The sequence below is a fragment of the Populus trichocarpa genome, chromosome 5, assembly GCF_000002775.5.
Source record: "Populus trichocarpa isolate Nisqually-1 chromosome 5, P.trichocarpa_v4.1, whole genome shotgun sequence".
In the NCBI taxonomy this organism is placed as follows: Eukaryota; Viridiplantae; Streptophyta; class Magnoliopsida; order Malpighiales; family Salicaceae; genus Populus; species Populus trichocarpa.
In genome coordinates this window covers 6185042-6253186 of record NC_037289.2, presented here as the reverse complement: position 1 = coordinate 6253186, position 68145 = coordinate 6185042, and the positions used below count along the sequence as shown (strand labels likewise).

The 68145-nt window shown below is 33.8% G+C and overlaps 9 protein-coding genes, 1 non-coding gene and 2 pseudogenes across 21 annotated transcripts; 5 read left to right on the top strand and 7 right to left on the bottom strand.

Annotated features, from left to right (window-relative positions):
* Window positions 1-1212: 1212 nt before the first annotated feature.
* On the bottom strand, window positions 1213-4323 carry LOC127905293 (probable RNA helicase SDE3). Its single transcript, XM_052452715.1, has 3 exons — window positions 3214-4323; window positions 2577-2798; window positions 1213-2423 (listed from the first exon to the last, which is right to left on the bottom strand). Exons 1-3 carry the CDS (start codon window positions 4321-4323, stop codon window positions 1434-1436), a joined length of 2322 nt encoding a protein of 773 aa, XP_052308675.1. The 3' UTR covers window positions 1213-1433.
* Window positions 4324-9144: 4821 nt separating this feature from the next.
* Window positions 9145-14500, bottom strand: LOC7486362 (dihydroorotate dehydrogenase (quinone), mitochondrial). The gene is made up of 11 exons (XM_002306338.4): window positions 14106-14500; window positions 13341-13423; window positions 12678-13001; window positions 12214-12469; window positions 11885-11965; window positions 11686-11793; window positions 11571-11600; window positions 10598-10735; window positions 10066-10103; window positions 9865-9964; window positions 9145-9594 (listed from the first exon to the last, which is right to left on the bottom strand). Exons 1-11 carry the CDS (start codon window positions 14244-14246, stop codon window positions 9520-9522), a joined length of 1374 nt encoding a protein of 457 aa, XP_002306374.1. The 5' UTR covers window positions 14247-14500; the 3' UTR covers window positions 9145-9519.
* A 1736-nt stretch (window positions 14501-16236) lies between these two features.
* Window positions 16237-19396, top strand: LOC7486361 (superoxide dismutase [Fe] 3, chloroplastic). Its single transcript, XM_002307118.4, has 8 exons — window positions 16237-16461; window positions 16568-16657; window positions 16828-17019; window positions 17619-17790; window positions 18502-18575; window positions 18663-18689; window positions 18779-18802; window positions 18883-19396. Exons 1-8 carry the CDS (start codon window positions 16240-16242, stop codon window positions 19006-19008), a joined length of 927 nt encoding a protein of 308 aa, XP_002307154.4. The 5' UTR covers window positions 16237-16239; the 3' UTR covers window positions 19009-19396.
* A 2020-nt stretch (window positions 19397-21416) lies between these two features.
* Window positions 21417-23047, top strand: LOC7477153 (protein-S-isoprenylcysteine O-methyltransferase A). 2 transcript variants are annotated; one of them, XM_024600925.2, is made up of 2 exons: window positions 21417-21587; window positions 21930-23047. In XM_024600925.2, the coding sequence occupies exon 2, from the start codon at window positions 22118-22120 to the stop codon at window positions 22709-22711; it is 594 nt and encodes a 197-aa protein (XP_024456693.1). In that variant the 5' UTR covers window positions 21417-21587; window positions 21930-22117; the 3' UTR covers window positions 22712-23047. The 2 variants fall into 2 exon arrangements, with proteins under 2 accessions (XP_024456693.1, XP_002307153.1); XM_002307117.4 differs by having other exon boundaries at window positions 21419-21587; window positions 22018-23047.
* On the bottom strand, window positions 23020-24364 carry LOC7477152 (peroxidase 51-like; annotated as a pseudogene).
* A 480-nt stretch (window positions 24365-24844) lies between these two features.
* TRNAK-CUU (transfer RNA lysine (anticodon CUU)) lies at window positions 24845-24917 on the bottom strand. Its single transcript has one exon. It is a non-coding gene; the product is annotated as a tRNA-Lys (tRNA).
* A 362-nt stretch (window positions 24918-25279) lies between these two features.
* On the bottom strand, window positions 25280-27247 carry LOC7486360 (peroxidase 65-like; annotated as a pseudogene).
* Window positions 27248-36551: 9304 nt separating this feature from the next.
* On the top strand, window positions 36552-47759 carry LOC7486359 (myosin-1). 5 transcript variants are annotated; one of them, XM_024601748.2, is made up of 25 exons: window positions 36552-36764; window positions 36858-36957; window positions 37832-38211; window positions 38389-38490; window positions 38575-38718; window positions 38803-38953; window positions 39067-39094; window positions 40026-40191; window positions 40330-40393; window positions 40518-40531; window positions 40611-40695; window positions 40975-41078; window positions 41200-41338; window positions 42088-42206; window positions 42573-42725; window positions 42820-42909; window positions 43231-43308; window positions 43987-44145; window positions 44441-44647; window positions 44961-45166; window positions 45285-45423; window positions 45865-45994; window positions 46119-46265; window positions 46528-46595; window positions 46906-47759. In XM_024601748.2, exons 3-25 carry the CDS (start codon window positions 37843-37845, stop codon window positions 47563-47565), a joined length of 3522 nt encoding a protein of 1173 aa, XP_024457516.1. In that variant the 5' UTR covers window positions 36552-36764; window positions 36858-36957; window positions 37832-37842; the 3' UTR covers window positions 47566-47759. The 5 variants fall into 5 exon arrangements, with proteins under 5 accessions (XP_024457516.1, XP_024457513.1, XP_024457514.1 ...); XM_024601745.2 differs by adding an exon at window positions 37457-37727 and having other exon boundaries at window positions 36552-36957; XM_024601744.2 differs by having other exon boundaries at window positions 36553-36764; window positions 37457-38211.
* Window positions 47760-49157: 1398 nt separating this feature from the next.
* Window positions 49158-57181, bottom strand: LOC7477150 (uncharacterized). 7 transcript variants are annotated; one of them, XR_002981956.2, is made up of 8 exons: window positions 57050-57181; window positions 55957-56083; window positions 54929-55833; window positions 54710-54815; window positions 53469-53674; window positions 53186-53327; window positions 51168-51273; window positions 49158-50896 (listed from the first exon to the last, which is right to left on the bottom strand). XR_002981956.2 is itself a non-coding variant. In XM_024601752.2 (7 exons), the coding sequence occupies exons 3-7, from the start codon at window positions 55678-55680 to the stop codon at window positions 51232-51234; spliced, it is 1248 nt and encodes a 415-aa protein (XP_024457520.1). In that variant the 5' UTR covers window positions 55681-55833; window positions 55957-56083; window positions 57050-57181; the 3' UTR covers window positions 49158-51231. The 7 variants fall into 7 exon arrangements, 6 of the variants coding, with proteins under 6 accessions (XP_024457520.1, XP_024457522.1, XP_002306371.1 ...); XM_024601752.2 differs by having other exon boundaries at window positions 49158-51273; XM_024601754.2 differs by lacking the exons at window positions 49158-50896; window positions 51168-51273 and adding an exon at window positions 52844-52996.
* On the top strand, window positions 49698-50904 carry LOC7477151 (senescence-specific cysteine protease SAG39). Its single transcript, XM_002307115.4, has 2 exons — window positions 49698-50208; window positions 50315-50904. The coding sequence occupies exons 1-2, from the start codon at window positions 49698-49700 to the stop codon at window positions 50902-50904; spliced, it is 1101 nt and encodes a 366-aa protein (XP_002307151.4).
* A 469-nt stretch (window positions 57182-57650) lies between the features above and the next one.
* On the bottom strand, window positions 57651-61731 carry LOC18099074 (FAD synthetase 2, chloroplastic). Its single transcript, XM_052452939.1, is given in 5 exon segments — window positions 57651-58136; window positions 58139-58171; window positions 58283-58455; window positions 60657-60826; window positions 61669-61731. Coding segments are annotated over 5 exon segments (765 nt in total). The 3' UTR covers window positions 57651-57810.
* A 25-nt stretch (window positions 61732-61756) lies between these two features.
* On the top strand, window positions 61757-64435 carry LOC7477149 (F-box/LRR-repeat protein 4). The gene is made up of 2 exons (XM_002307114.4): window positions 61757-62282; window positions 63194-64435. The coding sequence occupies exons 1-2, from the start codon at window positions 61955-61957 to the stop codon at window positions 64084-64086; spliced, it is 1221 nt and encodes a 406-aa protein (XP_002307150.1). The 5' UTR covers window positions 61757-61954; the 3' UTR covers window positions 64087-64435.
* The last annotated feature ends 3710 nt before the right edge of the window (window positions 64436-68145 follow it).

The window sequence follows — 68145 nt, the reverse complement described above, 5'->3', positions numbered from 1 at the left end:
TTATTGACTCTCGAGAAGAAGAGGTTTCATTACAAGTTCAAATTCAAAAGGTCTTTTGCTTCAATACAAAGAAAAAGTCCATGAATAAGATAATAAAAACTTATTGATTTTGATGATTTAGTGTATAAGCTTGAGGAGTTTGCAATATCTATCACAAAGCTTTTTGTATGTAATGAAGTCATCCCATAAAGTTATATAGAATAAATTAGCAATGAATTTGATTAGAATGAAAAAGATAATTCTGAATCTCTGGTGTTTTTAAGCTGGATGCAAAGCAAAAACAATCATCTTCAAAGATGAATGTTGTTGTTCTAGTTGGAAATTTTGTTCAGAAGAGTAATCCTTTTAGGAGAAGAGTTTTTGTTGTTGGAGATCCAATGATTCATCTCTTAAAAAGGAAGAAGTTGCCATGCAAAAAAGTGTTCAAGTTAAGAGAAGTCTAAAGAAAATTTAATGAATAATAATGTTAAGAGTAAAAGCTCTAAGGGAAAGATTTTAAATATGTATTGTGTCATTATTGTTAAAGAGCAGGACTAAAGGCTCCGGTTGATAACATTAGATGTAAGATATAAGAAATTAAAGATCTTCAAGCATGTTAGTAACTTTCAGTTGAAAAAGCTATGAATCTAGTTAAGGTGTAGAAACAAGAACATGATTTGGAAAAATAGAATTGATGTTGAGCAAAATGTTGAAATTATTTTTTTCAATGTCAAAAAAATCCATGTTTGGTAATGATAGAATAAGAGCGAGATGTCATGAAGAGAAAGAAAAGAGAAAAACATGATGCCAACTGATATTGAAAGGGAGTGTTAAAATTTAATATTAATTAGGAGTTTGTGGTTCATATAATTTAGAGCTCGTAAGAGTTTTAATATTATTAAAACTATGCAATATTAAGATTAATATCTAGTAGAGAGTTTTTAGTGTAGTTAAGGGATAGTTAATTGATTAGTTTTTTTTTCAAGGAGTGTTTGAAAGTGTGGTGATAATTATTTTTTAAAATGTATTTTATTTGAAATGTATTAAAATAAATTTTTTTATTTTTTAAAAATTATTTTTAACATCAAAATAATTAAAACGATCCAAAAACAATTCATAATTAAGCATAATAATAAAAAAAAACAATAGCTGTTGTGTTTTTCTTTGAGCAAAATCTACGCGAGTTTTGTTCTACATTATATGCCTACGCGACATCGTAGCTCAGCAGCAAGATGTCCGAGAAAGGTTTAATCTTATATTGTCAGTGAGGCAGATGAAGACCGATCAATATCCCACAGAACATGCAAAATGCAGAACCAAAACCCAACATTGTATCAATTTTCAACTTACAGCATAATTCTTCATGCATTTAACACATATACAAAGAACCAGAAAGCTTGCAAGAAATCCAGTGACTCAAGGGTATTATGATGTTGCAGTTATGGAAGAACAGCTTAGTCATACGATACTGATTCATGGGCATAGCTATAAGAATCAACTGATTTACTCTCGGGATGATCAACCAGCTGCATGATAAACTTAGGATGTGAATTCCAGTATGGCTTGCTATCACGAAGTCTTTCGAAGTAGGATGTCATTAGCCCATTCTCCCTTGCAATATTGGAACGAACCCAGCCTGAATGGTTTCCTGGAGCACCAGTAACTATCACTGCTGTATTCTCACTAGCCAAATTAGCCAAAGCCACCATTGCTTCTGGCTCAGTAGCTGATGAAGCATTCACCAAAAAAATATGGCTAAAATGGCCAGCAACTATCCCTTCATTATGCAGCCGAAAGCTACTAACAAAAGTAGACAAGATTACTCTAAATTTCCTGAGTTCCCGAATAGATGGACAAGTAAAACAATCCCTTTTGTACACACACGATGTTAGGATGTCAATAGGCACCCCATCTATCTCCCGGAAAGCAGCATTTGCTCGAAACATATCCGACTCTGGAATATCAATTTTTAAGCTTTGCATCAGAACATCACATGTTCTGTTAATGGGTGCACATATAAGAATCCGATGCTTTGATGAACTTTGATAAATTTGGAGTACTGCTTCCTGGACCACCAATCCAATCCTTGATAGTTGTTTTGAATACTCTTTCGAACAAAGTGGACCTTCAACAAGATAAGGTGGTGGTCCTCGAAAGCTCAAAATCTCGTGAACAGCAGATCTTTGATACGCATCAAGTTTATGATTGATAAAATGGAGAGGTGTAGAGGTTGGGATACTCTTTCTGTGGACAAAATTAGGGAAAAGGAAATTTTTAAATGAAGGATCTGAAGCGGCTTCTATCGCTTGGTGAGCCCTTTTCAAACAAACTCTGTTAAATGAGAAGCTAACATCATATTCACGGGTTGAATGGTGCTGCAAAAGAAAATCTTCGCCAAATTCAACCAGTACAATAGTGCTCCTCACCACGCGATAGATAACACCCTGGTGTGCATTTGAAAACATTAACAATTAATGTTGTTAAGATGACAATACACTAAATGAAGTTCAAGCTGCACGAAGTCCACATCTGCTCCATCCACATAGTAAAATGACATATTACGCAGCACATGATGCTTGAAAGTTGAGGAGGCTAACCTGATATGGCTCGGTTTTTTGACTTGAAGGTCGTGCAAAGGCAAAGTCTCTGGACAAAAGAAATGGCCGCTTCTCACGACATGAGTCAATCTCAAATTCTACAAAGGTTTTATTATCCTTTTCATGACTTTCACCGAAGTATTCATTCCTGCCACGCTTCTTAATGATTGCTGCATCTTTCAACTTGAGAGCAATATTCTTCAATTTAAATTTACTCCATTTCTGATTCAAACGAGGCATACATTTATCCAAATCTCAGTGCACAAACAAGAACATTATACTCTATATACAGAATGAAACAAGTAAGAACTTAAAAACTCTTCATACAGCACCTTAGGAAGCCCTTCATTTTGCCTCTTTTAACCTTAATGTGACTCATTAAATGTGACTCATTAAATTTAATCTGTCCAACCACTAATACGCTAGCTCTGGTAATTATAGCTATGAAAAAAGTTTGGTCAGCCTTCCCTCGTATTTCAGTTTGTAGATTACTTCAAACAAAATGTCACTCTCAATGATCATCATGAACATCATTTGCAATGTAGAGGCAAAAAGTTTCCATGACAAGCTTTTTAGGTGTAGATCGTGCTCATATCCTTCTAATGTGTACATCAGAAGGGATGCATTTTTTCATTACCTCAATGTAGAAGTCCTCGGCATACAGAAGGGCAGCAAAATAATCCTTGTATGTGGAAGGAGACAACATTTCATTAAGAACTTCAGGCACTATGTCTCTCTTGATCAAGTCCTCAATATCCTTGGGAACCGCGTAAATAGGTGACATAACCTTTTGAACCAACGAGTAGCTGACTTTTGTCTGCTCATTAATTAAATTTGGGGAAGCCAGAGATAGAGTTGGTTTGAAGGATGGAGGCTGCTTAGAGGATGATGAAGATGGTCCTGGCCGTGAAGATGGGGATGCTTTAGATGAAGATGGAGAGGGTTTAGAAGATGATGCTGGGGGTTTAAGAAATGATGGGAGTGGTTTAGGAGATGGAGATGGATGGAAAGCAGGATTAGGATCTTGATGGGATGATTTTGATGAAGAAGTTGAAGGTGGAGGTGGAAATGGAGATGATTTGAATGACAATGTTGTAGCTTGAGGTGATGGTTTCGATGAAGTTGTTGAAGGTACTAATGGAAATGGAGAGGGTCTAGAAAGAACTGTTGCCGGTACACGTGAAGATTGAGATTGATTAGAAGATGAAGTTGGCGGTTTAAGAAATGATGGGAGTGGTTTAGGAGATGGAGATGGATGGAAAGCAGGAATAGGATCTTGATGGGATGATTTTGATGAAGAAGTTGAAGGTGGAGGTGGTAATAGAGATGATTTGAATGACAATGTTGTCGCTTGATCAGGTGATGGTTTCGATGCAGTTGTTGAAGGTACTGGTTGAAATGGAGAGGGTCTAGAAAGAACTGTTGCCGGTGCACGTGAAGATTGAGATTGATTAGAAGATGATGCTGGGGGTTCAGGCCATGGAGGTGCTGAAGGGGGGAACAATTTTGATGAAGATTGAGTTAATGCAGAGGGAGATGCAGGTAGATCATCGGAATATATGGGTGCATATGGGCGACTATAGAAACTCTGAAATCTATCATTGATTCTTTCCACAGACCTAAAGCAACTTGATCCAACATCTGATGAATTATTTCTTGACCTTGAACCCAATACAACATAGGGATCTTCTTCACGTTCTTGTACACAACAAAGTACACACTTAAGGAATTCAAGACACCCAGACATGTTGACTGACCTTCTGCAACAAAAACACACCCAAAAGTAACAAATACCTCAAACTTATTGTTCGGTAATTCGGTTCCCAAGAAAATAACAACAAAAGTTTAGGTCTTACCTTCTCTATGACTTATGTTCCTGCAGTATTGTGGGAGTGATTCCACCAGAAAATTGGAGAACTGGGATCTTTAATTAATAGGTCACAAAATAAAAGATTGATCAAACACAAATTTCTAGATTGAATATATATAGATGACAAGCAAATGAAAAGGATCAAGAAAGCTTTGTCGGTGAGCCAAAAATAATAAAAAGAAAAGCAATGAAAGAAGAAGAAAGGAGTTGCTTACCTAAGGATCTTGAACTCAACACTGGAGCTGCTTGAGTGCCTTTTTTTTTATAGTGGTACTGGAGCTGCTTCTGATGTTTTAAGTTGAAAAAAGCAGGAAAACTTAACAATGCGGTAATGATTCATGTCCTGATCTTCAACACCTCTTTCTTTATGGGAATTTCTTTTCTCTTCTCCTTTATCGTGTTTCTTTTTTAGCCTATATTTTCAACATCCTTTTTCTGTATCTGTATAGTCACCATGTCAGCAAGATGGACGCGCCCGGCGTGATCCCATTTGAAGTGGCAAAAGGTTAGGCTGGCACTTGAGAGGGAGGGAAGAACATTTATTTAAAAGCAAAGCCCCGCTGGCCAAGACGAAGACTTTAGTGTTAAGAAATCTATTACCAAAGAAACCTAGGACTGGAGCAGGAAACTGACAGAGTAGCTTTTTGTCTGATTATTAAAATTGGGTTAATGGTGTATTGATCCATCTATTCCTAACTTTGTCTCTATTTGGTCCTCTTTCTTTTATTTGCTTCAATTTCATCCTTCTATTTAATCTGCTCTTTATTTTATTAACATTTGGTCCTTCGTCAATGACAACGCAGAATCATGCCCTTAAGGGCAACATATGACATCAATTGACCTGCAAAATTCCAAGCATATAAGAGTTTAAGTTGTTACGATAGTAGCTTACTGTTGTAATGAAAGAGCAGCTTAGATATAGGAGAATGGTGCAAAGCTGCAAGTATCATCTGATTTACAACAGATCTAAACTGCTGTGTGGCTTTGCTCTCGTGAATTCTTTATTAAAAGTAGGATATCTTCAGTCCGTTCTTCCTCACAATATCAGACTGGCCCAGCCTGAACAGTCTCTTGGGGCACCAGCAACTATCACTACTGTCTTCTCACCAGCTAAGTTAGTCAGTGCCACCGTTGCTTCTGGCTCAGTCCCTGATGAGGCTTCTACCAAGAAAATATGAGTAAAGTGACCAGCAGGTTTTCCTTTCGTTAAGCAGTCGTAAGCTACTGAAGAAAGTAGACAACATGACTCTGAATTTCCGGAGTTCTTGAAGCGACGGACAAAACATTAACAAAAACTTAAAAGATTTGGAGAGTCCCGTGATCCTTTGTTTTCTTTAGATATTTAATTTTTTAAACGTTTATGTTTTTCCAATTACATCCTTGTAAATAGGATGAAATATCTCATAATTTATTTTGAATAAATTTCTATAAGTTTCTTAAGATACAAGAGAAAGATACCGGTACCATTAAATTAATGTTTGATTTTACAAGATAAATTATATTTTTCATATTTTATTGATGAAAAAAACTTCGAAAGAATAAATTTGATAAAAATAAAAAAACAATCATGCAACTTTCTTTTCTGTTGTGTTATCAACCCTTTTAAAAAAAAATTACCTTTATTTTTTTTTTTTATCAAAACATCATTTTCTTTATATACCAGTTTCTGAGTTAGAAAGAGGATTATTTAAAAATAATAAAAAAGAAAGAAAATGTTTGGTTAGCCAAAAAATCTTATAATGTCAAGTTTGTTTTCTCGATTTGAGCTCAATGGCGATGATGTTTCCTTGTAAACATGCCGAAAAAAATATAGAAATAGTTCCTTTTTTTTTTTTTAATTCTCTTCATCTTCACTTTTTGAAGTGATTTTAGGGTACTGTTTGGAGATTGAGAATGAGTTTATTAAGGTTCTTATGATATTTTGAGATACTTTTTAGATGAAAATAAGTCTAAAATAGAATTTTAGGGTCCAGATACTTGGAATATGATTTTTTTAATTATAAGAGTTTATTGTTAACTAGTCAATTAAATGATAGGATAACTATCGCAACAAGAGACGTGTCACGCGTTAGAAAAGAATTGGAGAAAATAAAAAATCAGGCCCACAAGCATCGTTTGCTAGGCCTGCATACTAGGCCTGTTGTGTTATCAACTTTTAATTATGTTGGTTTAACTGAAGTTAAACAAGGTAAATCCAAGAAATCGTTATATTAATATTTTTTAAAAAAATATTTTATCTTGAAATTTTTGTTATTTTATCCTAAAGTTTTATCAATCATTTGAATTGTCTATAAACTTGTCAAGTTGATAAGCCATTTAATTGAATATTTTAATTTGTGTTTATTTCCAATCTTCACAGCTTGGTTTATAGTTAACGTTAACAAGTAAAAAATAAACTAACATTCATTTGCATACATGATACTCCATCTATTTTATTTAAACTAACAAATCAAATTTTGAATTCATAATTATTATTTTAAATTTTATAAGAAGCTGCTTCGATTGCTTGGTAAGCCTTTTTAATACAAACAGTGCTAAATGGGAAGCTGATATCATATGCACGGGTGGGATGACGCTGCAGAAGAAAATCTCCACCAAATTCAACCACTAAGCGAGTGCTCCACAGCGATGGATAATACCCTGCTGTGAAAGTAAAAATATGAGATATATATATATATATATATATATATATATATACACACACACAAATCGACCGAGTTTCACAAAGAAGTTCACGAACCAGTACTTTGATTGTCTACCGCATTAGGGCTCGATGTTTCAGGAGGCTAAAACCTGATATGGCTCGGTTTTTCGAACAGAAGAAATGGCCTCTTCTTACGAGATGAGTCAATCTCAATTCTCAACAGCTACAAAGGTTTTATCATCTTTCTTGCTCTTAACTCTCCTTGAAGGCACTGGAATTGAAAGCCTCCCAAAATACCCTGTCCCAAGACCAAACATATCGTGTTCCAACATTTGATGAATTACTTGACCCTGAACCTGAAAACAGCCCGTGTGAAGCTTCATCGTCATTACCACCTTCATGTTCATCACCACAACAACAAAGTACAAACCTCAAGATTTCATGAAAAACAAATATATTTTGATCCACTTTTTCTAAAGATTTTTCATAAAAGAAAGAAAGAAAGAAAAGAACACAAAAATTTAGTGAGCAAAGTGGATGAAAGAAGAAGAAACAAGGACTGAAGTGTAAAAAGAAAAAAAAGAAGGAAGGCACGATGTTGTGGGGTGAGTAGGAAGGCATTGGGAGTGGGATGAGTAGGAAACCATGATACGACAAAGTTAAAAGGGAGAAACTCGAGCAGCCATGGTTGGCGGGGGGAGAAAGAAAAAAGCAACAGACAACATTGCCCAACTTTTTACCTAAACTTCCTGATAACTTGAGATAACCTCAGAATAATTTCACAAAAAACCTCCTTCATATGAACCTTGAACAGACCTGAAGACACAGTAGCTGCTGCAATAAGCTTCTCCAGGACAGAATCTGTGCACCAGCTCTTCACTCCCATGAATCACGACTTTCCACTATTCTAAAAAATTCCAAGATTTTCCCAAGGTTTCTTCACATCTATTCCAACATCCCAAACAAATTCCATCCCAAAATTCCTTAACAACAGGCTTGAACAGATGTGAAAACAGAAGCTCGGGCTGCAGACCGTCTCCAGGGAGACAGCAGCACGCCTTCGGTTTTCCAATTCCGAAATTTGCCCAAACCTACTCTAAAGACTACCAGATTTTACAAGAATATCTCAAACACATCCACATTCATCTCAGTCAGATTTCAGCTAAAAAGAAAATCATGAAACCCTTGAACTAGCATCAACACAGAAGCCTTGATAGTGAATGTTCCTGGTGACAGCAACAGTATCTCTTTTTTTTGCCAACTCCAAAACCAGTCCAAACGATATCTAAATATCACCAAATTTGGACCAAAGGTACATCATTTCACACTCAATACATAGTAGCAAACCTATTCCCATTTGGATGCAGGAAAGAAGCTCAAACAGGAGCTGACGCGACGCAACTGCTTCTTCGAAGTTCCAACAACTTTCGGCCCTCCTTACAGCCTCCCTGGAAGGTTGATTTCAAACCCAAATAAATTTTTGAATATATTAATGAATCTTTGAGATAATGGGTTGAATATTAGTGTTGATTTTCAATATAGTACAAAAATTAACTTTTAACTTAATTTTTTTATTCAATGATAAAGATTATTTTTAAACTAGTTTATGTCACTTGAGACTAAACTCCTTTTTAAGTGGTCAATCATACCAAAGCACTCCCACATCAACCCAATCCATTAAGAATTTAATAAAAAAAATTAAGCGCTAGCTTCAAGGTTTGAACCCAAATTCATAAAAGAAAGCATGTCTTCAATCACCACATTATAATTCAAAAGTTATTTTCATAAATAATTTACAATAAAAAATGATTTTAAATAAATAAAAAAATTCATGATAAAAACATTCAAAGCAAGTTTCTTAAAAAAAAAAGATGGTATAAATTAAAATTTCTAAGTTAAAAGTTAAGGAATTCTAACTTCTAATTTAATCAAAAGTTAAAAAACAATTTAAAGAAACCATATCAAATGTAACTTAATCTTCATATATATGCATATATAAGAAACTACATGAATATCTTTACCATAAAATCGATGGATAAATAACTCAACTCATCTTGAAATCTGGCAAGTGCATTGGACCAATTGGCGATAGGCTAGCACATCTTAAAATTTATATTAGGAAAAAGTGTATTCTGTACGATAGCAAAACTCACAACCCTCTTTCCTGGAATTTCTATTTCCCTCCAAACTTGTTCTTATTGTACAGAAAACATCAGAAAAAGGGACTGGGGATTTTGCAGGGGAGAACTGAGATAAAACAAAACTGTAGCGACTAGTTAATAGAGTAAAGATTGCTCAACAAACGAAATAAATATAGAGCTGAGATCTCCATATGTTTTATGTTCGTTCTTTCCATTTGTTTCTGTTATGGTGTATTGCCTGCATGCTGCGACAGTCTTCTCTCTCATTGTTGAAAAACCTGGGATACACTACCTATAATCTGCACCAACTGCCTCCGAGATGGACTTGAAACCATCCCTTTCTAAGCACTCGGCCAGCTCAGCCTGCAAGAAGGCCCGGCTATTATATTGCATTTGGAAACAATTTGTAACAATTTCCTATGTTATAATTATTACTCTTGTATTTCTGATTCATTAATCATAAATGCAACCATCTCCCAAAAGGATGCTTTGCTATGAACATAAGCTCTATGCAAAAGTCATTCAGAATCCAATAGAGAAAAAAAAAGTGCATTTTCCATAAAATAGAAAACATTTTATTTTCTAGATGTTGCCTTCAGGCGCCCACAATGCAGAAACAGATTGCAACGTTACCTTTATTCGAGGAATTAGGGCAGGTCCGCCGTAGGCAAATCCTGTATAAAGCTGAACAAGAGTTGCTCCAGCTCTTACTTTTTTGTATGCATCCTCACCACTGAGTTGACAGCAAGTAATTTAAGTTCAGATAATGAATTTGTGAAGCAGTCATCATGTTAATGACAGTAACGAATTTAAGATGCATTCTTTAGATTTTACCTGAAAACACCCCCACAGCCTATCAAAGGAATCTTTCCCTGGAATGAGACAAAATATGCACGCTCAACAAATAACCCGTGACAATATGAACTAATAGCAAAAAAGAACTAATACATGATTCAGCCAAACAGTGTAAGATAGCATGTTTTACAGAAAATATAACCATGTTATTCAATTATCAGGGAAAATAACTATAAAATGGTTATACATAAAATCCAATAGTACAACGGACAGCAGAATAAAAAAGGGTTTTACTAGATAACATGAAACGAGGGGAGGAAAGCAATCATGGGAAAACAAGCATCTGACCATGGGGTAAATTAGGGTGTCTATAGAGGATTGTCTATTAAAAAGGAAGAAAATGAGCCGGATTACATTGGAAATTATGATACAATACAAAGCATATGATAATTGGACCTTTTCTTTTAGAACTACCATTTTGAACCTGGCAGCGCGGCAGTTGAGAGCTATGGAGAACACTGAGGATGCGTTTGAATTTAATTTAAAATTATCATAAGAACAGCCAACATACCCTTGTCAAAATAAACATCTCCTTTAAGATATTGGTAGACAGATTGAGGAGAGGTTTCCCACTCAAGCCACCAGTTTCCTCGGCCACTGGGGATTTGTTTACAGAATCTGGTCTTGAAATGGTTGTATTTGATATAATCTATCCCAAGAGAAGAAGCTAAAATCAGCATTGATTAGAGAGTAACATGACTGTGTGGACATAATGCCCTTATTCTGCAGTGAGTTGTGTGTGTGTGTGTAGGCATACATCATTATTGCAACTTCATCCACAAAAATCATATTACTGCTATTACTGGACAGCATGAAAGCATCATCTTCTTCTCTACAAAAACCAAATTAACAAAATACGACTGATTGGAGAAATATATTTTAAATTTACTCCAATCATTAAACCAAGAATATGATAAAAAAAAGAAAAAAAAGAATAACTAACAGGCTATTATATTTTGTTCGTTTTTAGGCTGCACTTGCAACTATATGTAGACAGATAGTTTAGTTTTAGTTATGAGAAGTTTTCAATATAGATATCGTAATGTGATGTGATCTAATTGCATGATATCAACTTCCGCAACTACAATTAATCCCTCCATTACCTTCAAGCCTAACCACAACAGGAATATAAAAGGAACATATCCAGGTGAAAAATCACATTCCACCACATAGTAAATGGGTTGGAGCCAGGGATATTGCTAATACCAAGGACACACACTAGAGTCATGCATTACAGTAGAACATGTGATGTCCATAGGTATTTAATTAAATTAAAACAATTGGAACCACTAAATTACTGTTTCATGCAAGTAACCCAGGGACTACACCATCCACCATACCTGTAACCAGGTCATTAATTAATTTTAAAAAATTAATCAGAAAAGCTTCATTCATCTGACAAGTAACCAAAGTTCTGAACACCAAAACATGAATGTCCTGCTAAAAGTGAAGCAGATGGAGTTCTTGACGGGAATAAAACATACCAGACCATCCAAGCGGAGTGCAAGAGCAACCTACACAAAATCACAAACAGGGAACTATAAGAGTGATGCATGTGGAAGTGGAGAACAGAGATGAAAAATAGGAGCGGTTACACACTGCTGCAATGTCTTCAAGGTCTTCCTTTGACAAGTCAGGTGCAATTTTCACAAGCAATGGAGGAGGACCCTCCTCACCCCATTGCATTTCATCACGAGCAGCTTGGACCTAAATGAAAAGCCAAAAAAAGAAAGAAAAAAGTTTAACTCAGCATCACACTATTTCAAGAGAAGTGCGAGTCAGGCATAAGCATCCACACCTTCTTAACAAGGTCCTTCAACTGCTTTCTTCCCTGAAGCATACGCAATCCAGGAGTATTGGGTGATGACACATTAATTACCTATACAAGACAAAGGAACACCAAATCACATTAAACAGAATTCAATTCCTCTTAGCCTGTCATGTGTTTGACTAGATAAAAGAGTCATGCTATTGGCACTCCATCTTTCATCTTTCATTTCCACAGTATACATACAAGTGTGAGGAAAATAAAGCTAGATGGAGCGTCAATAGACCACCCTAGTAAATTGTGTCAATAACGTATACAAGAAACAGAAGAAAAAAGAATGAAAAGAAAGAAAGTTCTACCAAGTAATCAGAATATTGGGATAATGAATGAACCCCTTGTACATAATCTGCAGCAGCATCTTCACTTGTTTTGTTCTTCCCCAGATTGACCCCGAGAATGCCAGGGCCAGCTTTGCCTCCGTGTTTGACATCATTGTTCGAGGTAGATGAAGCGCTTGAAGTTTCATCCAACTTCCGTTTCCCATGTTGTGCACCCAATCGCTTTGCAACAGCTACAATGCCTTCACTATTAAATCCACAACGATTGATAATTGCACTGGCACAAACACCAAGCAATCATATAAATCAGTGTTGAAGCACTTCTCAAGAAACCAATGTAAAATCATACAAAACACATTTTTGAAGTCCATAATATAAAAAAGGGGTCTGTTTCCCATTCCCAAGCATTAAAGACTCAAACTTTCACTAATACAAGCATCTTCTACCACTACTATAAGTGCAGGAAAGAATAACTGTATTCTCACCCTTCCTGGCGCAATCTAAAAATTCGTGGCTTTGGATTACCCTCTTGTGGAACAGGGGTAACAGAGCCGACTTCTACAAAGCCAAAACCTAACCCGAGCAAGCCATCAATAGCCTCAGCATTTTTATCAAAGCCAGCAGCTAGACCAATAGGGTTGGAGAATTTCCTTCCCCAAACTTCCAGTCCTAAAACTGATGGATCAGGCCTCTTCTCCCTCGGAACCCAACCACGAGCAGCAGCTGAGACAGCAAGCTTATGAGCAAACTCAGCATCTAGAAGAGCAAAAAATGGATTCACGAGTTTCGTTGCATTGAATAGCCAACCGCTGCAATAATATTCTATGCAGAATAAGTTGAAATCCTAGAATAAACACAAGTATACAAGGGTAAATTCAAAATTGAACTCGTACTGTAAGTGATTCATGAGATTGTCTAATCATCTAAATTTATCCAGAGCTATAAAAGCATTAAAGAATTTAAACAAAGTGTAATTATCAGAATGTATCATGATATGTATCCAAATTCTTTCACCACATGAACCTGTCATTCTTGTTCATGGCACATTTATGTTTACATCAGTAATCTGGAATCAGTGTACCAATATGTATGTAACAAGTTCAAATGTGGATTAAGAAAATGTCTTGTCAGAGTTTCAAATGAAGTACCAGAAAGTTGCTTCATCCACTGTACTAACATAAGCTCCTCCAGCTATAACCAGTCCTATGGTCGCACCTGTTAACAACCTCCCCTATAGTGGAAAACAAAAGGAGATTTACACTTCAGAATCGGACAGAAACATTTCTGTTCATGAATCTCACTGGAGCTCAATAGGAAATTTGTGCAATATGAACAACAAAAAACAGGCGCCAAAAGCCACTAATATTCGTTACTGCATGCTAAAGCAGCATACTAAAGAGACTTATAACATCAACAAAAATGGAAAATTGGCAAAAGGAATGGATTTACGCAAAAGGTTTGCAGGGAAAACAAACAGAACAACAAGCATTAATTCATTCAATAAACAAGAATTTATTAATATCACAAAAAATCTGTGTGTCCAATGGCACTTTATCCTCGAGTATCACAACATCAATCACTGCAGCATATTGAAACGGTAATTTAACAACTAAAAAGCCTCCTGCTTTGAGTCTTGCAGCATAAAACCATAACAGAATATTAAAAAAATGAAACTATAATCTCAAAACAAAACCTCAACTTAGACCCTAAGAATATCTACATTCACACGTTCATCAATGATTAAAACCCAAAAAAACAATAAAACAAAAGCTCAACTGAACCAAACCAGTTCTGAAAAACCTTAATACAACCAAAAACACTAAAACAATCCGAAAAGAACCCATTTTTTCTATCAATCGAATCTCTCATACTATAACCAGAAATGTTAAAAAAGATTAAAAAAAAAAAGTTACCTTCTTTGAGAAATGAGGAATTTTAGGAGCAGTTTCTGATGAAGAAGAAGACGAGAAATGTCTAACACTACTAACAGGAGTTGAAGTAACCCTTTTGAGCAAAAAATCTTTAAGTAACCTTCTTGAAGCCCTTGAAGCCATAAATCGAGAATCACTCACAACTTTGCAAAATTTCTAAAGAATCTTACTTTCTATGAGCACCACCAAAAAAGGACAAAAGAAGTTGAATAAAAAGAAAGAGAAGGCAAAAGGAGAGAAAAGAAGAGAAGGATTTTGTGGTGTTTTGGTTTTAGAGGTGGAGAAAGTGAGGTTACGAGAGGTTTTAGCAGAGAGAGAGAGAGAGAGAGGCTGCGTTTTGGTTTGATGGGTGTGGTTTTAAGCATAAACCCTTTTTACTCGCGCTTTTAATAGTGGGGGTGTCCTTCAATATAATAATTTTATTCTTCGTTTTAACCACGAAAATTAATTTTAAACGAAAAATAATGAAAAAATTGGAAGTCAACTTTCCTTTGGTTATAATATGGAAAAGTCGTCTGTGACAATTCAGCAAACTAAGCTTCATAATATATTCTTACATTTTGTTAATTTAAACTAATCTAATTGAATTATAAGTAATAAAGTCTCTACCTATATGATAAATTTGTCCCAAAATTGTTACAATTTAATGTATCAAATGCGGTAAATATAAGATAAATTTGGAAACTTTTTTTTTTCTCATAAGAATTGATTTGTCAAATTGACACAAACACAAAGTAATAGGGTTAAATTGAATTATTAAATCAAAATAAATTATGAAATTCAATTCTTAACCGATTTAATATAATGATGATAAATGATGAAATTTAAAAAAATAACATAAAAATAATTCTTGTTAAGCATAATTATCAAGTCATGAAGCTGAATTAACCTAATAAAAAACATACAAAATAAATTATGAAATTTAATTTTTAATTGAGTTAATGTTGAATAATAAAATTAAAAAAAATTTTGGTTTTTTTTGCATTGTAATATTATTAAGCTTGGATTTACAAATTACTAAGTTTAATACGCTTCTCATGGAAATGTTCTGCAGCTCATTAATCAAAGGTGACGTTAAATTTGAGCTCTTGGATGATTCTTTTTAAGGTTTTCAATATGCTTGATAGACCAGACAAAGCAGCCTGGGGGGGCATGATGTCTGCATTCGTACATGAAGGATATGATTGTGAAGCTTATGATCACTCAACATGCTGACAGAAGCTGGTGAGAAACCTGATGGATTCATTCTGGGCAGCATCTTAAACATCTGTGCTGGTACTGTGGCTTATTGTCGAACCAAATCTGTTCATTCACTGATTCTCAGATTGAAGTTTGAAGGACATGCAATCATATCTTATTGATTTGTAAAATTTCATCCCACAATAACAAGCAAGTTCTCATTAGTACAGATACTATGACGCAGTTGTTATGGAAGAGAAAATAACTGTAGATCATAAATCTCAGATTCATGATTCTCTCCATTAGCATAATCATCAAGTTTCCTGAAAAAGATCGTGACCTATGACACGGTTGAGCTCGCCTGGAAGCTATCCAATCCAATTCTTTTTTTTTTTTTTTTTTTTTAGTATAGTTGATAGTGTAATAGTATTTATTTTTTAAAATGATTTTTACTTGAAAATATATTAAAATAATATTTTTATTTTATTTTTAACTTTAATGTTTTGATGTAAAATATTAAAAAATTTATTAATTTAAAATTAAAATAATTCAAAAACACTCCCAACCATCCGTAATCTTATCTCCCACTAAAAAAAATTACTATTAGACAACAAATAAGAGCCGAATGTAAAACCCTGTCTCTTTCTCCACAGTAAGAAAAAAGATAGGGCAAGAGGTTTGCTCCCTTTGTGGTCTCATGTTCAAGCCCTGTGGTTGCTCATATGATGGCCACTGGAAGCTTACATGGTCGTTAACTTCAGGGCCCGTGGGATTAATAGAGGTGCGCACAAGCTGACCCGGATACCCACGTTAAACTAAAAAAAAAAGGGAAATAAATAGGGCAAATTTGAAAATTGAGATCTTTTGACTTAAATGGGCCCTGGGCTACAAAGTCACCAAAACAATAAATGAGCCCAAAAGAACCAAACCTAAAGCCATGAAATCTTTTTCTCAAAACCAGTTCAATCCAACACTTCCATCACTGTACCAAGTGAAAAATTGTTCAAAAATAACAGGGCAAGAAAGAGTGGATTGCACAACAAAGATGGGTTGTTTTAGTTATAATCTTTTCTCTTCTTCTCCATCTTGTCAAGTTCCAGTGACAGGCAGCTTTGCTTGCCAATTCAAGACGACTCCTTACAAGCAACTCCCTACTTTGGTTTGTTGCTCTGTTCTTGTTTCTTTTCCACTAACTAATATGTTTTGCTTGCTCCGTGTTCAATTACTTCACTCATGAATGCCCTTTTGGATCTTTGTCTTTTCAGTTTAAGCAGAAAAAGAAGCATTTTAATGGGTGCCAAAGAGCTTCAAGAGTTGTCTCTTACTATGCCTTGAAGACCCCTCCTTATAAACTTGTCAGTGATCTTTTTTCTCCTTCAACTTGAAGAGTTTCAATTCAAAAGGAACGGTTTTTACTTATTTTATATGTTTTTTGAAGAAATGGGGATTGAATTAGATAAATAAGAACTCTTTTTGGATAAGAAATGGATTGTGTGAATTCTTTTTTTTTTTTTTTTACTTTTAGGATGCTTTAGAACCTTATATGAGTAAGAGGACAGTAGAGGTGCATTGGAAAGAACATCACGGTGCCTATGTGGAAGGATTGAATAAAGCATTAGCGAAAAGTGATATACTTTATGGCTATACTCTGGATGACCTTGTCAAGGTGACATATAACAATGGCAACCCTTCGCCTGATTTCAACAATGCTGCCCAGGTAATGTACAAGGTTTTGTAGCGTGTTGTCATAAATCTTGAATGATTTATCATTGAAACTGAATTTATCTATACTAGCTTGTGGTTAGAAGAGTCTTCAAAGTATAGGCGGAACTTGTCATTTGAGGTTATTACCTCTAACCTTTTGAGTTTAATTTCTTGGAAAATTCAGAATGTATTCTAATATTGATTTTCTTATACAAAAGCTTGTGTACAATGTGTTGTTGGTCTTTTTCACAAGAAAGTACTGAAACAAGTTCTCCTTTTTCCCTTAATTAAGATTTTTTGCAATGTTCATAACATTTAGAATAAAGATTTAATTTTCAGCATCCAGCTAGACTTGTCATTTGTTTTTTATGGATGACGAGTCTTGATCGTAAAATGGGTGCCTTGGTGATTCTTTTTCTACTGTAGCGTTCTGATATAAATTTGCTGCTTATTTTGTGTAGTCATATTTTGATTGGAAGCCTGAACTTGTCTTCTGGCTGATTCTATGCATATGTAGCTTCTTCGGTTCATTTTCAAGCACAATTCTTGTTACCAAAATAAAAGGTTTGCAAGACTCTAATTAAAAGCTAACATCTGATCCTCCAATTGCAGGTCTGGAATCATGATTTTTTTTGGGAATCTATGCAACCAGGAGGAGGAGACATGCCAGAACTTGGCATGCTTGAGCAGATTGAAAAGGATTTTGGTTCCTTTACAAATTTCAGAAACAAGTTTGCAGAAACAGCTCTTACACTATTTGGCTCTGGCTGGGTTTGGCTTGTCTGTATGTCCTTCCTTCAGTTAATTTGCTTTTAAACCTTGAATTGAATCTTTTGGAGTTGTTGATTTAGAATTCACTCATTTTGAAACTGTCTTCAAGATAGAGTAGTTTCATAGTGGTAACAAGAAGGTATTTGGATTTTTATCAAATCAAAAAATTTGTGGTGTAAAATTCAACATTTGAGAGATGTTCTGCATTCATGTTTCGACTTGAAACCTTCCATTTCCTTGAAAGGCTATCTGAAGAGGAATTCTGATGATACAAGGGGGTGAGAGGAATGCACCAAAATTGTTCTCTTCTTACTTTACTTCAACATAATTGCATTATTTGCATTTTAGCGTGCAGCAGAGTACTGAATAGTTATTAGTTTGTGAGCAATGTAGCATAAATTTCATTTTGGTTGTTGCCAGGTATTATGCTCCTTTCAGTTCTGAGTATTATTTAGCATATCACATTCCAAAGAAAACCACTTATTGTGTGTGTGTGCGCACATGTGCATCTGCATACACATACATACATGCTTAAATATATACATATAAACACACAAAAAAATTTGTTTTAGATGTTTGTGTTTGTTCCAGCGAAAGGAGCAGATAGAAAGCAAAACTTGTTCATTTTGCTTATCATTATGATCTTCTTTTTTTGTTTTTTGGCAATCTATCGTTTTACCAACCATTTCCTTTTTTTCCCCCTCTTTGTGTAATTTGTTTGCAGTGAAGAGAGAAGAACCACGTCTGGAAGTAGTTAAAACACTGAATGCAGTTACGCCAATTGTATGGGGTGACATTGTATGTCAATCTCTATGACATAACATATTTGATTTTCTTATCTTTAATTGCACTAGTCATCTTCTTCTTTTTTTTTTCCTTTCGCAGCCTATCATCAACTTGGATATGTGGGAGGTAAGTTTATAATCTCTCTTTCTAACACACATACTGATGGTTCTAACATTTTAAGCTGTTTATAACTCTTTTGTTTGCATGTCTTGCAGCATGCTTACTATCTTGACTACAAGGTATGCACCATCAATTGGCATCCTCTTTCCTCCATCATGAGTTTTTTTCTTGTATTGATCACGGGGCATTCTTTGAACAGAATGACAAAGAGAATTATGTCAATGCATTTATGGACCACCTTGTATCTTGGAACATGGCGATGGCACGCATGGCCCGTGCAGAGGCATTCGTGAATCTAGGTGAACCCAAAATTCCTATTGCTTAACATTTGACCCAGGAACTATGATTCAGCAGTATCTGGTGGCTTCCAAGTGACTGTGGGTCAGAGGTGATCCGTTCAAGACATTGAAGAGAGATAACTTCCAAGTGACTGCAGGTCAGAAGCGATTCATTTGAGACATTGAAGGTAGAAATGCAGTCATGTTGGAGTAAAGAGATTAGTTCTCGCGTTACATTAGTTCAGTCCTTCATTTTTGTTTTGTTACACAAACAGATGCCCTGATGTTTTTTGGGGATTCCCAGGAATCAGATTAGTTACAGAAGATGAGGAAATGTAGTAGTAAACTAATTGGTTCTCCTTTGTCATTGGTAATTATATAAATGACCTTAATGTTGAAATTGAGGACATATTATAATGAATTTGTTCTGACTAATTAGTATGGTTAGCACCAGAAGCACCTTGGCAGCTAATTAGTATGGTTACATTATGGCTTTTGGAAATTGTACTCCTGTGATATAAATGGAATGCCAACAAATAGCACTTATTTATCTTGAAGCATTTCCTCCTCCTCTTTTCCGGTCAACTTGATTAATATTTCAGTTCTTTCTCCCCTTTTGCTTATTCTTTTTCTTCCTTGAAGCGGATTTGTATGTGCACTCATCAGGGAAATAGACAACAAAAACAATTGTGAAATTGAATAATAGATAGATGATAACACCAGAAAAATTAAGATTTTTGCCTTATATTTATTTACAATCTAAACTCTTAAAATAGATAAATTGTATTAACTGTCTCTGTATATAAAAACAAATAAGGAAACAAATTAACAATTAACAAAAATAAAAAACTATGTCTCGTGACTTAATTTGGATTAGAATAGTAAAATTATAGTTTTGTCATTTGCAAAAAATCAAATATTTTTTTTAAAGGGTAAATAAGTTTTTTCATGGGTTCATTTGTCATTCTTAAATTGTTTGGGGATAACATTGTTTTTTTGTAATTTTTAGAATAGTTAAATTACTATTTTTCCCTTAAAAGTACAAAAAATATATTGTCGTAGGTCTGGGGGCTTTTTAGGAATTTATTTTTCCATGAACAATGTATAGACTAAATTGCTCTTAACATAAAGAAAACTTAACATTGGCTTCAAGGGTTTATTCATAATTTCATAATGGTTTTTTCATAATACTCATTTGGTACGAGGGGCAATTTGGTCCTTTGATAAATACAAAAAAAATTATTGGCATGTGAGTGAGATGCGTCAGCGAATAAGCTGCCCCACCATGTTTGAGTGGCGCATGCGGTGGCTTACTGTGGTAAAAAATATCCTTTGATATTTTATGAATCATCACAGCAGAGACTATCGCCCTAGATGGCACGCATGGTGTGATTCTCTCCAGTTTGGTCGTGATTGGCTTTTTATTCTTTTTTATTTTGTTTTCTCTCCTCCTCAAATTTCATGTCTGGCTTTGCAAAATTTTACAGCAATCCTTAGATTTGTTATTTCTTAAGATTTGGAGTTTGGTCGTGATTGGCTTTTTATTCTTTTTTATTTTGTTTTCTCTCCTCCTCAAATTTCATGTCTGGCTTTGCAAAATTTTACAGCAATCCTTAGATTTGTTATTCCTTAAGATTTGGTATATATTGTTTTAATTGCTATTTTTTTTTTGAATTAGTTTATAGAATTGAAATTTGTTTTCAATTTCATCCTCCTCAGGATTTTTATATGTCATATTTGGTTATTTTAAACTCATTTTTTAAAGTTTCATCCTTCAATTTGATTTAATTAGAAATTAGTCTCCGTTATTTCTTATTTATTTTTTTGTTTTTTATAGGATTTTTAACTAATTTTTAAAATTACCTTGGTTATCTCAAGCTTTTTTTATTTTTTTTCTTCATTAATTTTTTTAATCATATTATTAAATTAACTTGGCTTACTTGATCCAGTGAGGTCAATGACATGAGTCATAATTTTTTATTTTAGAAAAACATTGATATCACTTAGGCATTTTTTTTGTATGTTAGAAACAATTTGGTCCGACTCATAGAATTGCATAAACCACCAATTTATATTTACTCGAATCATTTACTTGGGTTTTTTTTAAATTTAATGTTTTTCTTTTACTTTTAATATTTTGTTTATTATAATTGAACTTTCTAATTTATTTTAATTTAGATTTTATAGAATTATCACGCTTTGATAACTAAATCACGATTTCACGGTTTAAATATAATTAGCTTAAATCAATCTAATTTATCATCTGCTCATTATTTTTTTTAAAAAAATACATTTTTTAATATATCATTATATCAAAAAAATTTCCAGTAAACATCAGATTTTTTACTTACCAGTATCTTCACATCTGTTTTAAGTTATAAAAGAATATTTCGACCCGAGTGTAGCGGAACAAAAACTCTAGGAGTTCCAAACAACAGCATCACAAATTCACGAAACGGAAGTAAATATAGTCCTTTTTCAGTAATAGAATATTTCTCTTTCTTTTTCCATAAAACTTGTTAAAATGGTTTCACTTTTATCAAGAGTTATCAAATATTAATCTCTCTCTCGCCCATCTCCTCTCTCTCTCAATCCAACCAGCAGAACTCGATATCAATTTCAAGAGGTGAGAACTCTCTCTTTAAACTCTTAAAGATTCAAGCTTTGATGTTCTTTTTGTACATTTAAGGCTCTAACTAATATTTAAGTATTCTCTTGATAACCCTTTTGGCATGTGTGATTTCAAGCTGTTTTTAATGCTGGGTTTTCTTTTTCTTTATCAATTATGTTGTGTATATGGTTAAAGGAATCGACTTTTCCATCATTGTAATATGTTTAGTATAATATATGATATACCTTAATGTATAATCTTTTCTGTTTCTGGGACTTTGATTGTACTATGTTGATAATAACCATCAAATCTTGATAAATTTAGAAACAAATTTAGAAGCCCTTTATTGTTTTTCAGAGAAAGATGTTATTGTTGAAGCAAATTTTGGGTGATAGGAAGCCTGAGGTTTCAGGATTAATGATGTCTAGCTGCTGTCCCTTTTCAGGTTTAAAGTTATTTTTACAGTCACTGCCTTTAGCACATTAGTGTGGAGACAAGTTTGAGTGTCACAAGGGACTGAAATTGGCTCTCTTTGATCTAACAAAATGACAGAAATTTTTGGATATACGGCTTGCAGACAGTTATCCCAGATGATTCTGGCTGTTTTCTTTTTTCATGGTTCTGAATACGTTTTAGCGGCTGCTATTCATGGGAGATCAAAAGTTAGTCTTAGTTCACTTTTGATCAGCAAAGCTTATGTGTTTGCGATGATGTTTTCATTGCTCGAATATGTCGTTGAGATTGCTTTATTTCCTGGGTTGAAGGAATATTGGTGGGTAAGCAATTTAGGTCTCGTGATGGTTACAATTGGAGAGATTATTCGGAAACTAGCGATTATAACAGCTGGACTAGCATTCACGCATCTGATTAAGGTTTATCATGAGGAGCACCATAATTTGATTACTCATGGAATCTATAGGTTTTTTCGCCATCCATCATATACTGGTTTTTTAATCTGGTCAGTTGGCACTCAGATAATGTTATGTAATCCCATATCGACAATTGGATTTGCAATTGTTGTCTGGCGCTTCTTTTCTCAACGGATACCGTACGAAGAGTTTTTCTTGAGGCAGTTTTTTGGGTCGAAGTATGAGGAATATGCTTTGCGAACTCCTTCTGGGGTTCCTTTTGTGAAGTGAAATCTTATGGTGTCTGCACAAACAGTTGAACTCATTTGGTGCACTCATCTTGCTTCATGAAGATAGCTTCAGAAAAGTTCCAGTGATGCTTTGTTGAAGAGAGATGGAACTTCTTTGAAGCTGAACTGATCATCCCAATGAGCTTAAATTTGCCGTTACTACATTAGGTGGTAAAGCTGACGCTGATTTCTTGTTGTCAATCCATTTAAAATTTCCAAATTCATTGGAATGGGATAATTTTTGTTCTTTGATCCTATACCAAGACTGTAAGTCTGTAATCTTGCGTATGCTTTAAACAATGATATTTTTATTTATATGCTCATTTGAAATTATTCACTTGCTGTCATTTATGTTATAGGATTTAATGCCAAAGTTACAGAACAAACCCATACATGGTCTGCTTGTTGGCAATAGAGTAAACACTGTTATTATTAAATGATCCACAATCTTGCCTGATCTCTCCCTCGTTCCCTGTTTTAACCCCAGTAATACCTAACCTGATCGTGGCTGTGATAAAGTGACTGTAAAATAGCTCTTGATAGTTGGTCATTAAATTCACATACACCTGAGTTCTTGGGTCCGAAGCCAACCGATCCGTTCCTAGCAAGCCAAAGCCCTTCTGAAGACTATGGTAAATGGCGTTGTCTAATTCAATGCTGTCGGATCATTTGACGCAAGAACAGTTGGATCAAAATTCTCTTCAGGAAATGTTTCACGAAATTCTTTAGCATGGTTTTGGTTCATGTTTGGGTCAACGTCAAATGACAGGCTGCAGCTATAAATTCTGGACATAACTCCTAGCAGCGAGAGGCACCGACCGAGTGGGCTTCCATGTCGAGGATAGATAACCCTTTGGATTGGAAGAGTGAGGTTACTTGAGAGACTGTCATTCGCGTGAAGAATGTTTCCCGCCACTCTTGAAGCCTCAGAGACAAGGCCATCTGGCCCATCTCTTCTTCCCATTTGCACTTCAAACCTAAGGGGCTCTTAGCTGAGTAGTGCACGAATATCGAGTTAGGATTGTAGACAAACTTCAAACCTAAGGTAATTTTCTTAGCTCTTACCATTGTAACTGTCTCTTGTAACAATTGCCAAGACATCTGCACAAGTAACCACTCTTGGACAATGTGATTCAACAGCTTTCTTGGCTAAAAAAATAGCAAGTAAAAAACATTTCCAGATAAAGACAGGTTTATTTCTGCATCCCTTTCTAATTTTACAGTGTTGCTTGATCACTGATGCATCACAACCCTCCATGAAACAACCAAAGATGATGTTAACAGAAATCTTGAAATTTATCAAAGATTGAAAGTGGAAAGCTGAAAAGAAACTGAATAGATTATGAGCAGAAAATTGAAGGAGTCTAACCTCAACAAAGCAGTCTTGGGAGAAGATTCGTAGAGCGCCAGCAGCAGACTCAGGAGCTTCTGAAAACTTGTAAGCAACTACATCAAAGATGTGACCATCCTTTGCAATGTATGTTGGGGCCAAGGCAAACCTGGGAAAGAAATTGAAGAACCAAAAACAAGGCTTTAGCCATAGTGACTTGGAAGTTTTAAAAGATAAAATACTCTTCACATCAAAATGTTTATATACTAGCAGAAGGTTGGACACCTAAGACTAGTTTCCTTGTAAGAACTCTCAACTTGCCTCTCTTTTGGCTTCAAGCAATTTGATCTCTATGTCATGAGGGGTGGAAAATGAGTTCGAGATGAAATGAAGTGTATTGTCTTTAACCAAAATGAGCATATCAATCCCAATCAAATTTAAAATTCTAATTACTTTTTTAAATGAAAAAAATTTTTTTTAAAAAAATAATTTTTGATATCAGCACATTAAAATTATAAAAAAATAATTTGAAATAAAAAAAAATTCAAACAATTTTAAAAAACGCTTTTTTGATCACAGAAACAAAAATATTCTTATTAAGCAAAAAAAACATTGTTGGTCACTAAATAACAAATGTTTAGACTACTGTTATTGCAAAAAAAAAAAAAAACACAAACATAAAAGTTTAGTGACACAAGAAATGGCATTGTCAAGAATTGCCTTGTTTTGTCTCTTGAATAGAGGTGTCTTTGTTCTTCGAGTTTTTAAAATGAAAATTACGTAGAGGATAAATGAAAATCAAAACGCCCACCGTGGGGTTCGAACCCACGACCACAAGGTTAAGAGCCTTGCGCTCTACCAACTGAGCTAGACGGGCTTGTTGTTGAGCGTTACATTTGTTTTCATTAAGTCTCTTGTTTTTAAACCTAGGCCAGCAAAAACTTGTTTAGCCATTTGTGTAACGAAAAGGGTTGGGGCTGTCCACATGAAGGCCGAGTCAGGCAACTTTTGTGCTGTGAATTTATCTTGGGATGAGATGCTGTCATCTATTTTTTTTATATAACACATGGATGAGGACTTCAATTAATATGTCTTTTCCAAATATTTTCTCGCCAAATGGATGCAGGATACCATCCAAATAGCCTGCCCGTCCAGCTATCATGGGACGAAACATTGTCTAGGAACTTGGAGATTGGGATTGTATTAAAATAGAAACATCTTACAACATAGAAGAATGTCATAATGTGAATTGACATATCCTATTTAACTTCCAAGAAGAAAGATAGCAGTGACTCTTGCAATTGATCATTGAAGGAGTCAGAGTGTCTTCTAACCTCGCCATCACTCCCTGCCTTAACTCCAATTTGATACAACTTTATCATGATTGCAACAAAGGAACTCGAGTTAGTAGGTCCAAACCCAACATTTGGTCAGTTGCCAGCCACCCAAGAACTTTTTTAAGGTTTTGTTGATAAGCATTGTAAGAGTTAAATGGGGTTGGTACATCACTAAGGGTAACCACAGTAGGATCAAGATGTTTCTTAGGACGAGGACCACGAAGGGTCAGTGCATGTTCTTGGTTCATTGTTGGTCTATGTCGAATGTGCTGTTGTAGCCATAATTAAATTCTTCGCATGAATTCCTTGCACTGTGAGAAACCTATGGTGTGTCCACCTGATAAGGCCATCATGTCTAGAATAGATACGCCTTTGGATTTGTAGAGTGAGATTAGTTGAGGGATGGCTTGTTCTCTTGAGGATGGATCCCATCCACCCTTGAAGCCTTGGTAAATGGATATATTGGAAATATTTTTGCAAAAATACATGGAGAATGAGGATAGTTTTACCAAGTTAACCAAGTCTCTAGTGGCAATGGCCATAGCAATAGCACAAGAGACAATGCCAGGGCATTGCAACTCCGAAGCTCTCTTGGCTCGCAAGAAGACATCATAGCCATCTCCTGTCAGTGACAGATTTATTTCTGCATCGCTATCCGCTGAGGCCTAGTGCATTTGGTCCTCTAGCAGTGCAAGGAACCAGGATCAAAAGGAAAAAAATGGGTTGCAGAAAGAACTGACAATTGAACTTTATCCATCAAGAAGTGATGTATAACGTGAAGGAAATCAATTATGATTCTCTTAACAAGTTATCATATTATATAGTAGCTAGCTTGTCAAGTTGAGTCTCTTGAATCTGATAGAGTACTCTTGTTTATTGCACCAATGATGTATGGCTGCTGTGGCATCTGATGCCATAGTAAAATCCAAATAGAGAGATAGTTGAGACAACAAGAAAAGCCAAGCTACCCAGCTTTAGTTTTGTTTCTGTACCCTCAAGAAAACCAGTGATAAAAGAGTTGTTTGGCTTTTCTTTCTGGTTTTCGTGGAGCTTCTCTTTAAAATATGAATTCCAAGTCCATTTTATGTACAATCTAATTGGTACTACAACTCTTAACTACAGTTTGATCCCCGCAATAAAGAGAAATCAATGAGTTGTTTGGCTTTACTTTCTATAGTTTCTACTAGCATCAACTTCAATTTCTTCTTAAACTTCGAGGTGTTGATCTAGCGGTATTTAGCTAAGGGTTTGAGGGGTTTGTTTCCTTCAATATTTCAAGTTTGAATCTTACTAGCATTAAAGTTTTTGAAGATATTGGCTACGAACATAACTTTTATAAAACTAGTTCTAAACTATAAGAACTAATTAATCTGATGCATGTAAACTGATCATTTTTAAGAGGAATATCATGATGATGTTACCATTTACGTTGTTGCAAGCTTTAGTAAAAAATGTGAGAAATAGAATACTGAGGTTTTTCAATTAAATACTGAAGATTTATATACCTATATTGAGTAATGAAAATTGATTTGTTTTCCTTAATAGTCACCTTCAAATTCCGAAGGTGTGTACAGACTGATTGCTGATAATATATGATTTAATCCAGTCTAAAAAAGGTGAAGGTCTACAGTTCAGAATGACGGCTTGCTTTATCCTCAACGTGAAGGCTTTTTTGGGATCTGGACAAGGCTTGACATGTGAACTGACAAAAGGACACATGATGGATTTTGCACCTATCGATCGAGCTGGCATTCCCATTTTCCAGAAAGAGATATGATCAAGGGAAAAATTCAGAAACCTGATGGCTTTCTTCTAAAACATATCGTTCGTTTTGTACTTTTTGACAAGAACATGCCTTGCCTAGCCCCATGCCTCTGGTTGTGGCCAGTTCCCAGTACCTCCTTGTTTGATTTTTATAAAATAATTATAGAAGAAGAAAGAAAAGCTATGACATTATTGATAAAGCATGATCTAATCGGACTTTATCTGTTTCTGCTTGGAGCTTTGTTTCCATACTTCTACTGTCATCCTGATCTCCACTAAGGTTAGTCATCCACTAGTCAAATGATCTTTGTTTCGTCTTCGCGGGAGGGATAATTTCTTTTTTTATCTAAAAATCAAATATACAGGTGTTGTTAAATTTTTTTTACACTGAAAAAAAGTGTAATGATGATTTAAAAAATTAATGATTATATATAAAAATAAAACGAGAATCATATATATTAATAAATATATAAAAAAAGTTATTAATGTAACAATACGTGTGAGATTTCAAGTTAATTTTAACATGATAAAAAAATAAGATAATATTACGAGTATATTTTATGATATCATGATTTTCTCAATTAAAAAAAGTAAAAACGATGTTTACACTAAACACAATGAATATTAAAATGTATGAACCAAAAAACTGAGAAAGAGATGTTAATGCTAGTTAAATTATAAAATAAAAAAAATAATCATTTCGGCAAAAGTAAAAGATAGATAAGTATGATATTATCCTCAACTTTTTTTCTTTAATGTACATGCTTTTTTTATATCTTAAAGGGTTTTTTTTTCATACAAAGAATAAATATTTTTTAATTTTATAAACACTTCATGAAAATAAAGTTTATTTATATTAAAAAATTATAAATAATCTTTTTGAAACATTAAATACATTCAAAATAATTAAAAAAAACAATTGTTATTTAAAAAACAAAAGAAAACCTAAAAATAAGAGAGAGGAGATATTAATTTAAATATAAATTAAAAAAATATAAAAGTGTATACATTAAACAAAAAAAAAAGAATAATTTTTTATATATATAAAGCAAAGAGACAAGGCGTTGCAGGGTCTTGCAAGCAAGGCCCATGCGCCTACTTTCCTGTAAATTTTATACATTCGTGTAGGCAATTAAAAAGATGAAGGATTAAAATAAACTTTTCTCGTAAATTTTAAGACTACCACCTACTTTCCTTGTTTTCTTCACATTGGTTTTCTAAATTTTAATCATGTCCTTCATCAATAAATTGGAAGCAATTTACCTTCAATCTAGACACAAAAGGACCAAATAGTCTAAGAAAAAAGTTTAATAATCAAAATAAAAACAAAATATATAATGTTAATGCATAGTGCAACACATGTTTTTGTTAATGTATTCGAGTCGCTCATTATCTTAATTAGATCCAACTATCCAAACCCACAAGTTTATTTATTTATTTATTTATTAAATTAATTCTCATGAGTAATTATTTTATAAACAGATAAGTGTTACATGCAGGCTTCTTCTGACACTAATAAGCATGGTGCTAACGTCAGGTGGAGCAGGCGATCACTTGATCATGGCAGCAAACATGCAATGCGCTAGTGGGCCATGCGCTGTAACCCATTACAAGAAACCCTTAATCTAAACCTTACTTTTTAAGGTCAGAACTGTGGGCCCTGAGGCTAGCTTTTGCCTGTCTCCAACATGGCGAAGATAGAAAAGCCCATGACCCATGCATAGTTTCTTCTTCTGGCTTCCCTGTTGAGAAGCTTTTAGAAACGAAGAGACTGCTCGAAGACCTAATGGAGGCCATTTTATGTTTTTAAAGTTTTTTTTGTTAACAAGTCTTTATCAAATACTAAAAGGGCACTTCCTCTGATCCTCTCTGCTGTGCCAAGGCCTCTTTAATTATTGAAGATGGTATGGTCTTCTCACACACACACTTTCTTTTCGCGTCCACTGCAGTACTGCCATGGGAGGGAGCTGCGAACACATGGGGGCATTATGGTTGCTCCTGCCTTTTGGGTTCTTGGTATTACTCTCCCTGGTCCCTGGCTTTTGGATTAAGCTTGCCTCTAATGCGGTAGGGGGCCAATTAATTCTCAAAAGTTGCCACTGTTAACATCAAGTTATCATGCTTCGATTACAATCCAGATAGCTGCATTCAGACTCAATCTTTCTTGTCATCATAATCTTTCGGATACGGTCTGATTTTCTCTCAATGAATGCCTACTTAACATTAGATTTCTCATTACATTGGTGAAAAAAACTTGTTAGAGTAGCTGTTTCGAAAGTAATGCCATCTTTTACGTGTCAACTCTCGAGATCCAGACACCTCTAATGTTGATATGTAGCCTAACACCATTGGACTGGCCATGGTGCTTAAGTTCCAATATAGCTTTTTTTTTTTTTTTTCTTGTCTAAACCCTACTATTTTAAAGTCTACTGGACCTCGAATAATCCGATCGACCTGTGTCTGCCTATTAAGAGATAAAACTCTCTCGGCGATGACGTACTCCATTCATAAGGCTCGAACTCAAGATCTTATTTAGGATATTGTATTTGAGATTGTGGTAGTAATGACGGTTTAAAGTGTTTTTCATTTAAAAATGCATTAAAATTTTATTTTTAAAAAAATTAATTTTGACATCAGCACGTCAAAACAAAAAAAAAACATAAAAAAAATTTATTTTAAACAAAAAAAATTAAAATTTAAAAGAACATACATTATACTTCCAAACATACTTTAAAAAAAAACGAGCATCAAATCACTTTAAGCAACCACAGTCAACTAGGATGGTTATATGAGCTAGCACAAAAATCACTTTGAGGGATTTTTTATAAAAAGAAAAACTGGTGGTCGATCACACTTTTTGGTGAGTGCATGTAATGTGATATCACACCCACCTACAGAGATGATTAAAGCACATAAATTTTAGATGTCGAGGCACTTGGCAGTGTTGCTTAGCTTGATCATACTGATAAAATCCATCCAATCATTCCACAGTGATGAACTCTTTTATTTATTTGATTCATTTGAGTTGTCCTCCTGTGATCAATACACTCCAAAATTAGGTCAACACTCACCTCTCAGGTCTCCAAAATTAGGTCTACCTTTCAGGTCCATTTGAACAAAACTAAAAATCTATAGAATGCTGCAGTTTAAGAACAGAAAAAAAGATTTAGTTTCGGCCTGTGAAGGCTGATCTCAAGATATCTTGACAATAAATAAGACTAGGAATCCATCCATTCATTCAATTGGGAAAAAGAAATCAAGCACTCGAAACCTTGATCAGAAAAGCACGCATGAATTTGAAGTTCTCATTCTTCGTCGTGATCAGCAGACAGTGATATGAACCCCACAGTGATCTTTAAGGTCTAAAGTCAAAATGAACAAGATGAGGTAGGAAATGTAATGTTGCTTTGGATATAGGACGAGGACAATTCCATGTCAAAAGAGTTTTTGCTGAGAAGTACTGCACAGAAATTCTGTGAACAGATCTAACAAGTGCTTCACATGATTGATTCAATGATCTTCCATGCAAGGACATAGCATGTGCTTAGATTTGTGTTTCCATGTGGAGGGTACACTGTGTTTGATCATTAATACAAATTAATAAAACATAAAAGAGAAAGATTATATTTTAAAAAAAAAAACTAAAATGCATGGAGAACTCACTATATATGCATCTAAATACGTTTAATATTCACTGCAATAATATAATTATTATTTTGTCCTTTCAGAAAAATCAATAATCTTGGTGTTGGGTTTAGAATGGTCTTTTCATATTAGTTTATTAGTTATTACGAGATTCATTTGAGACAATTCGATCTTTTTACCTTTCGAATGTAAACTATATTGCCTAAAAATAAAATATTTAAAAATAAAATTAAAAATAAATAAATATGTTTAATGCATTAAAATATGTTTAATATATTAAATTTTATTTATATAAATATTCTTAAAAAAAACATTTACAAACAATGAGAAATGTGTAGATGTTATTGAATTACAATAATTAACCATCCACTTCTTGAATATGCGATATAATTAATAATTTTTATTCTAAATGAACAGTTTTTCTTTCATGCACTTTTTTCCTTTTTTTCCTTTCATGGCGAAGATAATAATATTCTTAGATCATTTCGTGTGAGCAAAGAATATACATTGGCTTTATTTGTTATTAGAGCTATTTAGATCATTTGGTCTAACTAATTATTCCAATAAATGTGAATTACTATGCTTGCTTGCGTGAAATTAGTAAAATTTGGACTAAGAATTGTTTGCATAATCTAAAAATACCTTATTCTTGTTTTTTTTAATAATCATTGTATTATTGGTTCAATTTTTACATTCCGAGATTATATTTTTCCTATTCAAGTCTTAATTTGATATAAAAAAAATTAAATTATGTTTTTTTTAAAAAACAAACTAAGGTGATGCAAGAAGATATCTACTTTAATGCATCAACTCTTGTATCAATTCTTACTATATATATATATATACACACACACACACTTCCCTTCTTCCATGACAAGATGCATGTTATATTATTGAGTGATTCAGAGAATGTTAGTTTTTTTTAAAAAAATTATATATATTAAAATAATATTTTATTTATTTTTTAAAATATATTTTTGATATCAACACATCAAAATGATCCAAAAACATATAAAAAATAATTTAAAATTAAAAAAAATAAAAATATAATTGAACCACACTATCAAACACTATTTTAATATTAGGTACCTATTGTGCTACCATATTTACTTCCTTCTAAAGAAAACTAAGGGGGGGAAATCATCATATTGCTTTTTTTTGTTATTATTTTTACATTCAGAGAAGTGATATTTCTACCATCAAATTTCTCACCATAATCCAAAAACAAAATACAATAACCAACACAATTTAATTTTTCTTGTATGCATGGGATTTTAATAAACAAATAAAAAATAAAAGGTTGTTATTGGCCAATCAATAAAGATGAAGAAACCCTTAACCTAGATCTTAATCAAGTGTTATATATCACTACATTACATGAGTTTTTAAAGTTCTTGAAACCTCTCATTTATGTTTTTCATCTAAATTTCTTATAAACAACTGATAATAAAAGAAAAACATTATATAAAATAGTGTTGTTTATGCATAATTTGAATAACATTCATTGAGAGATATGGATGGAAGGACTCCATTGAAAATAATAATTATTTAATAACTCAATCTAGAATCAATATATAATTGGGAGGCTACTTTGAGGTTTGCTTGAAAAACAATCTAAAGAATCCAGTATCGATGGAATAATCATCATTATAAAATAAAAAGACATGAAAATCTCCATATCTCTAACTAAATCTCTATATCTCTAAACAAGATCTTCATTTCTTCAATAAAATCATCATATCTCTAAAACAAAATATTCACGTCTTTATTTAAGCTTCTCCACCATCGGAGGAACAAACAAGCCAGCCTTCTCAGCATGCTAGAACTCTCATCTCTCATGCAAGGCATGTTAACAAAAAGAATCAAGGTCTGCAGTGCAGATAGGGAAATAAAATCCATGGGAAGACAACATGACATGTATAAAACAATAAATGTTTCTTTCTCTCCAACTTCTACTGATTAACTCTTTTAAACATAAATATTGAAAGATTAAGGGAGTAAATGATAGTACAACAACAAAAAAAGAACATCCATGATGTTTGGGCTAGCTCAAATGATAGGGAAATTAGACATCCTTGTTATTTCAGCTAGCTTAAATGTTAGGGTGTTTATCCATGTTTTAGCATGGCCTTGTTATTTAGGCCCTCAATAATAGATTGTGTTTTGGGACTCGTCTTAACCACCGTAGGGCCAATTTCATACAAATTCCCAAGAAGCCTAGCGACTATCACACATCATAACATAGAGTTTCTACCTCTAAGGATATCATTATGTCGCCATACTTTCCTATGCTTATGCATAAATTGTCAGTATGTTCATCTCTCTCGTTAATAATAATCTCGAGCCAATTTGTATCCCGAAAAGACAAACCTTTCTCATTAGTCACATGCAAACTCTCATTTTTTCCATTAATGGTTGTGGTGTCTAACCCTCCTTTTAGTATGACATCTACAAATGTTCTCAATTATTACTCCACGCTCTCTAAAATAAGCTCATATGATTAAGTTATATAAATATCTCATGTCATAAGGAGAGAAGATCATCGACCATAAATAACAATCACAACCATAAACAACAATCACAACATATTAGCCATATACCTTTTATTATCATTTTTTTTTTGTACATTATTTTCATTTTATAATTTACTAATTTAAATACTAGAAACTCATAATCAAATATAGAAATAAAGTTAACGTCCAAGCCCAAGACACATATATGTGAAAAAGCCTAAATCAAGTGAAGTTTTTATGACTTTTCTAGTAAAAAATTACTAGGAAGTTGGTGTTTACTTCCGTTCCTCGACAAGAAGCATGCTATCTTAAATAAATATTGTTCAAGGAACTCATCCTCACCTCTTTTTTTTCCCTTTTTTTAAAAAAAAAACCACGGAACCATTGTTTTGCCATTTTCGCTTCTTTTGTAAATTATAATTATCTTTAGATTTTCCCTTTTTTTTTTATAACATTGAGAACCAGAAAAATTGAAAAGCCAACACGAAAAAATAATATTAAAACCAACAAAATTTTCAATTTCTTTTCATGCATAGAGTAGCGCTGCAAAGTGTCAGACTATTTTTATCATCGAAAAACGTAAAAGAAAAACCAAGGGTTGTGATTAGCCTGTCCAAGCTGTGTCAGGGTGGGGTCCACTAATCTGATTTTCGTTCCGAAAATCATATTAAAATGATAATCAAAAGAATCCAGTTTTTTTATATTTTAAAAAATTTATTTTTATTTTAAATTTATTTTTTTCTTTGTATTTTTATATTATTTTAAAATAGTAATGTTAAAAATAAATTTTAAAAAATAAAAATATTATTTTATAACATTTCAAATCAAAAAATATATTTAAAAAATCACCTCACAATTAAATCACAATTAATCCGAATCTACAACTTGGATATAGGCAGTTTAGAATTACGTTTTTTTTTTAAAATATTTTTTTATTTATTTTAAAAAATATTTTTTTATTTTTAGATAATTTTAATATAATAAAATTAAAAATAATTTATAGATTATAAAAAAATAATATTTTAATACATAACAAAAATCAACTTAAACCTCAACACCAACTACCCCAGTCAACATTCGCCGCCCTCTTAAGAAAAGTCCACGTGTCATAAGCTCCTTCTCTCGAATCTCACGTTTCTGGCTTTCTGCCGCTTATGACCGTCTGACTCCAATCTAACGGTCATATTCAAAACAACACATTAGTTTTTGCTCCCTCCAATATTTGCTGATTCGTGCACTCAAATCTATCTGCCCTCAATTTCCTCATTGCTAATTGACATAATCACCCTCGTATCCTCTTTTATGTCATCTTTAATGTATAAAATATACAGAATCTATTTGGTATTATAGCACATTGTTTGTAAAATATTTTTTATTTAAAAATATATTAAAATGACTTAAAAACATTAAAAAAATTAATTTAAAATAAAAAAATAATATTTTTTTAATAATATTTTTAAAATACAAAAATAAATACGTTCATAATCTTTTAAAAATCTGTCATGTATTGTGTTGTTTGTTTTTTCTGAGTTTTTTGTTTTTTTTAGAGTGGGGATTTTTTCCGCCATTTTACAGGCTCAAGTGGGACAGGATGATATTTAAAATTATGGCGTCTAGGTGTTGACTAATACTCATTCAATCATTTAGTATCCACTTACCGGATATTCTTATGAAAATAACAATAATTTTATGGTTACAACTAATTTTTTTTGGAATATTTTAATTCATGTTCTTATTAACCAGCAATTTTGTGGAGGGATTTAATCAAGTGACAAATAAATATTACAAAAAAATATTTAAATCAAATTGGTCTAGGCATGCTATACTAGATTACTAAATAGAAAATATTATTATTATCATTGATTTATTTTTTTATTAACACGGGTGTTCGGACCAGTTTGTGCGCACCTCGATTAATCCAAAAATTTCTAAAATTAATAGCCATATAAATCATCACTAAGCTACAACTCTTGTGGTTTAAATTGGAAGCATTATTAATAAAGGCGGCGGTAACAATTGCTATGTATGACTTGTTCCAACCAAGTGGGAAGAACTGAGGATATTCTTGCCAAAAGATGCAGCAGCATTAACAGAAAGATAGCCAAAAATAAATAAATAAAAAATAGAAAAGAAATAAATCCTCGTTGAATGATTTGTTATTGTTTTTTTTCCTAGTCGGTTGTGGCCTTGTTTTTGTCCAGCATGGCCGAGTGGTCAAATTGCTTTAGAAATTAATTAGCTGAAAACCAAAACCTCACCTGTAATCACTTAAAACATACCAAACAATTTAAAAAATTATTAAGAATTAAAATTAAAAAAAATAATAATTATTTTTTCTGATATATTTTATAAAAAACTTATTTCGAACCATTATCTTGGAATTCATGTCGATAAGATCTCTACTTTAAATATTTAGTTGAATCGAGTTCATATAAATAGTGTTTGTTTGCGTGACTAAATTGTATTTTTGAATTTTAAATTATTATTTTGTTTTTTTTATTTTAATATACTAATATTAAAAAAAAATATAAATTTTATTTTAATATATTTACAATTAAAAATTACTTTAAAAAGTAATTTCTATAATAATTTCAAATGCACTCATACTTGTACTCATTAAAAAGTGTATTCAATGACTTGAATTGTAAGTTTTTTTTTATTGCTGATAATAATATATTGCGTTTTAATTTCTTAAAAAAAATTCCTTTTAGCTATCCTTTTTATAGAAAAAAGCATCAATCAAATTTGAAATTGTTGACAATACAATGTATTTTCTTAAATATTAATTTCAAATTTCAATCCAGTTTTAAAAAATTAAGAATTCACTATAATTTGTTTTTAATTAAATTTTAAAAAATAAAATTAATTTTAAATCAAGGAGTAACTTGTATTAATTGATAGATTGAAATATCCGTGAGTGTAATAACTTTTGTTTTTAAATTATTTTTTAAAATATATTAAATTAATATTTTTTAATGGTTTTGAGGTGTTGATATAAAAATATTTTTTTAATAAAATATATATTTTTAAAAATACTCTGTAAGTCTGTATCATAATATTAAAAAATAAAATAAAATAAAAATAAATCATAATTCAAAAGCCAAAAGAAAACGCCCGTGGCAGTAATAATGAAAAAGTGGAGGGTAAAATGATAATTTAAAAACCGACCTGAGCCGTTAAAGATCTACCTCTTAAATTCGTTTGGTACGTAAAAAATTACAAAAATTCAAACATCAAATAAAAATTTTAAAAACAGAAAGAAAAATAAAGAGAAAGAGAGCTTTCTTTCCTTCTCTTTATTGTTTTTATTTTATATTATTTGTGAAGCAGAGAAAAAACAGCTTCTTCTCCACAAGCCTGCCTGCTTCTGCCTCCCATTCCAATTTTCCCTCACCTTTTCGCAATCCAAACGACGCACCACCGCTCTCTAGCAATAGTTGCTGCTGCTGCTGCCGCTTTTGAGCTGTTAAGTTGTTTGCCTTTTCTTTTTCTTTTTTACAGAAAAAGAGAGCTTCATTTTTCATTGTTTCAACTTCACTTTTTTTTTTCTTGATTTAGTGAGGCTTTTTCTTGAGATCGACCTTCCAGCTCTGAATTAATTTGCTTTACTGAGAAGGGTTTTTGATTCTATGCAAAGCCCATTGTAGACTTTGTCAAGGTATGTGAAGAGAAGCTTTCTCTCTCTCTCTCTCTCTCTCTCTCTCTCTCTCTCTTTTTAAATTGTTAAGTTCGGAGTTGAATTTTCTTTTCTTGTTTCTTTTCTTAACTTTTAATGTTGATGAGTGTTGAAAATGCGAGTTTCATATTAGATCGGTTATGATTCAGCTCATTTTGTTTGCTTTCAAGTGTTTAAACTTTATTTGGTTCTTGAGAAAGTAGAAGAAAATGAAGGAAAATGGAGAAAACCTGGGTTCTTTGATTTGGTTATTATTTTGTTTTTGGTCTCTAGTGGAGAAAGATTCAAACTTCACAGTTCAAAGTCCTCATTTTTTAATTACTTTGATTATATTTTAAAATTTTGTTACCTTGCTTAAAAGCATAGACAAGTCAAGTCTTACAATTTTTCTTGTTTTGTTTTTAGATATGATTTAACCTTTTAAGTGATTTTTTTTGTTAAGGAAGGTATAAAAGTTAGTTACTTTGCTTAATGTTTGCAGAAACTAGAAGAGTTTTCAAGTAATTGGAGTTTGAAGATTGGGGGTGAATTTGAAGATCAGTGAGAGATGAAAAATTAGCCATTTTATAATTCGGGATTTGTGAGAAGTGTCTGACAGGGAAGGTTCATTTTGATTTTTTCTTTCGAAGGACTTGAATAGATTCTTAAGGTGTTGAGCTTGTCAATGGTGGTGACTAAGTATCGAGGGAGCACTAGGGTCGGTTTCTAAAACTACGGTCCCCTCCATTAAGCTGTAACCAAATAAGTTCAAAGTGGGGTCTCGTGATATGACTTTTTTTTTTAGAGTGAAAAGCTAAAAAGTTACCTTTTTAATTGTTCTTTTATCTCATTGCATCTGTGGGAGCTCAATCGTCAGGATCAGAGAAAATGTTGCAGAAAAAATCTCAGGTCTTGCCTTCTTTCCAGTCGATCAAATCGTTGCCAGTTGATTTTAGGTTTGTTGGTTCGCCGACATCAGAACAATCAGAAAACGCAAATTTGGTAAATAGCAATACAGCCTGTTTGAGTGTTCCTGAAAAAAATGATCTAGAGAATGGTCTTGTCGAGGGAGCTGAGGATAGTGTTGGCAATGATGTCAATGAGGATTCACCTTACAGTCAAGCTGCCATCTTGGTTGAACAAAGACCTTCTGTGGGTGATGAAGATTTGGATACTGTGCCCACACCTTTGCCCTTGGTATCAACATTTCACAGGGAGCGCAGGTGGGCTGACACCAGTTCCTATGCTGCAAAAAAGGTATTGTGCATGAATGGGATTAGTTTTTGTTATGATTATGCCCAATCTTTTGCAGCTGAGGATGCATAGTAACATTGAGGTTGTTACTAAATTATGCTGAAGCCATTAGGATTTAAGTTGATTAATTAGCATTCAACTCATCAATCTTGTTACCTATGTTTAAGTTTACTGTTTCAGAAACTTCAATCTTGGTTTCAACTTTCAAATGGGGATTGGGAGCTGGGGAAGATTTTATCAACTTCAGGGACCGAGTCTGTCATTTCCCCTCCAGATGGAAAAGTAAGTAAAATTAATCTTTGAAGGTGTTTTGTGGTATAAATAGTTGGGGATATGTTTAAAATTGACTTGCGTTTCAAATTATAGGTTTTAAAGGTGAAAACTGAGAGTCTTGTTCCAGCAAATCCTGATATCCTTGATGGTGTAGATGATCTCATGCAACTTAGTTACTTAAATGAGCCATCAGTGCTGTACAATCTTCAGTATAGATACAACCGTGATATGATTTATGTAAGTGTTTGTATCAGTATTATATTTGGTTTGGAATCAGCTAATAAAATACCGATTTCCCGTAATTCTTTGATTGCAATTTAGACAAAAGCAGGGCCAGTTTTGGTTGCCATCAATCCTTTCAAGGAAGTTCCTTTATATGGAAATAATTACATTGAAGCATATAAGAATAAATCTATGGAGAGCCCACATGTGTATGCCATTACAGACACGGCCATCCGGGAAATGATACGAGGTGGTTTAATTTTTCATATATTTTGAAAGATTTATAGTTTCAGTTTGTTTGTGAACTTCTGAAATTTGTCATATTTCTGTGGAATTCTTATTCCCTTTTTCCCCTTTATCCAGATGAAGTAAATCAATCTATCATTATAAGGTTAGTAAAGTACAAGAAATTAAGCTCTCTCTCTCTCCCTCTCTGTTTTTTTTTTTTTTTGCACTTCTTCAGCTTCAGTTACTTGCTCAACACTTTCTATCTCAACTAAATTGTTCATCACATTGCATTCTTCTAGGAAGTTTGAATAGGAACTCACAATGTGGCGTGCATTCTTCTAGGAAGTTTGACTAGGAACTCCCAATGTGGCATTTTATAGATAGTTTATATGACAATTTGCAACCATGCATTGTTCAGACTCCTTCTATCCATTTGAAGTTTGCAAAACAGTGTCAATGTTCATGTCAAAAGTTTGGTGGATTTTCATCTGGAAATGTCATCTTGAGATATATAATCTCATTATTTATGTGGAAATGAGTATGAAGCTACTGGAGAACATAATGAACTTTAAATATGACAACTTCCTTGCATCTCAATGTGTTAGAAATAGTCATTCCACAAAAAAAAAGGGTAGCAATTTTAATAACCTAGCCTTATGGGTCTACTTATGGACTTAATTCTTCCTTTGTCTGCTTTGCGTATGCAAGGAATTCCTTTTTTGACCTTTTCTCTTGGCTATGTATATTTGAGTGGCTGACGCTATCAGATGAAGTATATTCGAGTAAGAAATTTTCTCTTTCTTCGAACTCCACTTGGTCATGTACTTCTCACTTTTATTTATCTTGTGTGTTTCAGATTTTGATGATTTAGATTGTTAGTTTTTGGATGGTTTTCCCTCTCATGGTTCTCTGATGTGCAAGCATGTGCCTCCCTTTTGTGTTCTTTTAACCAGTTCATCACTTACTCAAAATGATAAAGTACCCATGCATACCATCCAATAAATGGCACATAACATGATAGACCAAAGAAGCACAAGTTAATAGCGTTTTTATTACCATGCACACATCTGAATTTGATTTCATTTATTGCCCAGTGGTGAAAGTGGAGCAGGAAAAACAGAGACAGCGAAGATAGCTATGCAATATCTGGCTGCTCTTGGTGGTGGTAGTGGGATAGAATATGAAATATTGAAAACGAATCCTATTCTAGAAGCTTTTGGTAATGCAAAGACATTGAGGAATGACAACTCAAGTCGCTTTGTAAGCTCCGTGTTCTTTGTGTGAACATCTTAGTATTCTTTACTCTTTAGGTTAAACAACTGGTATTGTGAGATGACGGCACTACTATCATCCAGAATTAAGTTTTAATTATCAATATTCTGGCTGGACATGTTGCAGGGAAAGTTGATTGAAATCCACTTTAGTGAAACTGGAAAAATATCAGGTGCCAAAATTCAAACATGTAAGATTGCTTGAACTACCGATGTCCTTTAATGGCATTGAATATACTTTCTGGTTCACTTTTTGGAAATTTTGTTACTGACTTTGAGTTATGATTCTACATTTTGCTCCTGTTTGGTGAACAGTTTTACTTGAAAAGGTATTTTTCCATTCCCTTGTTGGATATTGCCTGCTTCAGTTTTGCTATTAGTTGCCAATTTAATCTATTAAATAAACAGTCCAGAGTCGTCCAATGCATGGAGGGTGAGAGGTCATATCATATATTTTATCAGCTTTGTGCCGGGGCTTCACCTAAACTTAGAGGTATGTACTACCATGTATTTTTCTCAATGTGTTAAAAACTTGATGCATATATTAAGATCACACCAAGTTTGTTTTCTTTAAAAAAATTATTCTGACATATCGATACATCCCTTTGTAACAATAGCAAATAAATCCTAATAATTATGATAATAGTGATGATGATTTCCAGCGAGCTTTGTTATCTATGGTATTTTTCCCAGTTTATTACTCATCATTTGTTATGCAATAATTCCTTTTCTTGTTCCTTGGCCTTTTCTGCCGTTTCTTTTATGAGCACAGAGAAAATAAGCTTGAAGATTGCAAGTGAATATAAATATTTGAGACAGAGCAATTGCTACACAATTACTGGTGTCGATGACGCTGAACGCTTCCGTGGTGTTATGGTTCGTTTTTGGCTTCCCATTTTCCTGTGTAGTTGCATTTATTTTTCAATTCTTTCACTTCTCCTATGTTGAGATTATATTTTTCGCATATCAACTTGCTTATGGCTCTAACAACTTTCAGGAAGCTCTGGATATTGTTCATGTCAGTAAGGAAGACCAAGAGAGTGTATTTGCAATGCTTGCTGCAGTACTGTGGTTAGGAAATGTCTCGTTTTCCATTGTTGATAATGAAAATCATGTTGAACCTTTGGCAGATGAAGGTAATATTCTTGCTGAAAGTTAATTTGAATTACATCCATTAGTGTTGGATGTTTAACATATTAAATTCATCATATTCGTTGTTCTTGTCAATATTATTATCCTATGTCATATATGTGGCGAGAGTTGTAAGTTTTTATAGAAGAAAAGAGAAAAACTGAGATTACAGTTATCCTCTTGCCTATATCAAGATGTTAGGAAAGCTGGAACTGTCGGAAAAAAAAAACCCTTGAAGGAAAAAATAATAATCTTAAAAAAAAAGTACTAATGTTCAGAAGTGAATCTAGAGAAGAGTTGCTTTGGTTTGACAGGCCACCCTGCATCAACATGGACCATTAAATATAAACGACAGCTGAATGTATTTTGTTAGTTATGGATGATTTGACAGATATCTAGTCATGAAGGATTAGATTTCAGCACAATAATGAAAGCAGGCTGACAATGCTAACTAAAATGCTGACCTCCCGAGTAACGAAACATGCAATAGTTACTGCAATAATGCTATTGCAGTTTGTTTCATTTTTCTAATTTATTTATTTGTGAGGAATAAATACAACTTCAGTTATGTTCTATTTTATGTAGTATTAGTTCCAACAGCATCTAATATTTGATTTCATTGATCCTTCTTAGAGTGATTGTGCTCATTTCTAGGGGCAAATGAAGCTATGTTTTCTTTTAAAAAATTTATTGGTATGGTGCCATCAGCTTGTGAACAAATTGTTGCACTGAAGTTTGCACTTTTCATGTTCAGGTCTAACCACTGTTGCAAAATTGATTGGCTGTAATGTTGGGGAGCTTAAGCTGGCTTTATCTACTCGCAAAATGAGAGTCGGAAATGATACAATTGTCCAAAAGCTATCCTTATCACAGGTTAGAAAATGTAAAAAATTTTCTTTTGTTATATATTTAAGGGGCAACTGAATGTTGGGTTTGACACACTTACATATATGGCAAGGCAACATTTACATGCCTCTCATAAGTAATGGTTCTAAACAAGTACATTTATCCTTTTCAAACTTTCACCTTTAAAACATCATTATTGAACCGCCCTTCAGTCTGTCTGGTGGTGGTTATCTTTTTGAAAATGGAATTTGAAAATATGTATAGATATGTATGGACACAATGAGCTGTCTGTACTTGAGCTCCTATTAATAGTAAATTTGATGGGATGCTTTTTTTCCACGAACTACATAAAAAATATTCAGCTATGAACAACTTTTGTCTTCTACTTTTCAGGCAATAGATACAAGAGATGCTCTGGCCAAGTCAATTTATTCTTGCTTGTTTGATTGGCTTGTTGAACAAGTCAACAAATCACTTGCAGTTGGTAAAAGGAGAACTGGCAGATCCATCAGCATTCTTGACATTTATGGATTTGAATCATTTGAAGTAAGTTTTGTCATCATCCTACTGTGATGATCTCTTTGTTTGTGGGTTGAGTTTTCATTTATGACATTCTATGCTATTTACTTTGTCACTGTAGAGGAATAGTTTTGAGCAATTCTGCATAAATTATGCAAATGAGAGATTGCAGCAACACTTCAATCGTCATTTATTCAAGTTGGAGCAGGAGGTAAGCCTCTTTAAATATCTTACAAGACTCCTGGTTTCATATTTGAACTCAAGGCTATAATGTGTGAGGGGTCGGTTAAAATTTTACATTCAATAGTGAATGTGCACCTATTTCGATGTCGGTTAGAAAGCAGAACTTCTGGCTCCTTGGAAATAAAAAAAGGTTAAGAATTCTTAAATAGCATTATGCTGGATTACTAGGGGTCTCAACATCTATATATGGCACACACAGCTTTAGACTCTCAAATTTCTGTAGCCTAAGCAGTTAGAATGTATTACAAACAATTGCGGTGTGTTTTTACAAGATGTTCTTGTCGACCAGGAATACATACAAGATGGCATTGACTGGACCAAGGTTGATTTTGATGATAACCAGGACTGTCTCAATCTTTTTGAAAAGGTACAGAGTTGATCACTAGAATGTTTCATTCATGCTCTTTATTTTTTTTTTATTGTAGTGTTGGAACTATAAATATGTACTTCTATTGTAATATAATGTTTCTAGCCTGTTGAATATACCTTGATATGACATGTAAATTGATGTTCTGGTTATCCTCACCACCACATAATGTTTTGAGGACTATATGCAGACCTGATAGTGATTTCTGTCAACCTGTGCTCTTTTGCATATGTGAAGAAGGATAGGAATCCCATCAATGTTGAATTGCAAGTTTCTTACTCTGTCTTCTTACAAGTCAACTGCGAGTATTGAGGTGCAAATGGGATAATTTCTGTTAACATGGTTAGGGAAAGAAAAATGGAACATGTTTTTTTAGAGTTCCAAGATACTGGCGAGAAAAGCTACCAAAGCTGACTCCCTTCTTGTTACCAGTGTATTACTCATTTTATTTTTCTAGTTTGTGAAATAGAGGAATGGAAAACCCGATACAATGACTTTTTTGTTTAAAAAGTTAACAAATATGGATGATCATTCACAGAAAACATGGTTTCTTAATTATGTTTACTGCATTAGTTCTAATGCTTGAGTTTCATAGTTGGAAGACTTGAACTTTTCTCAAATTTCTTCTGCTTTTGAAATTTGAGTTTATTCAGCGTGGTCCTTTTATCTTATATGCAGAAACCTTTGGGGTTATTATCTTTGCTGGATGAGGAGTCCACCTTTCCAAATGGCACAGATTTGACATTTGCCAACAAGCTTAAACAGCATTTAAACTCTAATTCTTGTTTCAGAGGAGAGCGAGGCAAAGCCTTCAGTGTCAGCCATTATGCGGGCGAGGTATTGGCCTTTTAGTCAATGGATAGTCCATTGTGCTTTCCTTCTGTTGTGAAAAATGTTTATATTGGTCTGTTCATTTCCTTCTGATCAAAACTGACGGACAGATTTGTGGTGCTATTTTAATGAATGCCATTCTTCATATCCCTTGTACTTAGTGTGACTCAGCTTTGAATGATTGTGCTTCTGATTCTTTTATTTTCCCAGAAGATTATGGTAATTTAACAATGTAGGTGCCATAACACTTTGGTATTCAGAAGACTACCTCATTTAATTCTGCTACTGTGTTGAATTTCAGGTGACTTATGATACAACTGGATTTCTGGAGAAGAATAGAGACTTATTACACTTGGACTCTATCCAGCTTCTCTCTTCATGTTCATGCCATCTCCCTCAGATATTTGCTTCCAATATGCTTACACAATCTGAGAAACCTGTAGTCGGTCCTTTATATAAAGCAGGTGGAGCAGATTCACAAAAGCTAAGTGTTGCAACAAAATTTAAGGTATATTGCTTTTTTGTTGTTTGTCCTCAAATATAATATTTGAAATTGCGATGCCCTAAGGTTTATATTGGCAATGGATTAGTTTTCTCAGATTTCCTTTGAGTCTAATGATGTAAGGTTTTGTTCACTATTTTTGAAGCAAGATAAGGGTTTTGTTAGCCATTATTCATTGATGATCCAGTATCTGAATCATTGAATCCTAGTTGTTAGAAAGCTTATTTCTTTTAATATTGTTCAGCGCAGATGAGTGTTAATGCTAGATAACAATCTAGCTTCTGCTTGTATTCTATTAATCTGGCATTTCGGTGTATAGGGCCAACTGTTCCAATTGATGCAACGTCTAGAGAACACAACACCACATTTCATACGTTGTATAAAGCCTAACAACTCGCAATCTCCTGGATCGTATGAGCAAGGACTTGTATTGCAGCAACTGAGATGTTGTGGAGTTCTTGAAGTAGTTCGTATATCAAGGTCTGGATTTCCTACCAGAATGTCACACCAGAAGTTTGCCAGAAGGTAAAGAAAATTACTATTTTAACTTGATGTGACAGCTTCCAAATTTTTCCTATTCTGTGGCGTTTTGTATCTCATTTTACTATGGGGATGCTGATTGCCTGACATGATTTTTCATCAGATATGGTTTTCTTCTGCTGGAAAGTGTTGCTTATTCTCAAGATCCACTGAGTATTTCGGTTGCAATTCTTCATCAGTTCGATATCTTGCCAGAGATGTATCAAGTTGGCTACACAAAATTATTTTTCCGAACAGGACAGGTGAAATGGAGAATCCGCATATGCACACAAAAAACACATGTGAAAACCTACATGCAAATATCTGCCAGATGTTCGTTATACATAGCTTCTTTGAGGGCCTTTTCTTCCTAGAATAAATTGTAAAAAAGCCATTTCAATCCAAAAACTCAAGTTGGGTGAGGCTCTCATGGTGGTTTTATATTACTCTCTAATACATGAAAGCCCCCTGGACTTAAAACATGCATAAGCCCACTACCTTGTGCTTAAATTTATTAATTTAGTTAAATAGAATGGGGAGATGAAATTCAATCTCTTGAATGCTTTGTTGTTAAGTTGTTGAGTGAGGCTCTAAGAATGATTTTATATCACTCTTTAACATAAATACCATTTTGAATATCAACCATTAATTACTATTAAATATAATTGTTGAACCATTATGCTCATCTTTTACATTCCATTCAGATTGGTGTGCTTGAGGATACAAGAAACCACACGCTACATGGTATTTTACGTGTTCAAAGCTGTTTCAGGGGGCACCAAGCTCGTGCTTACCTCAGGGAGCTCAAAAGAGGAATTTGTGTTCTACAGTCATGTATTACCCTTTCTTTTCTAGTTTGAACCTATGTTTGCTTCCAAGCATCATCATGCATGCAAAGGTAAACATAAAATATTTGAAAGAGTGCTTGTGAAGATGACCTTTTCATTCCTTCATGCAGTTGTTCGTGGAGAGAAAATCAGAAAGGAATATGCAGTCTCACAACAAAGACATAGAGCAGCCGTTGTTATACAAAGACATATCAAAAGCACAATCTGCGGGAAAAAATACAAAGACATGCATCAAGCATCAATCATGATACAATCAGGTAAACTTGAGTTCTGTTCCTGAATTGCAAGTCTAGTGCTGCCAAGTAAGATATTTTGCTCATCTGAATGCTTGAGTTCAGAGTTTGCAAAGTACAATCTCTGGGTGGGTTCCTGGACATTGTGTTTAGTTGGTTTCAGTCAACTCTTGAGAGATTGTTTACATTTTCTGTATGAAAATGCTGAAACTGAGCCTGCTTTGCTGTCTCTGCTTCAAATAATAAGATTCTGTCAATTATTCATGATGTCTGTGCTATGCTGCAGTTATTCGTGGATGGTTGGTGAGAAGATTTTCGGGTGATGTAGGATTATTGAAATCTGGTGCAACCAAGGTACCTATCCAATCTTCACTTTCCTTGATCTCCTTTATAACTTCCATTCATATGCTAATTTGCTCTCGGTTCCATATTTGTTTCACTATTGAACATGGCTAGATGTATGTCTATGAGCTTCAGGAATATTATCCCATACCAATGCACTGGATTTGGTTCATTTAACCATTTTAGTATTGATCATTTCTTGTCCCCCACCCCCCCACCCTGAACCACCTTGTGTGATTGTTTAGTCTTTCTTTCCTAAGAAGACAGTTCATATTGGAGTCCCTTGTCTTGAGATACAAAAACAATTTCAATTTCTCAACAGGGCAATGAGTCAGATGAGGTGCTCGTGAAGGCATCATTTCTTGCTGAATTACAGCGACGTGTTCTCAAAGCTGAAGCTGCTCTTAGAGAGAAAGAGGAGGAGAATGACGTCCTTCACCAACGGCTCCAACAGTATGAGAACCGTTGGTCAGAATATGAGTTGAAAATGAAGTCCATGGAAGAAGTGTGGCAGAAACAGATGAGATCCCTACAATCCAGTCTCTCCATTGCAAAGAAGAGCCTAGCCATTGATGATTCTGAGAGAAATTCTGATGCATCTGTCAATGCAAGTGATGAGAGAGAGTTTAGCTGGGATACAGGAAGCAACCATAGGGGTCAAGAAAGTAACAGTGCTAGACCGATGAGTGCAGGCTTGAGTGTTATAAGCCGTATGGCTGAAGAATTTGAGCAGAGGAGTCAAGTGTTTGGTGATGATGCCAAGTTCTTGGTAGAGGTAAAATCAGGTCAGGTTGAAGCAAGTTTGAACCCTGACCGAGAGCTCAGAAGGTTGAAGCAGATGTTTGAAGCTTGGAAGAAGGATTATGGATCGAGACTACGGGAAACAAAGGTGATTTTGAATAAGCTCGGAACTGAAGAAGGTGCCCTTGACAGGGTGAAAAGGAAGTGGTGGGGAAGGAGGAACAGCACGAGATATACTTAGATTACTTTGTTTGGTGGTTAGCTCCTGGCTATTTAACATCCGAAAATTATATAGCAGAGAAAAATTGTGATGACTTCTTTTTGTACAAGCGATGTGGTGATGGCAGAACCTCCTGGTTCTTATCGATGCCTAAATTAAAATGTACATCATTCTTTTTTATTATCACACAAGTTGAAGAAGCAATATTTTCTTCCCATGGCGGTGTCTATTTCCTGGTTATTTTTTTTGGGGGATAATTATAGAAACCCTCACTTTCCTTCTATATTTTTATTAGTTATATTTTTTATCCTGAAAATACATTATTGTTGAACCTACTGCAAGGTCTCTCCCTCACGTTGCACCCACACGCACTTAGAGTGCAGCGAGCCTCCTTCAATCCCTAACCTGCATGGATATTAAACCCGGCCTGGGAGTTAGACCTGGTTTGATCGAATCTTGGGTTTTATGGGTCAATTCAGAAAAATTAAAAAAAATTAAAATTTTAATATTTTATATGAAAAGATTAAAAAAAATCCATGTAGATATCGATTATATATATTATTAATAATTATCGAATGCTCAACCTAGATTTCGGGGATGATGATGTGAATTCATAAGCTAGAATTTGATGATATTTATATTTTATTTATTACCTGTTAGCTAAGATAATTATCTAAAAAAGAAAAATTCATTCTTTCATATCGTTTTGGATTGATATCCATTATGTTTGAAAGAAACTGCTATCCCCACTCTTGTTCGCAAAGCTTGGTGCGCCAAAATTGACTTTTAAATTTTATGGTGTTAAAGCTGTAATATATATATATATATATATATACATATATATATTCATTCGATAATATGTATACTACATTCATTACCTATTAAATAACATAACTATTTAAAAAACCATATTCATTCATGTCAGGTTCATATCATTTATTCATTATCTTCGGTTTTTCTTCTTCTTCTTAATTTTGCATGTGCCTAAGCCTTGAATGACATAACTCAGTTTGGCTGACTTTCATGGTTGGGAATGTGAGTGTATACTGCCAACCTAGTTTTTAACAGCTAAGTGTACCTCTGACCAATGACTTCTTTTTTGCCTTGGAGTGGATCTCAAAGGATGGTATGAAGAGTCAGGTAATTCCTATGTTGATCATGGATCAAAGAGTGGCTTTGGGTAGGATCTATAAGAAGGAATTCCTACTCTTTTCTAGTGATCTGACTAATCCCACCATATATTGAAGTCTTCAAATTTCTTTACAAAGAAGAGGGTCTGTTATTGATGAAGAACTTAATATGTTACTGTTAGCTAGTCATGATGGATGTTGATTATTGTGTCATGACATGATTCTTATGCCATGCATGTATTGATGGAAATGTTGGTGATGAGTAGTATCATTGACATAGAAAATAGTGTATTGATGGAAATACGGGTAATGAGTAGTATTATTAGCGTAGAAAATAGTGTCTGTTCTACATAGAAAAACTCTTATACATGTAGAAAAAATTATGTGCTTGAAATTTTATGTGCGCGGCTTATAAGAATCCACAAAAAAATACAAAGAAAATGTGTGTCAATACAATATTAGACCATCTTAGTTGGTATCGAATGAGTAGAAAATTCCTGCCATTTGGGCAGCTGAAAAATTATTATTAAAAAAAAGCTTAGCAACATCACATGTCTTAAATCTAGACTCAATGCCTAAAAATCAGTGTATGTTTCTTGTTTTAAAGTGTTTATCTTGAACCTTAGTCACAGTGAACTAGTAGAGTACAATAACATGTCTCCAAGTCCTACCTCTCAGAGACAATTGCACTAAAATGTTTGCTGATTGTCTTAGTTGATCTGATGTAAACCATTCCCATGATTTGAAGAAACGGCACGGTAAAAGTGTCTTTGTTTGCTTCTGCTTGTAGATCATTTCATGCCAAAGAATAGGACGAAAATCCCCTGCTAAACCATTTTCTGGTTTACTTCATGCTCCATTCATAAGCCATACAAAAAAGAAGTCGGAATTAAAGGGAAACATTTCGAACATCATCGGGGGTAAGAATCACAACATTTTCAAGGGCACGCAGACTTGAAAGGCAAGCCTTGAAATATTATAAGCACAACGGTATGAGCAGATGCACTATATAAACCTCAAAAGATGCAAAGAGATCAGTGTGCTTGCCTGCTTTCTAATTCCTTCACTACTATAGTAGCTGCTACCACTGCCAAGTCTATCATGAAGTTCACAAAACAATCCCAATTCATTTGTCTGGCCTTGCTCTTCGTGTTGGGAGCTTGGCCTTCCAAATCTGTCGCTCGTACCCTCCAGGATGTGTCCATGTACGAGAGGCACGAGCAATGGATGGCTCAGTATGGACGTGTATACAAGGATGACGCTGAGAAGGAGACGCGTTACAACATATTCAAGGAAAATGTTGCACGCATAGATGCATTTAACAGCCAAACCGGCAAATCTTACAACCTCGGTGTCAATCAATTTGCAGATCTTACAAATGAAGAATTCAAAGCTTCACGTAATAGATTCAAGGGCCATATGTGCTCTCCACAAGCAGGTCCTTTCAGATATGAAAACGTTTCTGCAGTGCCAGCTACCATGGACTGGAGAAAGAAAGGAGCCGTGACCCCCGTCAAGGACCAAGGACAGTGTGGTAAGCGCCCAATCCTTTCTTAGTGAGTAGTGATAATAAGAACAACAACAACATCTTACAGAGGGATACTTTCTAACTCCTTTTCTTGCGCTGAATCAAAATTTAGGTTGTTGTTGGGCATTTTCGGCAGTGGCGGCAATGGAAGGAATCAATCAGCTCACAACTGGTAAATTGATCTCCCTTTCAGAGCAAGAGGTTGTTGACTGTGACACCAAGGGTGAGGATCAAGGCTGCAATGGTGGTTTGATGGATGATGCCTTCAAATTCATTGAACAAAACAAGGGCCTAACTACTGAGGCTAACTACCCATATACGGGAACTGATGGCACTTGCAACACTCAAAAAGAAGTCAGCCATGCCGCAAAGATAACCGGTTTCCAAGATGTGCCAGCAAACAGCGAAGCTGCACTGATGAAGGCTGTTGCTAAGCAACCAGTTTCTGTCGCCATTGATGCTGGTGGATTTGAGTTCCAATTCTACTCCAGTGGCATCTTTACAGGAAGTTGTGGCACTGAACTAGACCATGGTGTTACTGCTGTCGGTTATGGAGGCAGCGATGGAACAAAGTACTGGCTAGTGAAGAACTCATGGGGCGCACAATGGGGTGAAGAAGGATACATCCGAATGCAGAAAGATATATCTGCAAAGGAAGGACTTTGTGGCATAGCAATGCAAGCCTCATATCCCACTGCTTAATGATTCAAAATCTCAGAAAATGCCTTGATTTGCTGTCGATGATCTATAATGTATTATAATATGTATGATTTCTCTCAGTAAATTCAACTTTGGTATCTTATTCCTAATCAAGAACTCGTGTAAGCCCTTCGATGCTAAAAAAGAAACGGGTTTGTATATGAAATCTGCAGTTGTTATATGTATCGAACATTCATCTTTTAATTGTCTCACTTGGTTAAATCTCTAAAAGTTCAAATTCTCTAACGAAACCATCCCTTGCATACCTTTAAACTAGACCTTTTCACATTGCTCCAAGATTTTGCACCTTGAGGGGAGAAAAAGAAAAAATTAAGCGCAGTCATATTCCTCATCTGCTACCTTCAGACCAGACTGTAATTCAAAAATTAACATAGATTGTTTAGTTTATCGTTGCAAAAGCATGCCAAGCAAAAGTTATCCAAAAAGAAAGAATAAAGTTTATGGAAAAACATAAATCACACCAGATATGCTACCAACAAAGACCAAAAAAAAAAAATAAAAATTCGAGCATGCATGCTGAATATATATCAAACTTACAATTGATATCAAAATAAAGTCCTAACATACATATTAATCATCTAATATATCTAAGTTTAAAATAAAAGCAAATAAATGTACTTATTTACTGAAACACTTTAAAATAATAAAACTTTTATTGTTCTTAAAAATAAATCGTTTGTTCTTAAGAGTTTATTGCTCATCTTGGTTCAAACGATGTTTATATGTAATTCTAAATAAGATCTTTGAATCAAAGTATAAAAGGCTCTATTATCTCTTAATAAAATGAATCTAAATTCTTAATTTGAGAGAAAAATCAAAACATAAAAGAAATGAAAAACACGAAAAATAAGGTGAAGACGAGTGTGCAAGAATCTGTAAAAAATTTGGAGGAAACTCTTTCTTAATCTCCTTCTTATAGTGAATTTTGAAAGATAAAAAATTCAAGAATTAATTATAGTAATAATTAGAATTAATCCCCACCATTATTAATCTTTAATTATTAACCTTTAATTATCCACTACAAATCAAAAACTAAAATGGTATGGCTATAAATCTATGAGTTTTGAGGTGAACATTTTGTTCAATTACTATTAAAAATGTTCTGAAAAAACTAATAAAATTCTTCTTTTCATGGACAGGATAAACTAATGGGCTGGAAAAAATAATGGCTAAAGTTCAAATTTTAGTTGGTAAAAAAAAATTAAGTAGCCAAAAATATTATTTAATAATAAGCCCAAACTCAGCTTAAAGCCCAAGCCCGAGCCGAGCTCGCATGCATGTGTGTAGGTTTTAAGCTCAAAGCCAACTTTGTTGAGGACTTTTTCCAGTTCCACCTCTAAAAATTCAGGTGTTTTTTTGAGATCAATTTTAAATTCTCAAATTCTCATTATATAAACACTAAGAAAAATTTATTCATTTTCTATATGGGATAAAATTCTTCTAAAGATTTTGAATTTTACTAAAATATACCAACCAAGAGTTCTTTAAAATCCATTTATTATTCATCCACACTTTGTTTAAAACATGTTAACATTATATGTTAATGCATATATGTTGTTGATTAAATTTTAACAAAGTTTCGACCTAAAAAGTGTATAGACCCCACTTATAACTTATTTGTCCAGTTTAAAAACATGAAAATTTTTTTGGGAGATAATGAAATTAATAGATCATTATATCAAGTTAGAAAGCTTTTGACTTTATATCTTTTTTAGTTAAATACAATCAGATTTGCTCGGCAAAGTAATGAACACGATGTCTTGAACTATTCAATCTTGTGTGTAAACCTTGACAATAATACTTAAATAGTTCTCTATATAAAAAATTCATTTAGTTCTCACTGTTATATTTATTTTGGTCCTGCATAACTTTAGATTTATGAAATTCAACCATTATCGAAATTCTCAAATAAACAACTCTATTTTCACTCGTATAAGTGATGTTTTATTAAAAGTATTCTGCTATTCCAATGCAGAAAGATATACCTGCAAAGGAAGGACTTTGTGGCATAGCAATGCAAGGAAGTAATTTTGTCAGCTGTATTCGACATCTATTGGATGAAAAAGAATCTGAGCTGTATAATGTGATAAGTGGGGAAAAAGAATTTGGGTTAAAATAATCGCCGCAGCAGTTTCATTTAAGAACACTTGCAACGAGTAAGCACATAGTCATCTAAAAACTGGCTGAGCTGGGTTGTATAGAGTTTTGGGTCATTTCTGAAATGATCAACATGAGGTGTGAAAACAAAGTTGCAGGCCCTGACCTCATGCCCCGCTCTTCGCTGCTCCTCTATGAATGATTCCACAGACCCTGCAGGAATGACTCTATCCGCAGAACTATAAATATATAACTGTGGACAGCTTGGTTGTCCTGATGATAATAAGCTTAGCACATCCGAGAGCCTCCTGCAGTGTTATAGAGAGAAAGGTGTATAAGCTTCCAGTCATGGAGAATTTATCGATGGCAGTAACGATAAGGATTGCATTATTAAGCATGTATCAATGTATGGTTTCAGATTTTTCCTTCGTTGATAAGAGAATATTTACCTGTTCACTGTAGGAAGGTTCAAGATCACATCGAAGAACTTTTCCAGAATTGCTAATAAAGCTGATTCAGTTATTGCAGGCTTGGGTTCCACATGTGTTTTGCTGCCAACTAGTACCTCCATATCTGATTCTTTTGAGCTCATATGCACTCTTGTTGCAATACTATGATTTTTCAGGAAAGCTGCAGAGAAACCTGAAGCCCAGACCTAAACAAAGGAAAAAACAGGACCATATGAACTCATAGCCGAAGGCATCCCAACTTCTGATCATATATTTGATCACCGATAACATGATCTCACAAAAGCACAGAACCCGCTGATATATAATCAGACCAATAATAGTCAATTAACATTAACGAATGTTGCTGATAAATTATATTCTCTGAATCAGAACACTATCTCCTAACCATAATAAATTAAGGAGGGATGTGGCAGCAGGGGCAGAATTGGGGTGGGTGGGCAAGGACAGGGGCCCTGCAAGAAAAAAGCCCTCCACCTTCAATAAATTAGATTTTTAGTCCTACAAATAGAAAATTTTAAATTTCGACCCCCCTAAAATTCTCTCTAATTTGGCCCTCCCAAACTAAAATTCCTAGCTCCACCCGAGTGGCAGAGAGCATGTGCAAATATAAAACATGAAACTAGAACTTGAAGAAAAAAACCAAGAATTGAAAGAACAGAGTCAATAATAGTCAACCAAAAGATATACTTATAATACATAAAGCAGCATATAAATTAAGCCTTTGTTTGAAGGTCCACCCGTCCAACAATATTTGCTGCCAACTTCGAGAAAAAAATTTGATCCAATCATGCAGCTGCATCTCTTAATAACATGATCGTACAACTAGCATTATGGCAAAATAGAAATTTCCAAGTTCAGTGAACAGAAGCAACAAACAATGGACACAATAAAATATAGATGGCAAGCAGATGAAAATGGAAGGGTGGTTATCAATAGCATGATCATACAACTAGCGTATGGAAGAGCTCAATTCCAATGAAAAAGTTAATCATAAACTTAAAATGTAAAATGAAACAAGCCAGGGTTTTCAAAGGTTTGCCAGCTACAACACCAATCATCACAGCCAACAGCTCCATTAAAGACAGGTAAACATGATAGAAAATAACACAAGACATTCAGAGAGGAAAAAAATAAAAAGAATTTCATCTCCTCTACCATTCCCAACAATATATTCTTTTTATTGTCAAAACAAAACAATGAAAACAGCAAGCAACATTTACCTGAGGATCTGGGGCAGCAACAGGAGCAGAGTCCACTATGCAGCCCCTAATCCTTCCCATTAAGGAAGGATCTTGTTTCTGAAACTTCTCAAGTATAACTCCATATCTGCAAAACAGTTTATCAAACCAAGCATGTCAGGCCAACTGGCCAAGAGGTTACATGAAGAACAAGGAAACAAAATGGTCACCGTAGATGCCTGTGTGAGAGAGAGAGCTTACGTTAACCATCCGGTATTGCTAAAAGTATGGAAAACCAGGTTCTTCCTGTCCTCTTCCAACCAATCAGTCAGATGGTTCACAAGCAAGTCAATGTCCTGTTCCGCTTTCCCACCAACTTGGTAACAAAGAATCTCGGCCATTGGAAAAGTAAAAGTAATGACATGAAATCCCCTCGAAGTGTACCACTCAGCATATTTCTTTAGATGTTTCTGCTTTGATCCTAACCACCCTAACAAAACTACCACTGTCCTGGATTTTTCTGATAAACAATCAGAAGACCCAGAAACATCAATAGTACTAGGCTCGGGCAAATGCCATCTATACAAAATATCAGGAGAGGATGTAGGAATATTGGTGGTTTTAAATGCACTTGGTTTTGGTCCTTTGGCCAACTCCGCAGACTGATACAGACTAACAAGAAGAGGAGAGGAAGCAACAGAAAAACCTAACGTACTGGGAACAAAATTTTGGCTCACATCCAGGACTGCGAAGTTTAATTTAGGAACAGGAATCTGAATCCTAGTTACGAACGACGAAGATGCAAGCTTAGAAACTGAACTGTGAGAAACCCATGAAAAGTTTGAATCTTGAACTGAATTAGACAATAAAGAACTTGACTGTTCCGAGGTAGAACAAGAATCAAATGATCTAAAAGATTGGAGTTTATCAGAAAAATCAACAGAAACAGAAGCTAAAGCTGCTGCAGCTGCTGCAATCACTGGTCTTTGAAGCATTCCAGACAAGGAACTCATATTGAATAAACAAGAAGAAAACCTCTCATAAGCACACAATCCGATATAACAACAATCTACACAACAAAAGGCCAAGAATCCACGTCAAGCAACCGAATTTCAACTTTGGTCACAACCCGAAAACCAGGTATTGTATGTTAAATAATCAATCACCTGCACAGTAATAAGAACAATTCCATGAAAACTATTTAAAACCAAACACGAGAATAAATATCCATGCTCATTCAAAAATCATAGAAATAGTCAAAGATGGAATATTCTATTGATGTTGTTTACCTTATTCTTTGTATAGGGTCTTTGAAGCTGTATTCGGGCTGTCAAAAATAGTTCTCTTTTGACAGCCCGATTGATCAAACGTTAGACACCAAACAAGAAGCTTCTTTTACCAGTTCAAAACGCGTTCCTGCTAGCACAAAACGGACATGTTAATTGCTTTTAAATGTTTTTGTATTTGAAAAATCATTGAAATTATATATTTTTTATTTTTTAAAATTTATTTTTAACATAATCTTAAAAAAAAAAACATTAAAAAAACTAATTTAAAGAAAATAAATAAATTAAGATTTTTCAAATACAAACACAGCCAAAACCATAACCGAGGGAACACTGACAGGGGGGCAGAATGACAAGATGGAACCAAACTAAGTTTTCAAATATGGAGCAACCAGTAAGAACTCGCCACGTGGTGCTGCCTTGTGGTTTTTTACAAGGATGGTGATTGATAGATATGTGGTGATAAATTCTCTCCGGCTAGTTAGGAGGCCAAAGTGGGCAGAGCTAAGAGACAGTCTTGTCCCTACGAGAAAAGGAGGAGAATTCGAGGGTGGGGGTAATAACAGAGAGTTCCGAGGGCAGGATTGGAAAAGTGAATTAACTATACACCGGTGGACCTAAAAGCTGCAAAGGAACACGAGGCTGCCATAAAAAATTGACAGGTCAGACTCAGGGGACAGAGACCAGAGCATAAAACCCTTGTGGCCATACCTACCTTAATTGAAAGCGAGCTAACTCGGCCATGACTCGGACGAAAAACTCGGAGTTCTTATTCAAAACAATCTTTCTTTCTTTCAATGAATAAAAAACAAGAAAACCCAATTGAGAACATAGAGGTTTTGATTGTAAAGTCTTGGTCTTTCGTTTAAAAAACAACGCATGGCCATTGAAAGTAATGATTTTTTGAACAAAAAACATGAAAACAGATTGAAACGTGTCAAGAATTTGCTCGAAATTTAATGATAATCCGAACGTTGAAGGCAAAAAAAAAAAAATTCACAATAAGCAAAAGAAAGGAAAGCGAGCAAGAAGGAAGGAAATAATACATCGAGAGAGAGAGAGGGAGAGAGAGAGAAAGAGAGAGAGAGAGACTGACCTGAGAAAGAGTCGATGTGAATGGCAATTGAGTTTGCTTCTTGTTCTCTCAATTAAAGAGAGCGAAGACAGGAATGTGTCCTTGAATTTAGGAGGGAGAGAGGGAGAGAGGGAGAGAGATTTTTTATTTGTGGGGGTATGGTGGTGGCGTTGTTGGGGTGGCTTTAAATATATTTTTCCTGGATACCGTAACTCCTCTTTATTTATTTATTTATTTATTTTTATTTGTTTAGTTTAGGGATTTTTATTTTTTTCATTTTTTTTTATATAAATAGGGGTCACTTTTTGATTTTGTCCCTTTTAACTGCCGTATATAATTAACGTGGCAGTAATTCCCGAGAGGCGATAAGAATCAGGGAATTAAAGAATAATTTATCCAATGAAAGAGACATATTTTTATTATTTTTAAAGATTTCAGATATAATTTCCTCTCTTAAAATATCATATAATTTCTTTCTTTTTTTTAAAAAAACCAAGAATGTGGTAGCCTTTGAGCCCAAAGAAATAGAGATGCTTTGCCATGTAAATGCTATCTACCTAAGATAAGGAGAGATTTTCTAAAAGGAAAGGAAGCAGTGCGAGGAAGAAAAGGAAGGGGGTGGCTTGCAAGACGAGAATGGTTTCTAGAATATCCCAGTTGGATATTCCAACCAGAGATTCTGAATGGAAGGGTGAGCAGTAAGACAAGGGACAAGGTGTCTTGTTCTTAGCCTTTCATGGATGCCCATAAGAGATTCTTTGGATTGTTGAAGATGAGTTTGATCACACCAAGAAATCTTTATTTATTCTGATCCCTTTTACCTCTCGCAGATTCGATAGATAGGACTTTGGAAAGGAGATTCTCCATCCACTGCTGGTTTTAGCAAGTTCTTTCTGGTCTCCCACCGTCGATATGAGACGATGCTGATGAACAAGAAGTTCTGACACGTAGTTCACATCTCCTATAGCTAAAGCCTGACGAACACGGGTGGATGGGACTTGTCCTTTGTCTTTTAGATCACCAGAATTCATGCTTCTGTGATCTTGATTCTTGTCCATTACTGAACTTGTAATGTAAGCCCGCATGCCTTGCTCTTCGCACAGCCTCGCCCAGCAGCTTTATATCCAAATCTGTAGTTTTCCCCTGCCAGAGTCAACCAGTAAGATTCAAAACTTCTATTATATGATAATCACATGCAGGTATTCACATTACAGAAGGGACAAAAAGAAAGGCAGCAAAGTAATTTTAGTTCACCTGCCACAGCTCCAAGCTCCTTGTAGAGCTTCTCAACAAATTGCTGTGGGGTGAGATGTCGAACACTTGAAAATTCATTTTGGACCTCTGCTGGAACCAGATTGCCACAGTATGGAGCCCAAGAAGAAAGAACTCTACTCCGGTCACATTTGGCAACTACGGGCGCCCTGTCCAGGAAGTATATAAAATCATCATCATAAGATCGTCACTGTAAATTGACATCGTAAACAGTGTCTTCAATTGATCAATCACTATTGGAAATTTCTTCAGCAATGAAAGTGGTGAAGTTTATTATCGAAAAGTGTGCAAAACAGAGAAAAAGAACTGTGATATGTTGTACACAAAGTTTTCAATTCTGTTTCGATAGTATTTTGTTTTTTTAATTAAAATGAAATGTTTTAGTTTTAAAATATTTTAGCATGCTGTTTTGAAGTTATGCTCTCTCTCTCTTTCTCTGTATATATATATATATTCAACAAATATAATTTAAATTTAAAATAAATTAATTATAAATTATACAATACAAACACAATGCCAAACAAATATAATTTTAAAATTTCAAATATTTATAAATAATCAAGATTAAATAGATCTTTAATTTAAAGTAATTCAACTTAAACAAAATATCAAAATATTATGAAAGTAAAATGTTTTAACACAAATATTTTAAATATAAAGTTAGGTCAATGTTATCAAGGCTAATGCAATCTAAAGTATCCCTTATTTTGCTCAAATTCTTACAAAGTATAAATATGAAAAAAACAACATGAATATAAACCATATATATTAGTGATAAATCTAATTTTAAAAAATTAATATCATTGTTAATGAAAATAGTAATAATAATTTTCAATATTATTATTAATATCATTGTTATTGAAAATAGTAATGAAATTTTTTTTTGTACTTGGGTTGTTTAATTAATTAAATTGAATAAGGTTCAATTTGATTCAATAGCTTTTCAAGAGCGGAACAGAACATGTGAAATGAAACTGGAACGTTCCGGTTGAAATTTAACCGAAAAATCCGGAACAGACCGAGATTTAAAATGAGATGAAAACTTGTTCTGTTTTATGAATTGGTATGGAATGTTTGACCTATTTTAAACAAAACGGAACAAAATTGACAACCTTGGTTGTACATGGATTCCAGGCTTACAAAAACTATTCCAATTTCACTTGTCAACAACTGCTCTTCCTTCCGCAAGAGACTAATTCTCTTAAAACACAATATGATGAGTCAAAAACACCACTCCACAAGGAGTTACCAACCGTCGTTTGTTTGAATGATCCTCCGGCTTGCCAATTATACCACTTCCCCCCTGAATCCACCACTACCAGTGCACCACCTCATGCATGTTTCAGCAAAGTTTATCAATACTCTCCTTCAAATTAGAAAATTGATTCCAAGCAAAATGTGGGGAAAAACCACTCTGGAACACCATGGTACATCGCGCGCATATTGGAAACTAATTTGAAAACTATTTGTGAGCTTAGCTATTTAGACTAGGTTTCCAACTCAAACTTGCTTCAAATTATCCTGGAAATCTTTAAAGATGGTGAGATTTAGGACACCAAGCATATCATAAGAAGCTTGAAAAAGCACCAAGAGCAAGAATTAGGACAGAGCACATGTTTGCTCCACCAAAGGAGTCTTTTAACAGTACAACCACGATGAAGATTGCAACCTTCAAACTGTCAATGAACTGTAATTCTATGGAAACATCACACAAGATTTCCAGTAAAAACAAAACAATCAACTATAATCCACGAGATACAAAAATGAAGAGCAAGCATCCCAAACTCAACAGGTAACAGATGCAAAAATTGATGGGATAGGAAAACTTTCCATACAACCAAACACAAGAAACTGTCCATGCAAACAGAAGAACAAACTGTCACCTAAGCTTGGCTATGTTACAGGGTAAGCTAAAGACAACAATAAACAAATAAAAAAACACATGAATTTCAATGAGAAAAAGGAGCTGCAGATGCGAACCTCTAGATTTTATTTTTTCTATAATAACAATCCTCTAATCCCCTGTCTTTTAGAAACTACGAAACAAAATAAAAATCTAAAATTACAAAGAAAAGAAGTAATTCCATGCTATTTCAACAAAAATATGATTTAGAAACTCTTATAAAAATTAAAACATAGTTTAACGATTGGATCAAAACTTATAGCTATATTGATTCATTATTCTAGTCTAACGCGACCAGATTTTCTCTTAAACTTAGATCTGTTTCATTGATCTATAAATATATATATTAAACCATCCATGTAATCTATTCAGGACAGATCCTATTCTAATTATAACAGATCCACATTTAACTATTTAGAATCACTTATTATCGCAAGTCCAACTACATCAATCTCCCAACCAATAACTTCTACCATTCGTTCAAATGATAGAAGAAATGGGGCTCCAACCTTTCATGCTTGAATTGCAAGTTCTCGATGACCACCGTGAAGAGCATCAAACTTTCCTAGTGCTACAATTCCTTCTGTAAGAATTATGATGTGAAATGCGAGAGCCACTACTAGCTACCATTATCAAGGTTTTAAGTGGAGAGAAACGGAGAACAACTTTGCCTTTGTGCCTTCTTCTAACAAGACAACAAGATGGTATGTGTGTGGTAGTTACTTAACCAACTACATGGGCTTCTAAAAAGAGGTTCTTTTTAAAAAAATAAAAATAAAAATAGTAGGGTGATTAAAAATATTTGATGAAATAACACAACCCTAAATAATTTATTTGTAAGAATAATATAGTTCCATTAGAGATCAATTAACTATTAATTATATATAAAATGCATCATTGAGTTGATAGGTTATGTAATTTAAAAAAAACATTTTTTTTTCTTTTATTAATTTAGAGATTATTGATTTTGGTTTAAATCAACTGTAAATTACATGTAATTCTAAATTGATAAATGACACTATTTAGGGATAATTTCAATCTAATTAACATAATTTACATTTAATTTAACAAAAATCAATAAATTCCTAATCTAATTAAAAACCCGAACCCTAACAACTGGTGGGAATGTGAATGAGAATTTTATTCTCAGATGCTTTTTTATTTATTTTGAATTTTAGTCTTACCAGGTCTAATTTTTATTTAGCTTATTTTCAATATTTGTTTTTAAATAAATATTTTGTTGGCAAAAAGATTTATGATTCAAGTAAAAAAGAAACAACGCAATGAAAAGCTACAAATTTTTAACTGAATTCAGGCTATCAATTGTTAGTGTTAGGAGTTAGAAGAAAGTTAAACTTCCACTTAAATTGTAGTTCATAATAATAACAAATTTCTTTTATATTTTCTCAATTTCTCATAAAAAAAAAGATATTTTCTTAAAAAATTCTCATAAAAATAAAATTACAGGAAAAACAACAACCCGACCCGACCCGACCCGACCCAACACGACAAGAAGAAAACGAGGCATGTTATCTGTACTTTCAACTTCCACTCTATAGAACATAACTCTTTCGACTCTCAAACCCTTAAAAAAAGAAAAAAAAATAAAAAAACTCTTCTCCTTCATTCATTAGCATCCTCGTCCTCATCCCACTTTTACCACAACACAAGCATAGCAAAATCAAACAAACATCAAGATTCTTCTTTTAATCTAAATCCCATAATCCCACCTCCAAAAAAACCCACCTTCAATGGCTTCTATTTGCATAAATGAGAAATTAACAGATGATGAACTAAGATCAATATTATCAAAGCTAGAGAATGATAAGGACAAGGAGATATTTGGGCTGGTTTGTAAGAGATGGTTAGGTTTGCAGAGTAATGGAAGGAAGAGACTTGCTGCTAGAGCTGGACCTCACATGCTTCAAAAGATGGCTGCTAGGTTTTCTAGATTGATTGAATTGGACTTGTCTCAGTCTGTTTCAAGGTCTTTCTATCCTGGTGTTACTGATTCTGATCTTGCTGTTATTGCTGATGGTTTTAGATGCTTAAAGGTCCTGAATTTGCAGAATTGTAAAGGTAAAATCACTTATCTTGTTTATGTTTTTGTTTCTTTAAATTTGGATGCAAAAAGGGTTTGTTTATTTCGTTTCCATGGAGTTTTGAGGATTCATTTTGTGGAGAGACTTTGGTGCTTTAGTGGGTTTTTGTGTGTTAATGTGGCTATGATGAAAAGAGTTTTTTTTTTTTTTAATTGGATTGAGCTGCATGATTTTGAGGGTAAAGGTAACTGTTTTGGTGATCTTCATGGTATATTTAGAGGGTTTAGGAGTTTCTTTTTTTTTTTTTAATATTTGATGGAAAACATGATCATCGGAGAAACTTCGAAGTTATTCTTTTGTGTCTTTAACATGGTGATTTGATTGAAAATAGGTTAAGCTTCTTTGAAAACGATTAGATTCCTATAATAGGCTTACTGATAAAGACTCAATATTGCTGAATTCGAAACATGGTTGTCTTTTCTTTTTCTCTTGATGGCTCTGCATTTTCATGTATTTGTGATTGATGTAACAATTGGAGATTGATTTACAATATTGAGAAGCTGAAAAGCCAGTAAATTTTCTGTTTGCTGAGTCTTCTCTATTTTCTGTTTGTGAAATCATAAAAAAAAAATGATTAATACTATTAAAGAGGTATTTTTAGGTTTTGTACTTACTCATATGGTGTTATTTTGGTCCTTTGCTGAACCTTCACCATGATGCAATACTAATATTGCCATGGATTCCCTTGCAAATAAGCATGACAAGATGCTCTCTTTTCATTCCAACTCGCTTTGATTGAACAAGGATGAGAGTTTTTGTCCATAAACATCAGCATTGCATGGTGAAATATTTGGTGCATTTTTTAAATCGTCTTCATTTTTATACAATTTTTGTTTTGAACACGCTCACTCTGCATACTGGCTTAGCTGTTTTAGCAATGTGATACAGGTATCTCAGATAAGGGAATGTCATCAATTGGAGGTGGTCTTTCATCTCTACAATCCTTGAATGTATCCTATTGCAGAAAGCTAACAGACAAGGGATTGTCAGCTGTTGCTGAGGGCAGTCAAGGTCTGCGAAGCCTGCATCTTGATGGATGCAAATTTGTTACTGATGTAGTACTAAAAGCTCTTTCTAAGAACTGTCCAAATCTAGAAGAGTTGGGCCTGCAAGGTTGTACCAGCATAACTGACTGTGGACTTGCAGATCTTGTCAGTGGATGTCGGCAGATTCATTTCTTAGATATCAATAAATGCAGTAATGTGGGGGACAGTGGGGTTTCCACTGTTTCAGAGGCATGCTCATCTTTCATGAAGACACTAAAGCTGATGGATTGTTTTAGAGTTGGGAACAAGTCTATTTTATCTCTGGCCAAGTTTTGCAAAAATCTGGAAACCCTCATCATTGGTGGCTGTAGAGACATCTCTGATGAGTCTATAAAATCCTTGGCCACTTCCTGTCAAAGCAGTTTGAAGAACTTGCGCATGGACTGGTGTTTAAACATCTCAAACTCTTCAATAAGCTTCATCCTCACTAAGTGCAGAAACCTGGAGGCTCTTGATATTGGGTGCTGCGGGGAGGTTACAGATGCTGTCTTTCATGGTTTAGGGGCTATGGAAACCGAAATGAGGCTGAAAGTTTTGAAAATCAGTAGCTGCCCAAAGATCACAGTGACTGGGATAGGCATGCTTTTGGATAAATGCAACTCTTTGGAATACCTTGATGTAAGGTCCTGCCCGCACATTACCAAGTCAGGTTGTGATGAGGTTGGATTGCAGTTCCCTGACTGCTGTAAAGTGAATTTCAATGGAAGTTTAAATGAGCCAGACGTTCTACCGTGAGACCATTGATTTCAATAGTTTGGAACTCTGGGGATATTCTTTCTGCAATAACTCCTATATAATGCTCTCCTGCACAGATCAGTTAGGATACCAGAATGAGGACATTTGTATGGTCAACGCCAGAATCGTTATGCATATTATGCATGCACACTGTTTCCTCTATTGTTTGTGCGTCTATCTTTCTTATCCTCTTGTTTTCTCTTTCTTCATCTTCCGGCTGTGTAAGATGGCTGTTGAAAGATGTTTCCTTCATCTTCAGAGTTATGGATTCTGATATGTTAGTATGCTTTGATCCCGCAATTATCTCTTTCTGATGCTTCATATTGGAGATTTCTTTTCTTGACTGCAATTATGAAGTCTGACATGTGCTGTGTAGGAATTTTGGAGAATCTTGCTTTTTCCTTTTTCTTTTTTAAGATGAACTGAAGGCTGAGATGTTGGAAGTTCGATTTTTGGTGTGTACTTTGTGGAAGTTATCGAAGGCATGACATCGATCAATTGGTATGTCTAGTTCATATTAGTTTTTGATAACAAACATGATACCTTGAAATATTTCTGCAACCGAGAGAATTATTATTAATCAACATATATTTAAATGCCTTGGTACAATAAAATGCTAATTTTTTTTTTTTGGTGAGGAATTAGATAGATGACCTGTGTTATGTGTGTTATGTCATGGATCGAGTTAAATTATTTTTAATGTGAAAAAAGAGAGTCTAGGCAACAACAATTCAAGCAAATCCAAATCCAGGATAATTTTACCAACAAGTGACCCAAGATATAAAATTTAAATAAACCACAAAAAGAAAAGCAAAACAAAATTGCAAAACATAGAGTTTAATAATCAAATATTAAAGGATAAAAAAATAAAATAATTTTAAAAAATATAATGTCGAAGAAGAAAAATTGAGCCAACCTGAACTACTTGACTAGCCTACACCTTGCTATATGAGATTAAAATAAAAAAAAGATTTGAATTTCAAAAGAAGATCTAGTAAAAAACAGGTTAACTTTACTTGCATGCTCTCAGAATAATCTAATAGAAAGAAAAGCTAAAAATAACAAAGGTCAAGGACCAATAATTTAATATCAAATGATAAAATTAAAAAAAAAATCAATGTCATAAAGAAAAAGTTGAGGGAAAAAAATCAGAGTCAACTCGAGCTAACTCGACTAATCCCTCACCTATGACATGAGATTGTGATAAAAAAAAATTAAACTTCCAAAAGAAAGACCTAGCAAAAAACCCAAATTAAAATAAAAAAATATTGAAAAAAAAAACGGGCAAACATGACTAACCTGCATTCATGATAACCTAATAAAAAGAAGACCGAAAAAAATCACAAAGCTTGAGGGCTAATAATTTAATGTCAAATGATAAAATTAAAAAAAAAATTAACCTCATAAAAAAATACAAGAAAGATATCTGAGTCAAACTAAGTTAACTCGACTAACTTATTACTTGGGATATAAGATCGAGATACCTCAACAAAAGGAAAGTGGAACAATCAATGAAGTTAATGGTCCAATAACCAAATGTCAAATGATGATTTAAAAAAAAATCAGTTCTTAATAAACAACCTCCAAAAAAGGCCAAACTTAATCAGACCCGGGTCATTAGACAAGGATTATCATGTAGGAAGACAATCATGAAAAAATGACAAGGTAAAATTTCCAACAAAAAAAAATTTAAAACTATCAAATATGCTGTGAAAACAAAATGAAAGAAAATAATTAGGAGCTAAATCGGAAAACAAAATAAATTAAGAAAATGATTAAAAAATATATAATTGAAAGAATGAGAACTAAAATCGGATAAAAAAACAAAATAAAATAAAATGTTGAGGGAAAAAAAAAAAGATAAATCAAGAAAATGATATGAAAAAAGTAATAAAAAATGAGGATCAAAATTGAATAAAAAAACAAATGCAATAAAATGGAGTAACATACACTGGGAAAAAATTAAAAAAAAAGTTAATCAAGAAAAGTTTATAAAACATAGAAAAAGAGCAATCAAAAGTAGAGGAAACAAATTGTATATAAAAATCAAATGGAGTAATATACACAGGGAAAAAATTGAAAAAAAGCTTAACTTTAAAAAGCGTTGAAAGCAAAATAAATAGTAATTAAAAAAATAAAAACCAAATTTAATAAAATTATAAACTGGAGAACACAATTGTTTTTGGAAAGGGCTGACATAAATTTCAAGGGCATGAGAGAGAATAGAGAAAGGAAATAAAAAAACTTCATCGCAACCCAACCTATGAGCACATGCCATATTGATGAAAAGAGGATGACTAGCTGCTCACATCATCTTTGTAAATGAATGATTTTGGTAATCATATGGCTTTACACGCGCCATCTAAAAAGCACGGGGTTGTCATTAGCTGACGCGTCAATAATTTTTTTTTAATAATATTTAATTACTTAAAATTACCAAACAACCCCTAATAAAATCCAAAAAATGCAAAAAAAACTAAAATAAAAAGACTAAAACACCATTGAAACTAACCTTTTATTTTTAATTCAAGGGTAATTTCATAATTTAACTGTTTAAAAAATGAAAAGAGGAAGAAAGCCTTTTGTGCATATTCATTTTTTTTTCTCTCAAAGGTTTGACCGTAACTTTATTGTACAATGATTTTTGAAAAGATAAAAAAGCTCATGGCCAAAAGCTTAATATTTTTTTTTAGGGAAGAATAGTCATTTTACTATGAAAAAAGATGTCACGACCAATTTATCCCTAATTAATTTTGCAATGACTAATAGATCCCTTAAAAAGATGATTCTACCCTTAATTACTACTTTTTAAGTTTTTGGTCCAAGGATATAAGCATCATTTTATTGTTCCAATGAACAGTGAAATGTGTCTTTGACTATGTATTACTAATGGCTTTTAGTTTTTTTTTTTTATATAATTTTTTTCCTTTTAATTTCAAACTTAGGTTTTTTTTTTCATTCTTAACATTGGTTTTACTAGGTATTAGACTTTATAATTTATTTTGATTTACTTTATATGAAGTTATCTCAATCTCATGATTCGTGTCATGAGTTTTGCAAGTTATCTGTGTTGACTCGAGTTTTTTTTTAATTAAGTTATTTTTTTTTTCAATTTCCTCATTCAAAATTGAGTTGATTAAGAATTGATCTTCATAATTATTTTTTGATTTGTTTTCTATGGGATCATCATGGTTTTATAACCCAGATTGCGAGTTTTGCGGGTTAACCAGGTTGATTTTTTTTTTGTCATTTTTTTAATTATTTGATTTTAATTTCATCTTTCAACATTAGATTGATTAAGAATTGAACTTTATAATATTTTTTTATTTGCTTTTTATGGAGTTATTTCAATCTTATGACCTGGGTTTGATAGGTTAACCTCGGTTGACTCAAGTTATTTTTTTATTTGATCTTATTTTTGATTTAATCATTTAATATTAGATTGATTGAGAATTGAGTTTCAATTTTTTATAGGGTTATCATGATCTTATGACACGGGTCGCGGGTGAAGCTTGTTGTGTTGGTTTTTTTGTTTATTTTTTTTTCATCCTTTAATATTAGATTGATTGAGAATTAAAATTCACAATTTGTTTCGATTTGCATTCTATGAGGTCATCTTGGTCTCATAATTTTGATCACAGGTTTCATCAGTTGACTATAATAGGTTTTTGAATTAATTTTTTTTAAAATTTCAAATTTATAACAAAAAAAATAAATTAATCTAACCCTTACAGCGCAGCGCAGCGCGTGCAAGTAACTAAATGGTTTCGAGGCAATGATGTGTATCAGGGGTGTTACCTTGCTTCTTATGCAAGATTCCATCTGATTTATTTCTTGGAATAGAAATCTGCTTCCACGTGCATGGATCTTTTAGGAGCTTTGGTTGTTTGCTGATTTATAGTAATTTACAGCCATGATGGAATGAGTGGGTCCTAATGTTGGAGTTTGTTAGAGATATACAATGTCACCAGTGTTCTTACCTGCTATGTTAAGGAATGGAAAGGTGTCATGGTCTGCTCCTGATTGTGGAAACGGCCAACAGAAGTTGCAATCATTTTG

What these genes read in the sequence shown, in the direction of transcription:
- LOC7477150 (XM_002306335.4), bottom strand. Translation starts at nt 55,680, where the DNA reads ATGAGTTCCTTGTCTGGAATGCTTCAAAGACCAGTGATTGCAGCAGCT. An exon ending in AGCAATACCGGATGGTTAAC is followed by an intron (nt 54,816 to 54,928) that starts GTAAGCTCTCTC and finishes ACTGTTTTGCAG; the next exon opens with ATATGGAGTTATACTTGAGA. An exon ending in TTGCTGCCCCAGATCCTCAG is followed by an intron (nt 53,675 to 54,709) that starts GTAAATGTTGCT and finishes TCCTTTGTTTAG; the next exon opens with GTCTGGGCTTCAGGTTTCTC.
- LOC127905293 (XM_052452715.1), bottom strand. Translation starts at nt 4,323, where the DNA reads ATGTCTGGGTGTCTTGAATTCCTTAAGTGTGTACTTTGTTGTGTACAA. An exon ending in CCGAGGACTTCTACATTGAG is followed by an intron (nt 2,799 to 3,213) that starts GTAATGAAAAAA and finishes CGTTTGAATCAG; the next exon opens with AAATGGAGTAAATTTAAATT. An exon ending in AAAAAACCGAGCCATATCAG is followed by an intron (nt 2,424 to 2,576) that starts GTTAGCCTCCTC and finishes AATGCACACCAG; the next exon opens with GGTGTTATCTATCGCGTGGT.
- LOC7477151 (XM_002307115.4), top strand. Translation starts at nt 49,698, where the DNA reads ATGCAAAGAGATCAGTGTGCTTGCCTGCTTTCTAATTCCTTCACTACT. An exon ending in CAAGGACCAAGGACAGTGTG is followed by an intron (nt 50,209 to 50,314) that starts GTAAGCGCCCAA and finishes ATCAAAATTTAG; the next exon opens with GTTGTTGTTGGGCATTTTCG.
- LOC7477149 (XM_002307114.4), top strand. Translation starts at nt 61,955, where the DNA reads ATGGCTTCTATTTGCATAAATGAGAAATTAACAGATGATGAACTAAGA. An exon ending in GAATTTGCAGAATTGTAAAG is followed by an intron (nt 62,283 to 63,193) that starts GTAAAATCACTT and finishes AATGTGATACAG; the next exon opens with GTATCTCAGATAAGGGAATG.
- LOC7486359 (XM_024601748.2), top strand. Translation starts at nt 37,843, where the DNA reads ATGTTGCAGAAAAAATCTCAGGTCTTGCCTTCTTTCCAGTCGATCAAA. An exon ending in GTTCCTATGCTGCAAAAAAG is followed by an intron (nt 38,212 to 38,388) that starts GTATTGTGCATG and finishes TTACTGTTTCAG; the next exon opens with AAACTTCAATCTTGGTTTCA. An exon ending in TATTCAAGTTGGAGCAGGAG is followed by an intron (nt 42,910 to 43,230) that starts GTAAGCCTCTTT and finishes CTTGTCGACCAG; the next exon opens with GAATACATACAAGATGGCAT.
- LOC7477153 (XM_024600925.2), top strand. Translation starts at nt 22,118, where the DNA reads ATGACAGAAATTTTTGGATATACGGCTTGCAGACAGTTATCCCAGATG.
- LOC7486362 (XM_002306338.4), bottom strand. Translation starts at nt 14,246, where the DNA reads ATGGCTTCAAGGGCTTCAAGAAGGTTACTTAAAGATTTTTTGCTCAAA. An exon ending in TTCCTCATTTCTCAAAGAAG is followed by an intron (nt 13,424 to 14,105) that starts GTAACTTTTTTT and finishes TTTCCACTATAG; the next exon opens with GGGAGGTTGTTAACAGGTGC. An exon ending in ACCTTGAAGACATTGCAGCA is followed by an intron (nt 11,601 to 11,685) that starts GTGTGTAACCGC and finishes GATTTTGTGTAG; the next exon opens with GTTGCTCTTGCACTCCGCTT.
- LOC7486361 (XM_002307118.4), top strand. Translation starts at nt 16,240, where the DNA reads ATGAAATCTTTTTCTCAAAACCAGTTCAATCCAACACTTCCATCACTG. An exon ending in TCAACTTGGATATGTGGGAG is followed by an intron (nt 18,690 to 18,778) that starts GTAAGTTTATAA and finishes CATGTCTTGCAG; the next exon opens with CATGCTTACTATCTTGACTA. An exon ending in CTTACTATCTTGACTACAAG is followed by an intron (nt 18,803 to 18,882) that starts GTATGCACCATC and finishes TTCTTTGAACAG; the next exon opens with AATGACAAAGAGAATTATGT.